We start from the raw sequence: 72089 nt of genomic DNA on the forward strand, positions 1-72089 counted from the left end.
CATAAGAACGTAAAGAAACATGGGGCGAACCGTACACAAACACTACATATTTTGTTGCTTGGCCTGGAACTACAACCTTACAATAGATAACATGTTGTGAAAAAGATATAGGGACCACTGAAACAGGGGAAAAACAAAAAACTACTAAACCCCCACTAAGCCCTACCGCATCCGAACCACAAAAACCATCAAAAGCTAAACAAGCTAACTTATCTACAGCAACATTTACAGATACTAAGGTTTCCATTATAAACATGAGATTGATCCCAAAGGAGCGGACTAAAGAGGACACATACGGAACTTTAGGGGAGTCCGCCGTACCAAGACCCCTACAGTTCCAAGCAGCCACATTCATGGTGGCTCTGGTGGCCCAGTCCGGGGAGCCACCTCACCCTCAGAAGAAGTTGAACCAGAAGAAGATCCAAGATAAACTCCTTTACGCCTCTTCAAAGCTTTAAGGCAGGAGAGATGGCAGAATTTGCATCATCAATGGCCAAAGGAGGAGTGACCGGTTCATGTGAAGCAGAACGTTCGCGAGAACAACCCTCTTTGACCCAATGCCAGACCCTATCACCCTTTTTCGCCAATTTCAGACATAAAGGTTTCTTACCCTTACCCTCATCATTCTTAGATGGAGATATAGCAGGAGGTGAAGAACGAATTGACGACGAAGCGGAGAACGGAGGGGAGCAGTCCATAGGCACCGGGGAATCAGCCGTCAGAGTGTGCTCAGAAGACTGTTGAATTATCTCAAGGTATTGATTAGAACCATGTACCATACCCGAAGATGAATCTGCCAAATACCCGGATTCATTCGGATTTTCAAAATGAGCTGCATCAGAATTCTGAACAGGGGAAGGAGCAATCGCCGGTGTGAGCTTAGCTTGAGGCAAATCCGCTACCCAAGTACTACATCCTGCACCAAACGGGTCTGGGAATACCAGGCCCGAAGGGCCCAAAGGAGGAGGAGAAAACTGGATTCCTATCGGGGTAGTATGCTGCTCGAAAGTACCCTGAGATTGAGTGTACTGAGCATACGGATCTCCCTGGCCGGCGGTCGGAGCGAGCCTGCTTGAAGTATGGTAATTGTATTGTTGAAGAAGAAGCTGTTCGATTTCCTCAGAGTTTGAATCATGTTGTGGGGAAATTCCCTTCATAGCTGCTTGATCCATGTTATTAATAGGCCTAGTTTGGAAGCCCAAGTCACTTATATTCGGATCCAAAAGATGAATTGGGTTGATAATATGAGTTGGGCCCACTTGAGAGGAAATAGGATATTAGGTCATAATAGTCGAGCTATTTAGTTGCACATGATGAGTTGGGTTGGTAAAATTATCAGAAGAGGTAAGTGAATCCAAATTACCTGCCGACGTGTCAAAAGCAGATTCTTGAGGTGTCATTTCCTCATTTACATTAAGGTGATTACCTTGAAAAATATGATGAGGTAGCACCGCTCCATGTGCCAAGAGGTGAGATTGTCCCATGTGACCCATGTGATTGCATTGAACTTGAGTAGAAGAAGGATTGTGTTGCCCAGGTGCCTTGATATCCTTCTGCATGAGAAAAGGTGAACCTATGAGGGGCACGTGGAGGTTGATGACATGCCATAGGAACCACCAGAGCTGGTTGCTCTGCCCTGAGAATGCCTTGTTTTCGCCTCCATACTTCATCCTCCACCCCACGAAAACCACCAGGTTGGGGATTCGGAAAAAGACCCGGTATGGACCGAGCTGGATATGGGGGTAGAGGAGGAGAATCACCAAGGTCCGTCCCACAAAATTTTTTGTCTGATGGGTGTGAATCTCCAGAGTCATCCGAATCATTATCATCTTGATGTCCACCAAACCAAAGCTCCGTAGTCCAAACATACGGACTTGGTCTAATACCACGAACTGAATTCGAATATAAAGGAACATCCGTAGGACAAAAAAAAAACAAGTGCGCCGCTTTCGAGTAGCTTACGAAATCGACGTTCCAAATGCTAATTGATTTCAACTTGAGTTTTGTTACACGTATCACGACCGTGTCCGACAAAACCACACTTTTTATAGAATCTGAATATTCCTTCATATTTAAATCGTACCCACACAACACGATTTCCATAGGTAGGAAAATAACAACCAGGAATAATAGGAACCGATAGATCAACTAACATTTTAATTCGTGGTCGGGGTATAGGAAACTGACCTTGAAGCTCCTCCCTGTCTTTTATGTCACCCACACGAGCAAGAACTGATTCCGCCACCATCGGAGTAGAGTGTTGTATAGGTAGACCTTCAACCGTAATCCACATGTCTACCAAGTGTAAATTGAGATTGTTAGGAACTGAATAACCACAGAGGCGTTGCAACACCATAAGGCTGCCCTTGAAATGGACCCGACCTCTCATATCTAATTGCATCGTATCCTCCTCCATACCACAAAAGAAAATAAAATCTGATCCATATGGTCGAACTGTCACCGGAGCACGAAGGTGCCAGTAACGGGAAACTAAGCGCTGAACCAACGATACAGAAAACACACGGTCATCCGCAAACCGACCAATTATACAAAAACTCCAATCTAAAAAACTAGTTTCATGAAACGGAAGTGGTTCTCCAAATTCACCTACCCTATGAGGATAGACAAACGTGTTTGGAAACTCATAATCACTCATCTTGAAATAAAGTAGAAGCGAAAATCAGAAGATTGACTTAAGAAAAGTTAAGGAAGAAGAAGAAGTGAAAGCAGAGTAAAGAAAAGAAACCCAAAGGCGAAGTAATACAGAGAGTAAATTCTCTCATTAAGACTTTCTCTCTCTAGAGAAGTTTTTGTGATAAAATAGTTAGTTGCAAGGATGAGATGAATGATGATGATGAAGATGATGATAGGTTGGGGTTTAACGCGCGTGAACACTTAATTTAATATATTGATGATCAAAGAATTAAAGATATATATTGGATATTTGAACAAGACTAGTGTGCTAAAAAAAAAAATTGAACACTTCATTTTAGTAGGAACTAGTGTTAGGCCTGACCGATGCTCCGAGTTACATACCGCATTATTTCCATGACAAAAATCTTTATTAATATTTAATTTTTATTGTGACATGTAATATGGTAATAGCTTAATGTCTAACATGTTGGTTATTAAATTTGAGGTTGTGGGTTCAAAACTTGTAAGAACCATATTTTTAAACATGCAGTGAAAATCGGATTAAAAGAATAGAGCGTCACGTGGCGGTGTGGCACCTAAATTTCTCTAGGAACGCCTTTTAATATATAGTATAGATTATATTTGTTTTTTTCCCTACGGGATTAGTGATTTAATTTATAAATCGTGCAACGCACGGGCACTATGCTAGTAAACTATAAATGTCAATTATGATATTTAAATAAAACAAAACATATATATATGTATATATATATATATATATATATATATATATATATGTATATATATATATATATATGTATATATATATATATATATATATATGTATATATATATATAGTTGAGATCATGTAACTAATGTAGGCCCTTAGATCATGTTAATATTTTAACTTTATAAAGTAGTTCTATATATATGTTGCTATATAGAACCAATTTGCACAACATTTGACTAAGCTCATTCAACATGCACCTTCAAACACTTCGATTCCTTTTCACGTCTTTCTTTTTCGGGAGAAAGTCGGTACCCTCCACAAAAATGACGGAAATTTTTTTCTTTTTTGGCATTTTCGAGTCGCACGATCACATTACAATGCACACACGAGTCATGTACACATTGAGTCATGTCATGTCATATCACTTTGATTTGAGTCACACATGTCATTTCACTTTGATTCGAGTCAACCTCGAGTCAGTCGATCACATCGAGTCAAGTTTATACCTTGAGTCGTGTCAAGTCAATGAGTCAAGAAACATTAAACCTTAGGTCAACCCTAAGATAATTAAAAAGATTGGCAAAGTTCTATGGTCAAAATAAATACAGGTGCAGCAGAATAGGGAATACCCTACTCCAATTCTTACGCCAGAGATATTTCAGTAGCGACAGAGCTCGAAGCTTCTCAAAAAGGTGATTTCGACTTCATACAGCAATTTTGGGTTCCTTGTACGCCAGTTAGCCCCTATAAGCGATTTGACATGATTAAGTAGTCGGTTTGATTACAGTCTAAGTGATCGACCTGACGAAAGATCGTCTCACTTAGCTTAAGCGCCTAAAACACTGGCTCATTACAATCGGTTTAAAAGCAACGACAATATTTCCAAATATGGATTGTCGCGCATTCTTCTTAAACGACAATATTTCCAAATATGGATTGTCGCGCATTCTTCATAAATGACAATATTTCCTAAAATGGATTGTTGTGCATCTTCTTCAAACGACAATTTTTCCAAGATTGGATTGTCATCTCTGGCAAGGTTTCCAAGCGTGGATTGTCGTGCTCCTTCTTTGTTGGCAAGTTTTTCCAAGTTCGGATTGTCATACATTCATGGATCTTTGGCAAGTTTTCCGAGATTGGATTGTCATATACCCAGTTCCCTATGGCAAAATTTCCCAAAGAATTGTCGTAGGTCTTTACTCATCATAAATTTCGGCAAAGGTTCCTCAACGTGGATTGTCATTCATTTCAATAAGTGGCAAATTTTCTCGAAGTGGATTGTCGGTCTACTCTTTTTTGCAAATGTTCCAAGACGCGGATTGTCAATTGTGGCAATAATTTCCTAAAAGGATTGTCGCATAGCGTTGGCAAATTTCCAAGGTGGATTGCTTTCAAGAGTTATATTCCAAGATGTGGATTGTCGATCGTAGTAAAGTTCTTATGAAGGATTGTTACGAAGCATTGGCAACTTTTCCCAAAAATTGGATTTTGGCGAATTTTCCGAGATACGGATTGTCGCTTCATCGTGGCAACATTTCCAAGGATGGATTGTTACGAAGCATTGACAACTTTCCCTAAATCGGATTGTCATACATCATACAAGAGTTGTGTTGGAAACTATTCCCAAAGAAAAGAGGATTGTCATCACAGCAAAAGCACCGACATACTGGTTCACAAGCAGCAAAGCGCCGACGTACTGGCATGGCAGCATTAAGGATTAAAAAGCAGTGATCTTTTCTAAGAATATCACAGCGGAAATTGGAGTCATATAAAAAAGAAGCTCTTTGTTCAGAGACGCGTGAATATATCAAAAAGAAGCTCTTTGTTCGGAGACGAGTGAACATCGAAACAGCAAGGTGGCGTTCCCAGGATTATGGAGAGTTGTCACAAACAACTGAGGATTGTTTCAAGAGAAGCAATCTTCGATAGTATTCCCTTGGACGTGGAATATTATTAATACGGATGAGGATTGTTTCAAGAGAAGCAATCTTCGATAGTCTTCTCTTGGACGTGGAATACTATCATAGCGGAGGAGGATCATTTCAGGCGAAGAAATCTTCAAATTTGGAAGCAATTACGGGCGTAGCGGTTTTCAAGCGGGATGACATTCTTTAGCTCGTAGGAGGTCATCAAAACAACAGTAAAGCGGCAGCAAATCGGTTACTTTCAGAGACGTGTGCTCGACGGTGCCAGATACGCGTTTCTTAACTCTTTTATTTGTTTAAACTAACGCTAGTTTTGAAGGTATCGACGTTACAAGACTGATTTAGGATCGCAGAACGTTCTGAATCATTCTCCGTCCCTATTGATACTTTGACTTTCGTTTTTCGAAACTCCCGTTTCTCCAAACTCAGTCAAAGTGGGGGCTTCTGTAGACACCCATTTGTGTCTCCCAAAAACCAAAACAAGTGATGAGTACCTTTCACGTCAAATCATAATCGAATGAAGCGAAAGTGTGGAAAGTCTAGTGTTGCGGATAGTTTTAATTTCTTTTCTTTTCTTTCTGTTTTTGAAAACTTATTTTAAGAAAACAGCCAATCTAGTTTGGTTGGTCCATGATACGGGTCCAATAGTAGTGTAGTTGGATGGGGCTTGACAAGAGCTTTCCAACGATATATTTTAAGCCCAATTCAGATGAATATTGAGGAAATTATGGCCAATTTACTAAATTTGGCCCGGTTAGAGCTTTATATGCGGCCCAATGATCTAGGGGAGGGCCTAATATGATTTATCATTCCTAATGCAATTAAGAATGGTTTTAGTCTTCTAGATTCTTCTAGAAGGTTCTTTTCATTCCTAATTCAATTAGCATTGATAAATTGACTTTCGTTGACTTTTCAGAGTTTTAATTAAAATCAAAAAGCATTTTCGAGGAAAATATACAATTTTATCCTCTAGTACGGAAAACTTATCTGATTTTCGAAAACGCATCAAAAACAGGCCTGGCGCCTGACTCCAGGAATTGGCGCCTGGCGCCAGGCATTGGCGCTTGGTGCTAGCCATTGGCGCCTGGTGCCAATAAGATGGTGCTGGCGCCAGCTCTGTTTTGCATGCGCCAAGCTCGTTTTGCGTGCGCCAAGTGCTCTGTTTTGATATTTTATCTTTTTGGCTGATTTTCTCTATAAATAACGTATTAAAAACTCCGTTTTCATTCACGAATTCTCATCAACAATCAGTTTTAATTAATATTCACCGACAATTAGTTTTTCATTCGCAATCATTAATTCTCTAATTCACTCTTAATGATTCACCAACTCTCATCAAGATTTTCTTGATTATTCTCTCCCTCTCTTTTCTAAACTAGCCTTTTCTCAAATACAAAATTCCGCATTCGCAAGATCTAGAAACACCTAGCCATATTCGAAGTTTCCTTCGCCCTAGACGTGAAAGGTTTAATTTCTGAGGGTTTGGTCCCAAATCTCTATTTTAATTTTTTAATTTAATTGTTTTGTTTATTATTTTCCTTGAAGTTACTAACGTGTGTATTTTGTTATTAGAAAGAGGTACGAGGCATCAAAGTAAGTGATTTAATGGTTTTAATTGATGTTATGATGTAGAAATCATGTTTACATTGTTATTATGATATTCCTAGTATCATGTCTAGGGCAATTTTAATATTTATTATGATTCCTACGATGCTTCCTATGTTCTTCCTAATATTTATTCATGTTAGTATCATGTTAGGGTTAAAGATTTGATTTTTATTGCTTAGTTACATGCTAGGGTTTGTTATTAATCTTGTTAGTATCATGCCTAGGATCTTGCTATTATTATTATGCTTCAATATTAACATGAACATGATTATGATTATAATTGTTATAATTTATGATGATTATGATTATTATTATTATTATTTTGATGATAATTATTTTATTTATGATTATTATTATTATTATTGTGATGATTATTATTTTAATTATTATTTATGATTATCATGATTATTTTTAATTATGATAGTTATAATTATTTTTTATTATGTTGCTTGATTATATTTATTTTTATTGCTTGATCACGCCTTTTATGCATGTTTAAAAGGAATTTAATACTTGTAATCATGGTTAATAATATAATTAAAAATCTTGTTTAGGTTAATTATGATTATAATTTCAAGTGATCACCAATAATAGATTTATTTGTGCATTAAATTCAACCAACATAGATAAACAGGTTTAGGGTTAATCCTAATGATTGCATGTTAATCAGAAAGCGCACATGAATACGATCAGAATAAAGTTGAGGCCTATTATTAGGGCAGGTTCAATCTCTTTTAGGTTGGATTTGTACCTTTATCCCCGAACCCATATTTGGTTCTAGACCTTATGGAGTTGACGATCTCTTGGATCGTTAAGGGGTGTAACCTTCACCCTGTGAACGGTTTACAAGTTCCTAAAACTTGTTGGCGACTCTTTTGCTCTATCTTCTTCCTTTTTGGACGCCACCGTACTTTAGTGTATGATCACAGTGGGGTTCAAGCTAGGGGTTTAACGCTTGAAATTATTCCCTACATTATCATAATCAAGTTAAAGCATAATATTAATAGCAAAATCCTCGGCATGATACTAATAAGATTAATAACAAATCATAGCATGTCACTAAGCAATAAAAATCAAAGCTTTAGCCCTAACATGATACTAACATGATATTAGGAAAGAAATAGGAAGCATTCTTTTAATCATACTTGATATTAGAAATTTTAATTAACTCTAAACATGATACTAGGAAGCAATATAACATCCTAACATGATACTAGAAATCAATAAAACAATCTAAGCATGACTTCTATATCAAAAGATCAATAAATTAATTAAAGTACTTACTTTGATTCCTCGTATCTCTTTCTAATAACAAAATACACACGTTAGTAACTTCAAGGAAAATATAAAACAAACAATTAAATTAAATAATTGAAGTAGAGATTTGGGACCAACCCCTTAGAAATATCGAACCTTTCACGTCTAGGGCGAATGCAACTTCGAACTTGGCTAGATGTATATAGTGCTAATGTATGAGGAATTTTGTTTGTAAAAGGTTAGGCTAGAAAGAGGAAGAGAGAGAATAAGCTTTAGCTTAGACAGAGTAAAGAATTAGAGAATTCTGGTTGTTGAAAAACGGAGGTCCAAGGACCCTATTTATAAGAAAATAGTCGGGAATTGATAGAAACGAATCAGAGTTCGAAAAGAAATAAAAAATCTCCCTGTCGCCAACGACAGAGCTCGTCGGCAGGTGACGAAATCGTCGCCTGGCGCTGCACTGCAGCGCCAGGCGACGAACTTGTCGTTTGACGATGCAAGACAGTTTTTGCGGATTTTGTTTTTTTCATATCTTTTGATTCAGAAGTCCAAATAAGTCATATAATATGTCGTTGGAAAGCTCCTGAAGTTAAATTTCCAAAACAATTAGAATCAGATTAAAATATTTTGTATATAAAAAGATATTTCTGAAATAGTGGAAGGGTATCTGTTTTGGATATAGTTTCATATTCCTATCATATCTTTTTCGTTATAGCTCGGAATTAATATTATAATATATTATTGAAAAGATAATTTCAAGATCTATCCAGCCATATAAGATTTTGATAAATATTATGAGGCACAAAAATAATATCTGAATATATTCCATTTCGTACAAAATAAGGACTCTCAAAAGGAGTAGTTTATTTTATTCAATTTCAAACTCTTTGAAACATAATTATCAATCCTTAATCCATTAGGATTTAAGAGAATCTTGTAGAGTATTATAGAAGACTATAATCAATCATAATAGCTTTAGGAATGATAATTAATAATAGGCCCTCCTCTAGATCATTGAGCCGTACGTAAGAACCAAATCGGGCTCATTTAGTATTTTGGCCATAACTTCCTCATAATTCATAGGAATTAGGCTTATAATATATCGTTGGAAAGATTTTTCGAGACATATCCAACTACACCATTATTGGACCCTTGTCATGAACTAAACTAAACAGGATAGCTATTTTCATAAAATAGAGCAGGTTTTCAAAAACAGAAAGAAAGATTTTTAATAAAAACTAACTGCAACATTAGACTTTTCACACTTTTACTTCATTCGATTATGATTCGACGCGAAAGGTATTCATCACCGGGTTTGGTTTTGGGGAGACACAAATGGGTGTCTGTAGGGAATATTTCAAGCATTAACTCCCTAACTTGAACCCCACTGTGATCATACACTAAAGTTAAGTGGCGTCCAAAGGGAAAGAAGATATAGCAAAAGAGTCGCCAACAAGTTTTAGAAACTTGTAAACCGTTCACAGGGTGAAGGTTACACCCCTTAACGATCCAAGAGATCGTTAAATCCAATAGGTCTTGAACCATGACTGGTAGGTCTTGAACCATGACTGGTACTCCGTTTTCATTCACCAAATATTCACCAACTCTCTAACGCAATGCGTAGAGATGGAATTTCTAGTTCGACAGGTTGTACGACATCCATTCCATAAACCAAGGAAAATGGCGTATTTCCTGTGGATGTGCGAATTGACGTGCGGTAACCCCACAATGCGAAGTGAAGTTTTTCAGGCCAATCCTTATAATTTTCCGTCATTTTCTCGATGATAGTCTTTAAATTTTTATTCGCTGCCTCGACTGCTCCATTTGCTTGAGGTCTGTAAGGGGAAGAATGATGATGTTGAATGCCATATTTTTGTAACAATTCTTCACATTCGGCTTGAAAGTGAGTTCCATTGTCACTTATCATTTCATGTGGGACTCTGTATCGACAAATAATATTTCTCTCGATAAAGAGTGCTACATGTTTTGCAGTGAGTTTAGCGTATGATTGCGCTTCGACCCACTTTGTGAAGTAATCAATTGCTACTAGTATATATTCGTGGCCTCCTATTCCTGGGGCAGTGATTTTGCCGATGATGTCAATTCCCCATGTAGAGAATGGCCATGGCGACGTGTAGGTGTAGAGCAAGGATGGAGGAACATGTTGTAAATTGGCATAGATTTGGCATTTTAGGGCATCTTTTTACATATTGATGGCAATCTCTATTCATTGTAGTCCAATAATATCCTTCTCGCATTATTTTTTGGACTAACATTTTTCCATTTATATGAGTGCCACAGATTCCTTCATGGACTATCCTCATTGCTCTTTATGTATCCTTTTTCTACACATAAGAGAGCTCGACCCTTAGGTACCCTTTTATGTAGCTCGTTGTCTATGAGTACATATTAGGAAGCCAAGAGTCTTAATGCTCGTTTTGCTCTTTTGTCAGGATGGGGAGGGTATTCTCCTTTGGTGACATAATTGAGTATATCTGTATACCACGGTTCTTCTTCTTCTTCTTCTTCTTCTTCTTCTTCTTCTTCTTCTTCTTCTTCTTCTTCTTCTTCTTCTTCTTCTTCTTCTTCTTCTTCTTCTTCTTCTTCTTCGTCTTGGACTACTTCGTCGTCTTCTATAGCTTGGATGTATGCTGGTTTGTGCCTTTTCTCTATAGTTAGAGGCATTTGCTCGATTTCCGTGGGAATCCTAACCATTGAGGCTAGTCTTGCCAAGGCATCAGCAAATTGATTTTCTTCCCTAGGTAGATATGTGTATTCTACCTTCTCTAACTGATCAGTAAGAGTTTCCAGATAGGTTTGGTAAGGAGCTAGCTTAGACTTTCACTCCTTACTTTCCACCATTTAAATATTTGATTGATGATTAATGAAGAGTCTCGAAATATCATATTCAGCAGCATTGTTGGTAACGTCGAAATCAAGCTTTATGGAGATTGGAACATGCTCTTCTTTAGGTGATACTAGTACGTAATACTCCAACGCCACATCCTTATTGGTTTGAGGCTCCGTCGAATTACAAGGTCCAAGTATCATCTTCAGTGACCATTAAGTCTTCATATGGAAATTCATTGTCTTGTATTGGAGTCGAGTCTTCTATTGGAAAGTCTGCTAGAAAGTCTGATACCACAGATCCTTTGATAGCTTTTTGCGGCATAAACCTTACATCAAACTGGGCTAAATTGACTATCCATCTTGATATGCGTCCATTGAGTGTAGATTTCTCGAATAGATACTTGAGTGGATCTAGCTGGGAGACTACGAAGACGGTATGCACTAGTATGTAATGTCTTAACTTGGTTGTGGCCCACACCAAGGCGAGGCACAACTACTCAAGTGGTATGTAGCGTGTTTCGTATTCGAGCATATTTTTTCTTAGATAGTAGATTGCATTTTCTTTGCCTTCTACTTCTTGTGCTAGCATAGCTCCCATTGTCTCTTTGGTAACCGTCAAATATAACCTAAGAGGTATTCCGGGAAGTGCTGGTGCTAATACGGGAGGATTTGCGAGATAGGCTTTGATCTTTTCAAAGGCTTTTTGACACTCGTCATCCCATATTACTGGTACATTCTTCTTAAGCTTTTTGAAGATCGGTTCACTTATTGTCGTCAATTTTGATATGAACCTACTTATGTAATGCAACCGACCGATAAATCCTCGAATCTGTTTCTCGGTTTTGGGCGGTGGCATTGACATGATTGCTTTGATCTTGGTTGGGTCTATCTCTATTCCTCTAGAGCTTATGACATAACCCAAAAGCTTGCCTGAGGTGACTCCAAAAGCACACTTAGATGGGTTCAACCTCATATTATATTTTCTTAGCCTTTCGAAAAAATTTCTTAAGGCTACTTGATGGCCTGGACGGTCTTTTGATTTTACAATCATGTCGTCGACATATACTTCAACTTCTTTATGCATCCTGTCATGGAGTATGGCAGTTGCTGCACGTTGGTAAGTATCACCCGCGTTTTTCAACCCGAATGGCATTACCGTGTAGCAGTAAGTGCCCCATGGTGTTATAAAAGTTATTTTCTCCATGTCTTCTTCTACCATGAGAATCTGGTTGTAACCTGCGTACCCATCCATGAATGAGAGAAGCGTGTGATTTTCCGTGTTATCTACCAGAATATCGATGTCTGGTAAAGGGAAGTCGTCCTTTGGACTTGCCTTATTTAGATCTCGACAGTCGACACACATTCTTACCCTTCCGTCTTTTTTCGGAACTGGGACGACGTTGGCGACCCATTCGGGGTATTTGGATACCTTAATGAAACCTGCAGTTATTTGTTTTTGGACTTCTTCTTTTATTTTAAGAGCTACATCGGGTTTCATTCGACGTAACTTTTGTTTTACGGGTTTCATTCCTGGAATTAGTGGTATAGTGTGTTGAGCTATTTCTCTATTAATGCCTGGCATATCTTCGTATGACCAAGCGAATACATCGATAAATGCTTTAAGTAAGTTAATTAAATCGGTTCTTTCTTGTTTGTTAAGTGTTAATCCGATTTTAACTTCTCTTTTATTGGTTGAATCATTTGAGATATCAACCGTTTCAGTTTCTTCAATTACCGGTGATTTCTTTTCGAGTGTTTCCATTGCTTTAATAATTTCTTTGTCTTTTTCATCGTTAGTTAAGTAATGCTCGTCATCTTGGGTTAGAGAAGAACACAAGAAATAAGGAGAAGAAGAAATATTATTATACTCTGAAATCATTACATCAAAGAGTGATATGTCCTCAGGGACTTGATTACTAACTATTCTAGGAGAAGAAATAGAGGAAGGAGGTGCTACTACTAAAGACCTAGATGACTCTATAGGGAGAGACTCCGACTCAGACTCTAACTCAGACGACTCTTCAAACATTGGTCCTTGCCCTGCCGTGATGGATATTTTTCTTCCACTTGGAGCAGTCACCTTGATAGGCTTACGCCACCCTTGTAGTGATCCTTCAGCTAGAGTGATTAGCTTCGAGGGATCGAAGCTTTTGCTTTGTAAGACTGTCTGAATGAGCGAGGAGTTGTCCTCTCTATAAGTTGGCTCATTCTTTTCTCGCCCAAATAGGAATCCCATGACGTTAAAGTCAAAGCATGGGGATGCTTTCTCCTTATGGACAGGAGTTGGGATTTCATCTGTGAAGTAACAATCCAAGAAAATCTCAAATCCCGGTTGCCTTATGCCGTTTACTACAAATGGTTTGGGAAATTCATGGCATGGATAGTTCTCTCCTTCTTTTATAAATTGACCATTAAGTGTAAGAGGATACTGATCCATTGGGATTGCTTTCTTTTGAGTGCGAGCGTCTCTACGTGCCTTTGATTTTTCCTGGGCTCGCTTGAGATCTTTCCGAGTCGGTTCGAAACCAAGTTCAAAAGTGTCTAACTTAGGGAGGCCAGGTGACTCTAGCGATTTTGCTATTTTTTTCTTCTTTCCTAGGGTCATACCAAGAAAATGTCCTTGTTTCTTCAGCATAGCATTTACAATCATGTTGGAATGGGGGTCATGGCAAAGAGGGGTCCTTTCATCCTCCTGGATTAAGGAGACTTCTTCGTTAAAGCCCCATAAGTCTTCATCATCCTCGTCGTGCTCCACATTAATTATTGGATTTTCTATAGACTTGATCCTCATAGGCAAAACATCGATGGTGATAGGAATTCCTCCAACTATAGCTTTTACTTGTTGGTGGAAAGATGAGGGGACGGCCTTTAGGTCATGAAGCCAAGGGCGCCCCAACAGTAAATTGAACGAAACTTTAATGTCTACTACTTGGAAAGTAGTAGCATGTTCTATTGCTCCCGCCGTTACGTTCATGATAATTTTATCAAGAGCTTGACGACGAGTGTTGTCGTAGGCCCTTATTCCTTGTGTAGACGGAGTTAAATCTTCATCCCTTATGCCTAGCATCCTTGCAGTTCTAAGTGGACAGACGTTGATGGCCGATCCATTGTCTACAAGAGTCATAGGGACATTCATTCTCTTGTAAACTACCGTGAGGTTTAATGCCTTGTAATGTTTTTCACCTTCTGGAGGTAAATCCTTGTCAGAAAAGGTGATCAAATTGATTGGACTAGGAAGATCACTTGTGAGGAAATTGGCCAACCCCTCGAGAGTAGTGTCAGAATCTAAACCAATTTTGTCCAAGGCATTCATTACAGCCAACCTATGTTCTCGAGATGTCGCTAAAAGTTTCCATACGTTCATCTCAACTTTTGTCTTTTTAAACTGCTTAATGATATCATTGTCTTCAATGATAGGTATGGGAACTTTTTGTGTGGTCGGCATAGGTTGTGTTGAAACGGGAGGTTGCATTCTCCCGGATCTTGTGAGGACGTCTATCGATGAGTCTTGTTCAGTCCAAAAGTCATCCATGGCGTACGACACAGAAGGTGGAGATCCTACTATGTCTTTTAAGTAGACGTCTTCTTCATCACTGTCCCAAACTCCATTAATGGTTGCATCGTCCTCTTGTGGAACTTGGACTAGTTTCTTTTCATCAATCATTTTATGAATTAAATCCTTAAATTTAAAACAGTTTTCTATAGTGTGACCCCCTGATTGATGATACTGACAGTAATATCTATTTTTCATTTTCAATGATTCGAATGGTCTCGGTTCGAGAGGTTTGATCTCGCCACTCTCGGAGAGCATTTCAAACATTTGTGCATATGGGATCCCAATTGGAGTGTAAATTCTATTACTCTTCTTGGGTTTTTGAGTTACTTATAAAGGAAAACGCTTTGCCTCATAAGTCGTTCTCATGGGTGTGAATTCTCTCTTGGGTTCATCTTTCGGGAGTGGAACCTCGTCATATTTCTTTTGAAGTTCCTTTATAGCTTTGAGAGTTTCACGTAGCAAATGCGACCCTTCCATCATAGAATGTGTGAGCGATTTTATGTCTTACTTACTTGATGGTTCTGGAAGGCTATCCATGGAGTCGAAGAATATCTTCTCGTCTTCTTCAATGGCATGGATTTCTTTGACAGGTTTAATGAGAGACGAGGGGTCAACCTCGTTTTCCTCATCAGAGATAGCCAAGGCATGAGCGAGAGGAGCATTATCAATGCTTGGCTTCTTACTGGCAGGGGGCAATGGTAGCTTGTTGTTATCGATTAAGTCTTGGATAGCTTCCTTAAGCTTCCAACAGTTTTCGGTGAGATGGCCCCTACCTTGGTGATACTTACAGTGTGCATTGGGGTTCCAATTAGCCGACCTCTTTTCGACTGGTGGGTCCCCAAATGGTCCAATAGGAGTTATAAGACCTTTTGCATTTAATCGATCAAATGCGGTGTCATAACTCATGCCAATAGGTGTAAAGTTTCTCCTAAATGGTTTCTTTTGTCCTTGATTGTTCATAGCAAGGACTTCACCTAAATTAAAAGTGCTAACGTTGTTTGAGTGGGTGGTTTTGGAAGAAGAAGGATTGTCGTTCTTCTTTCCTTTCCAGCCACTATTGGAGTTATTGTTGGCAGCTTTCAACTTAGCCAGGTCGTCTTCAATATTGATCCCAATGTCGTAGACGGCCTTGAAGGTATGGAGATTATTTTGATACTTGAGATGCTTGGAATATTTTTCTTGAAGGTTTTTGATGAATAACCTTACAGACTCTTTTTCACTTGGCACCTCAATCATCTTAGCTGAGGTTTCTCTCCATTTGTTAAAGAAAGAGGTGAAGCCTTCGTTCTCTTTCTGCTTGAGGATTTCAAGTTCTCTATGGTCAGTCTCAACTTGAGTGTTGCACTTGTATCTATCAACGAAAGCGTTTGCTATGGACTCCCAGGTAGAGGTCTTTTCTTTCTCGAGAGATAAGAACCATTGTTGGCAAACGGTCTCGAGAGATAGTGAGAACAAAGAGGGAAAAACCTTCTTATCGATACCCTTAATATTCATTATTTTTTCGAAGGCTCTTAAATGAAAATAAGGGCTATCAGTTGCTTTAAATTTCGGGATGTCGTTGGCATTGAACTTCTGCGGAAGAAGATCCTTGTCCACCGAGACCCCTTGTGAAGTAAGCCCTTGAAACTTGTAGTCGCTAGATAGCTTGCTTAGACTCTCTTGCATGAGGTCCATCTGTTGTTGTTTCACGGGATCATCGATCTTAAGTGTGAGGAGCTTCAGTGCCTTAGTCACGGTAACCAGCTGGTTCCTAAGCTCATTGACTTCTTCTTGTGTTGCCATTAGTGTCCTAGCTTTCCTCTTACGAGCTATGGGTTTGTCGAAAAGTTGAACTTGTACGAAAAGGTTGTCTTTGATTAACCGTCCTTCATTTCTTGACCACGCGCTGTAATTTAAACCATTTTGCGTTTTAATTACTTGACTCGAATCAACTTGACTTTACGGTTTTTTAAAGAGGAAAAAAAAAAGAAAAATAAAAAATAGGTGCATATTTTTGGCAAAAATAAGCAAAAAATAATGTGCATATTTTTAAGAGCTAAGTATAGTATTTTTTTTTTTTTAGAAAAAATGGAGGATTAATATCCGACTTACCCCCCTAAAAAAATGACGGAAAAAACGCACATACAAGACTCTCTTAGACATGGTCAAAGTATGTGTATTGGTGTGTGCGTTGAGTGTAAGTGACATATTTGGACTCTTGTGTAAGACCATGGGACTTAGTGCCTAAACTCAATAAATGACTCGACAAAGTATTATTGACAGCGAAAATTAACCGAATTAATTAGCAAACTGGTTAATTGGACACTAGGTGGTGACTCGACCAATAATCCGAACTGTCGGCAAAACGACGGGACTGGCGTCGCACTGTGTAGTGTAGCGCCAGACGACAGATCTGTCGCCAGGCGCCACACTCCACAGAGTGGCGCTACAGTCCAGACTTTGGCGCCAATGCTGGAGCTTCAATCTGAGACTGTTTTCGGTGTTATTAATCAACAGGGGTATGCCTAAAGTCGTAATAGGTCAATTCTGATTAAAATATTAGACTTTATTTACTCAAATTAATTAATCAATTAATTAATTTATTTATTAAATCTCAACACAATTCAAACAAACGGTTAAGAAAACATATATATGCTCAACAAATAATGCACAATTAGTCAAGTAGGCACAATATGATGCAATGAGTTTGCAACTAACCATGGCTCTAGTTCTCTAAAGTTCGGGATATGGTTTAGTCAATAAAGGGTCCATGGTTAATTGTCCGGATGCACCGCGCGGAATCCTAACGTGAAGGGTTGGCGCGAGTGGATGGGACACCGCGAGTTTTAGAAAAACTCGATTCCATGGTTTGGTGAATTCAACATTCTCGGATGTACCCTTTGTTGCTCAGAGCGTTCAATCAGGTAGATGGAGCATGAATTCCCAGAGGGTTATGTCCATATGTAGAGCACATATGGGTTTCAGAAAAGTAAGAAAAACTCAATCAGGAATTAGGATCGAGCAAACAATGCGAAAAACTGGTCGAAATTAGAACGCATATTTCTGGCTCGGTATTGGAAGAATTTGGCGCCAGCAAACAGAGGTTGGCGCCAGGTTTTAGCTCTAGCGCCTGGCGATATGGCTGTCGTCTAGCGCTACAGTTAAATGTCTGGCGCCAATACTCTGGTCGCTGACGCTAATTCCTACATGTCTCAGCAGCTTTCTGTGCTCAGTAAAATTTTCCAGTTTCGCGCAGTGTTATTTCGGTCCTAGTTGTGAAAGATATTTCTCAAATTTCCTACGTGTAAAATTCTATGTTTTTAACTCATTACAGATGGTCTTTCCAATGAGATCTTTTTTATGCATATGACAATAATGTTAATCAAAATTATGCACATGAAATACTTAGAACGTTTCGAGTCCCATCCACTCATTCTAAATCATTGCCGAAACAAATTCAGGAATTAAAATAGAAATCCTCCCCAGTGGAGTCTCCAAAAATCTGTAGGGAATATTTCAAGCATTAACCCCCTAGCTTGAAGCCCACTGTGATCATACACTAAAGTACAGTGGCGTCCAAAGGGAAAGAAGATAAAGCAAAAGAGTCGCCAACAAGTTTTAGGAACTTGTAAACCGTTCACAGGGTGAAGGTTACACCCCTTAACGATCCAAGAGATCGTTAAATCCAATAGGTCTTGAACCATGACTGGTAGTTCGGGGATGAAGGTACAAATCCAACCTAAAAGAGATTGAACCTGCCCTAATAATAGGCCTCTACTTTATTCTGATCGTATTCATGTGCGCTTTCTGACTAACATGCAATCAATAGGATTAACCCTAAACCTGTTTATCTATGTTGGTTGAATATTAATGCACAAATAAATATATTATTGACGATCACTTGAATTATAATCAAATTAACCCTAAACAAGATTATTAATTATCTTATTAAGCGTGATTATAAGTACCAATTCCCTTTAAACATGCATAAAAGGCGTGATCAAGCAATAAAAATAAATATATCAAGCAACATAATAATAATCATCATAATAATAATTATAATCAATAATCATGTTAAAGCATAATAATAACAGCAAGATCCTAGGCATGATACTAACAAGATTAATAACAAACCCTAGCATGTCACTTAACATTAAAAATCAAATCTTTAACCCTAACATGATACTAACAATCATAAATATTAGGAAGAACATAAAAGGCATCATTAATATCATATTTAGTATTAAAGTTACCCTAAACATGATACTAGGATTCAAAATAACAACCTAAGCATGAACTCTATATCATAACATCAATTAAACCATTAAAATACTTACTTTGATGCCTCGTACCTCTTTCTAATAAAAAAATACACACGTTAGTAACTTCAAAGAAAATAATAAACAATTAAATTAAATAATTGAAAGAGATATTTGAGACCAAACCCTCTGAAATTAAACCTTTCACGTCTAGGGCGAAGGCAACTTCAAATAAGGCTAGGTGTATCTAGATCTAATGAATGCGGAATTTTTATATTTGAGATACGCTAGTTTAGAAAAGAGAGAGAGAAAGAGAGTAATCCAGAGAATCTTGATGAGAGTTGGTGAATATTTGGTGAATGAAAACGGATTTTTACGACGTTATTTATAAAGAAAATCAGCTAAAAAGATAAAATATCAAAATAGAGTTCTGGCGCACATAAAATTGAATTAGCGCCAACGCTGGCTATTGGCGCCAGACGCCAACATTAGCGCCAGGCGCCAATGCTAGCGTCAGGCGCCAAGCGTAGCGCCAGGCGCTACAGCTGGCGTTTGGCGCTGATTCAGAAAATCACGCGTTTTCTTAAAATCAGATAGAAATTGCCGTACAGGAGGATAAAATCGTATCTTCCTCAAAAAATGTTCTTTGATTTTAATTAAAACTCTGAAAAGTCAACAAAAGTCAATTCATTAATGCTAATTGAATTAGGAATGAAAAGAACCTTCTAGAAAAATCTAGAAGACTAAAACCATACCTAATTGGATTAGGAATGATAAATCTATATTAGACCCTCCCCTAGATCATTGGGCCGCATATAAGGCTCAAACCGGGCCCAGTTTAGTAAATTGGCCATAACTTCCTCAATATTCATCGGAATCGGGCTTAGAATATATCGTTGGAAAGCTCTTGTCAAGCCCCATCCAACTACACTACTATTGGACCCACATCATGGACCAAAAAAATTAGATTGGCTGTTTTTCTTAAAATAAGTTTTCAAAAACAGAGAGAAGAGAAAAGAAATTAAAACTATCCATAACACTAAACTTTCCACACTTTCACTTCATTCGATTGTGATTCGACGCGAAAGGTACTCATCACTGGGTTTGGTTTTGGGGAGACACAAATGGGTGTCTACAGTGTCTACACATGGTCATCTTGTTCACTCTCTTTCGGATTCTCATCGGTAATTTATATCTCTTGACCTTCCGTAAGGGGAATGTTGTGAACCTCATCAGGTCTTTTAAGTTTATTTTCTTGGTTAAAGTCTTTTGAACCAAGTGATCATCCACGCTTTCGGCGTGCTAGAGATTTATTTTCAATGATCTTATCACTAGATGGAATTTCAATACATGCAGGGGCATTTTTAGCTTGTATATGTGATTTTGTCACTTTCTTTGTATCTATAAATGCATCAGGAAACTGATTTGAAATGCTTTGTAAATAAACAATTTTCTGAACTTCTTGTTCACACATATTTGTTCGTGGATCAAACATTGACAATTTTATTGCATTCTAAACGATTTCTATTTCTTTATTCCGTGGGTCCACTTTTCTCTACCTAAGGATGGGAATACTGTTTCATTGAAATGACAGTCAGCAAATCTAGTTATAAATAAATCACCGGTCATTGGTTCAAGATATTTAATTATGGAGAGTGATTCAAACCTAAAAAAAATTCCCAGCCTTCTTTGTGGACCCATTTTTGTTCGTTGGGGCGGAGAAATGGGAACATACACCGCACAAAAAAAAGATCTTTAGATGTGAGAAACTTGGTTCTCAACCAAAAACTAATTATAGTGGTGAGAACTTATGATAAGGTGTCGATCTCAATCTAATTAGAGCTGCCGCATGTATTACGTCATGACCCCAAGCATATGAAGGCAATTTTGATCTCATCAATAACTACAACAAAAAATGGAATAGAGAACGGTCAAAATAGGCTTTATATAACGCCTTACAACCGTTCTTCTACTAAGCGATGTATAAAGTTTACGGAATGGGTTAATGAGGTGTCCTATAAGTAAAAGAAAAGAAAATTGTTACATTGGACAATCGTTCTCTTTTTTCTATTCGAAGATAATAAAAAAAAAATAAGAACAGAGAACGGTGATGAATAAAAAGTTATACCGCAAGTGCACGGTGTATGTTTTTAGTAGAGACTTAGCTAATACAGGTCGAATCCCACAAGGAGACATGTTCTATTAGTTTTTTTCCCAATTATATAAACTATTTCAATAAATGAGGAGTGATTTGATGATCAATTAACTAAAATATGACAATAATTAAAATAAGGCTGTTCTCAAATAAATAAACATCTAGGGCATACGTTCGGTCCACCATGCTTATAGAAATTCAAGAAATGCAAACAATCCATTAATAAATAAAATAGATCAAATAATTAAAGCACTTGTTAATCCTACGACTGGAAATTAACACTTACGAATTAACATATGTAGTTCGATCCCTAACATAATCAAGTTCGCCAATTGTAATTAAGCCTCTAAAAATATGATCTTTCAAATCTAATTTTTATAAGCTAAATAATCAACTCATGATATTCGCCAATTACATGAATCAAACAATAAAGCACAAATCAATTAGAATCATTCAAACCCTAATTCATGAATTCATAAATAAATAAGCATAAATAATCAAAGTATAAACATGGTTTCCCTCACTTAGCCCTAGAAAACGACTACTCACTTATAATTGAAATAAACAAAACAAAAGAGATAAATATACTCGAATTCATGATTAATAAAATAAGGAACAAAAAGAATAAATGAAATACCTTGATGATTGAATTAATGGAGAGTAATAAACTAGGGTTTAAAAATGGAGGAAGAAGACTAAAGAAAGGTTCAATCTAGAAAATAAAGCATGAGAGAAGAAAATAAAATCCTCTCAAGTATTTATATTAAAGCCTAATCCTAAATAAAATAAATAAATAAAATAACATAAATAAATAAAAAAAACAAAAGTCGTCATATGATTGGTCGCTAGGAGAATCAAAGTCGGTAGAGGCCGAAAAATCCAAGGTTCCGCACACAGGACCCATCGCCCAATGGGTGGCCGATGGTCGAGTAATCAAGGGCTACGACAACGACCATCGGCCGATGGATTCCCATTGGGCCAAGCAGCTTCAAGAGCTCGTGTATGTGGCTAAGCTATCGCCCGATGGTTGGGCGCTTGACAGGCAGATTTGCAAGACTGACTTCGGAAGGTTGTAACTCACAATCTAGGAATTTTATGAAGGCGTTCGACCTATCATTAGAAAGCTCTTCGAGTCTAGTTTCCAACCTAACTTGAATCATCTCAATTCGATCTGTCGAACCTGAGTTATGACTGAAACATTGTACAAGGGTCCTTTTTGATACTTTGCAACCCTTCATTTTCCTTTGTTTCTAACTCAAATTCATTTTCGAAAAGTGCATATCGATCCTTGTGGATGCTATATCCATTTCTCATGCATAAAATCCTTAGAGACAACATCCACAAGCATAAATCCCTCGATCAATGAGCTCGATCCATCGATTTCCATTCAAATATCATCTGAATCATCTCCAAACACTTCGAAATTAAAGCTTCCAAATGACTATGAAATTAATTGAAACATTAAGAAATACACAAACAAAGCGTAATAGAGCGATAAATGATGACTTATCAAATTATGACCCTAAAATCGACCAGAAAGACTAAGAAAAAGGTATAAAAACTAACATAAACGTGCCGAAGAACCCTATTTAAATATGATTCATCAAATTCCCCCAATTAAGCTAAACTGTTGCTTGTCCCCAAGCAACACTGGACTCAAGACCGAGAATAAAGACAAGCAAGACCTCCAAGGAACCAAAATAAGATTGACTCGAGTCTTGAGCAAACAATCAAACAAAAGTTAGCGAAATTGAAATCTAGCTCGGATACATATAGAACCATGTAGCATTCATAGTTCTGCAATTAAATCACCAATCTAGAGGCCACAAACAACCACTTTCCAAGCTAGTCTCCGCCGATTTCTTATAGATATGCTGAAGTTGAGCACGAGAGGTTCCCTACCAACTTAGGGTTATAACAAACACTCGACCTATACCATGTCGACTCAGAATGCAACAAATACTCTTTAACTTTGACTCAAAACTCGGTTCACTCAATCATAAATTATGCACAAAGATCAAAAGGTCTTTATAAGGGTTGTAATGGGGCTAGGGTGAGAGGTAGGAAAAACAGTTTTGGAAATGTGAGAGTTGAACTAGCTGGGAGAGAGGTAATAATAGTATATAATAACAACACAATCAAATGCATGTCAAAGACAATCTCATTTAGCATCTAGCCTCTCCATACACCATATAAACCAAAACAAAAATCATTATACACCAAAGTAATTTGATTTCCGGGAAATTCTACATGGTAGCCTCCTAGTTCTAATTTTTCTATGTGTGTAGACACCTAATTGTGTATCCCCAAAAACCAAACCCAGTGATGAATATATTTCACTTCATTTGATTATCAAATGAGGTGAAATGTGAAAAGTCTTGTGATGCGGTCCTTTTAATAAAAATACTTCTTTCTGTTTTCGAAAATATTCCTTTTCTTACTCTATTTATAAAAAACGTTCATTATAGTTTAGTTTGTTCCATGATAAGGGTCCAATAATATTTTAGTTGGATGGGGATTGAAAAGACCTTTCCAACGACATATTATAAGCCTAATTCCGATGAATAATGAGGAAGTTATGGCCAAAATACTAAATTGGGCCCAAAATGGATTTTACCTACGACCCAATGATCATGTGGAGTGTCCAAAAGTTTAATCCTATTCCTAAACTAATTAGGTTTTATTAGAATCTTCTATAAGTTTCTAAAAGATCTAAATTATCCTTTTTTAAAAAGATAAGATCAAAGAATTTGAAATTGAATAAACACAAAGTTTTATATGTGGCTGGCTACACCGTGCGGCCAACTACAATTTTTGTAAAAAATTCTTCTTCTCTTTCTCTCTCCTCTTTTCTTCTTCTCTTGTTAGCCTAGGTATCACTATCACCAATCTCAACCCCCAATTATGTATTTCTCTCTCTTCCAATGTCTTCCATGGCTGCCCAATTTGAGCGTCAGGCTGACGAAAGCCATACCTCCTTTTCTCTCCGCCATTAATTCTTCATAGGAGCAACACATAATATGAAGGTGAATACGCAGATTGGAGGTCGATGGAGGTGATTGAATACGCAGCAAGGATGAGGCGAAATTGACGAGGGGAAAACTAGGTCGTTATCTAATCTTCCCTTGGTCAAACTAAATTTATAAACACTTAACAAACCTAAATACGAGTATAGAGGCAAGTCAAGGGTTGAACCCAAAGGAATGGTAATTTTCAAGCACTTTCAATTATGCGCCTAAGCTAGGTCGAAGACGGAAGTAAGAGAGAATACTAACAACTAACGAAACAAGTAAACAAATAAATAAAACACTAGGAACGGGGATCAACAAGTAATCATGTAAATTGCAACAACTCGGGAAGAGCATGCCAATCAAAGGTTGTGAAGACTAATGATAAGAGCTGTCAATTGGAATCAAGAGCTATCTCCTAATTGTTAATCTGGGGTTCACTATGAATAAATAACTAAGAGAATCACAATCAAAACCAATCGATAATTGCAATTTCTAAATCAATTATTCGTGTCGTTAGCAATTACAATGCAATCTAGCATAATTCTCAAGGCCTAATTGAATTACACACATGCAAACCTTCATTAATCATTTTAATCTCAACAATCAATCAACACATTTCCCAAATTAATCACAATTAATCAATCATACAAGTTTCACCCAATTCCTAGCCAAACAACTATTCAAGAATCATCATCTATCAATTAACAACTATGGAAATCAAGAATCAACAATATATCAAGAACAATTACACTAATCAAGCATCAAACATCAAAATTAAACCAAACAAACATGAAATTAAGCAAAGCAATAAGGTGAGATAGAGTTAAGAATGCTCACTGATAATAGAGAAGATCTTGAACACCATTGTCACACTTGTATCTTCAATTTCTCAATCACCATTGAAATCTTTCACTTTCTCTCTCTAAAACTACTCCTAATCTAGAGAGAGAACCTCTTAATCTACCCTAATTCTCCTTAGAGGAGATATAAACTATTCTAAACTAAATTATTTCATGTATGAAGAATAAAGAAGGTCGTACAATATATATATAAAAGGAGAAAATAAATGAAATCGCAAGTAAAACCCAAAAACCCGCGCCCGCGGAGAAATCGGCCGCGCCCGCAGAGGAGAAAACCCCCAAACCCGCGCCCGCGGGGCTAGGCCCGCGCCTTCGGGGTGCCCGCGGCCTGCCCTCTCCAAGTTCCTGGTCGAAAATGGTTGCTAAGAGGCTGCAACATCCCCGCGCCCACAGATTTGCAGGACCAACTTCGGAAGAATGTAACTCACAATATAGGAATTTTATGAAGGTGTGAAACCTATCATTGGAAAGATCTTCAAGTCTAGTTTCCAACCCAACTTGAATAACCTCAATCCAATCTGTAGAACTCGAGATATGGCTGAAACAATGCACAAAGGTCCTTTTGATACTTTACAAGCCTTCATTTTCCTTTGTTTCTAACTCAAATTCAAATCCGAAAAGTGCATATTGATCCTAGTGGATGTTATTTTCAATTCCCATGCATATATCCCGCGGCTGTGCTGCTGCGCTTCTAGGAGCTCGGGATCGCCACCTCGGAACTTGAGTTTACGGAACTTGCTTGGATTAGCTTGACTTGAGTGCTTGGCTTCCCTAACTTGGCTCCGTTAAATTCCTTGAATGCACTTGATCTACCTCCTTGATTATTAAATCCGCGGGAACTCAACGTACCTACAAAACAAGACAAAGAAACAGAGAAGCGAGAGAAATAGCCGGGAAATGAATAAAATGATAAGAAAACCATTAAAAGCACGCATTTCTCTAAACTAACACAAAAACACGCAAATAGAGCATTATTCTCTAAAAACACGACATATACGACTAAAAACGAGCATAGAAATATAAAGAAAACATAGCCTAAAGGTGCCATAAATGGCACGGATCATAAATCGCCATTTTTAATTTGATGTTGATTGAAGCTCATAGAGGTTAGAGTGAGAAATACTTTGGTTGAATGAATTTCACCAAAGGTTCAGTACTTCAGTGGGTACTTGTATCGGGTATGGAGTTTTCTTATAGTGGAAATTATGAATGGAGTTTTGGATTTTGGGGGAATTCTGTTTTCTTTATTTAACAATAATTCATTGTCTCAAGGACTCGTTTAATTATTTTTTTATGATGTGGTGGTTGGAACTAGTGGTTTGGTGGCTACATTTGCGGTGGAATTAGTGGTTAGGTCAGGGGTTACTAGTTTTGGTTAGGGGATACTAGGTTGGTCCGGGGTTACTTGGTCGGGGGTTGCTTAGTCGGTCAGGGGTTACTAGGTTCGGTCAAGGGTTACTTAATTCGGTCAGGGGTTACTTGATCAGGGGTTAATAGATTCGGCAGGGGTTACTAGGTTCGGTCAGGGGTTACTTGATTGGGGAATACTTGATTCGGTCAGGGGTTACTTGATCAAGGGTTACTAGATTCGGTCAGGGGTTACTAGATTTGGTTAGGGGTTGCTTTATCAGGTGTTACTAGGTTCGGTTAGGGGTTACTTGATCAGGGGTTACTTGGTTGGAGGGGTTTCTTGGTCAGGGGTTACTAGTTCGGTGGGGTTACTATATAGGAGGTGTTATTTGTGTGTTAGCTGGCCACACCGTGTGACCAGCCACACACAAAACCTGCTGTTGAATAAAACTCCTCTTTTTTAGAGTCCTTGTTCTATGCAAAATCAAAGATATTTAGATATAATTTTCGTGCCTCATAATTTTTATCCAAATCTTATATTTTTGGATATATCTTGAAATTATATTTCCAATGATATATTATAATGTTAATTCCGAGCTATAACGAAAAAGATATGAAAGAAATACGAAACTCTATCCAAAACTGACACCCTTCCACTATTTCAGCCATATCTTTTATTATAAAAAATATTTTTATCTGATTTTAATTGGGTTCAAAAGTAGACTTCAAGAGCTTTCCAACGACACATTATATAACTTTTTTGGACTTCTGGATCAAAAGATATGATAAAAACAAAATCCGCAAAAAAACTATCGCAACGCCAAACGGCAGCCTTGTCGCACAATGACAGACTCTATCGCATGCGTGATTCCTGTCGTTTTGCGCTGGGTCCTGTCGTTCGCGATAGGAGCCAATTTTATTCCAATTCGAATTCTAACTCTTTTCTATCGTTTTTGGACTATTTTCTCTATAAATAGGGTCGTATTTCCCCGTTTTCAATCACCAATAATCACCAATCATCTCTTTTCTCTCTCTATTCTTTTTCTAAGCCTAGTCTTTTTCAAAATACATCATACCGCATTCACAAGTTCTAGACACACCTAGCCAAGTTCGAAGTTGTCTTCGCCCTAGACATGAAAGGTTGATAATCTCTGAGGGTTTGGTCCCAAATCTCTATTTCAATTATTTAATTAATTGTTTGATTTAATATTTTCCTTGAAGCTACTAACGTGTGTATTTTGTTATTAGAAAGAGATATGAGACATCCAAGTAAGTTGTTTTAATTTCTATTTTGATATAAAAAGCATGTTTAGATTATATTAATTCCTAGTATCATGTTAGGATGGTTTTATTGCTTTCTAGTATCATGTTTTGGTTACTTCCTATCTTCTTACTTTCTATCATGTTAGCATCATGTGTTTAGTGACATGCTAGGATTTGTTATTAATATTGTTAGTATCATGCCTAGGATCTTGTTAATATTATTACTCTTTGATGAGATTGAATATTATTATTTTGATTATGATGATTTGTTGTCAATGTTATTATTGTTGCTTGATTATTTATTGTTATTGCTTGATCACGCTCTCTCTTGCAGGATTAAAGGGAATTTGTAATTGTAATCACGCTTAATAAGATAATCAATAATATTGTTTAAGTTAATATGATTATAATTCAAGTGATCGCCAATAATAGTTTTGTTTGTGCATTAATATTCAACCAACATAGATAAACAGGTTTAGGATTAATATATTGATTGTATGTTAGTAAGAAAGCGCACATGAATATTAGAACGAAGAATAAAGTAGATGCCTATTTTTAGGGCAGGTTCAATCTCTTTTAGGTTGGATTTGTACCTTTATCCCCGAATATTCAGTCATGGTTTCAGACCACTATGGAGTTAGCGATCCCATGGATCGTGAAGAGGTGTAACCTTCACCCTGTGAACTGTTTACAAGTTCCTAAAACTTGTTGGCGACTCTTTTACTCTAGCTTCCTTTCCTTTGGGCGCCACCATACTTAAGTGTATGATCACATTGGGGCTCAAGTGTGGGATGCTTGAAATATTCCCTACAACATGGAAGGCAAACTTTTTTCCAATTCTCTTAAGTGGCACCTAAGTTTTGAAAAATTAAGTGTAGTGCCCATTTTTGGGTTTTATGACCAACAATTTTAGTTTATTAGTTAACCATAATTATTTTAAAAAATCAAACTCTTAAATAAAAACCAAAAAACTTAAAACCACTTAAAAGCCACCTATTCAGCCACCTGTTGAACTCCACTATCGCCCGTCGCCGACGCCAGAACTCCCGGAGCCCCTTCCCATACGTCGGCGCCTTCCCTGATCTTCCAACCTCCCTTCTTTCCCTTTCACCAAAAACCGTAGCTCTAATAAACCGTCCCATACCCAATCGGCCAATCCCATAACCTACCCCCTGCCCTCGAAAATCCAAAAACCCCGCCAGTAAAGTCAGGCCGCCCCTAGCCTTCCCCTACACCTCGAAAAGGCCAGCGCTAGGGTTTTGGATGTGTGGGGAAGAAGGCCAAACTTTTCTGATGATTTTTAGGGGTTTTCGATTGGAATGGGTGGGGGTTACGGTGGTTAGGGAGGTAAAAGGGAAGAAGGTCGAGGTGGCGTCAGGGGAGGAGGAGAAGGTATGTGTGCGCCGGCGCCGGGGGAGAGGGAGGAGATCTGTGCGCGCCGGCGCCAAAGACAGTGGCGTTCAGTAGGTTCCGGCTGCCATGGGTGGTTGGCGTGATAAATTAATTTTTTTAATAAATTTTTTTAATTAATTATGGTTAACCAAAAAACTAAAAAAGTTATCCATAAAACACAAAAAAGGGCACTATACTTAATTTTTAATTTTTTAAAACTTGGGTGCCACTTAACAGAGTTGGAAAAAAGTTTGTCTTCCACATAGAAAAATTGGAACTAGAGGCCACCATGTAGAATTTTCCTTCATTTCCTCTTCTTCCCTTCTTTCTTCAACCCTTTTTTATTTTTTTCTTTATAATTTTCTTTTTTCTTTTTCATTCCTTCATTCTCTCTTTTTCATACCCCATTTAATAAGAACTACTTTAAAACATGGACATGTAATTTAGAACATATTTACAATATTTTAGAACATATAATTTCTTTAGAGTATGATAAAAAAAAATTAACAAAGTCAAATCTAAACACCAAAACCTTCTTAACCAAAAAAAAAAAAAAATCATATATGTCTTGTGCTACACTTACATTGTCCTTCTCTAGTTTCAAATTCCATGGTTTTCCATATTGTCCTTCATATGTTTTCACGTGCTTTGATAAAAACACTCCACAATCATGCTTGTTTGCATTGCTCTTGCATTTCATCTCTAAGTTTCTTGTTTCATAAGAGGACACAATGTCACTCCTGTTATCAAATTCTTGATAGAATTCACCAATGCCTTCAACTAAAAAAATAATATTTTATAAGCATATATTTTAAGCTATACATTTTCAGAAAATATGCATATAACTTAATTATTTGAACATGTAGTGTAGAACGTAAACATATAGCTATTTAGAAAGATTAAACTTTAATGATTTACCATCTCTGTAAAGTCATCTCCATATTTATCTTCAAAAAAAATATTTGGTGGAAGAATTCTATTATCAATCACATCAAGTGTTCTTTCCAAAAAGTTGACACACAATAAGCAATAGTGATCTGGTAAAACAGCCGAATGAAAACCTAACAGATAAAAACAATTAAATAAAAAATAAAAACAAGTGTTTTAGAACCTAATCAGATACTTTTTTATATATATTCATGTAATTTGTTAATTTATGAATGATTTTTATATAATTTTTTTATGGCCTATTTGGATATGGGGATATCATTTCAAATTTTCATTTGGGCCAAATGGCCTGTTTGGATAATACAAGCATTTGGATTTGTATTTGGGTCAAATCCATGCAAATCAAAGCCTTTACAAAATTAAGTCCAGCTCAATTACTAACAAATTCCATCTCACATATTGTCATTTCAAATTCTTACTTGCCCTAATTTTCTCTCTCCTACTCTATTCCCTTTCTCAATGCTCCAATCTCCTCCATTGAAGTAGCTCGATTTTCTCTCTCCTCCATTGAAGCAGCTCGATTTTCTTTCTCCTCCATTGAAGCGGCGCGTGTGAGCATCCATCCTTGTCAGCTTTTATCCTCCATCGAATTAGCTTCTGAGGTAGTTCTTCTTAACTAATCAAAAATCAATTTCATAATCTAGGGTTTATCGATTATACACATTTTCAATTTCATAATTTAGGGTTATGATTAAAATCAATTTCATAATCTAGGGTTTATCGATTATGTGGTAAAATTTGTGTTTTTGTTTCTTTTTATTATAGAAATAGTTGATTTGTTGTTTAATTTGCAATTTGGTTGTTCAATTTCATATTTTAATGCTTGATTTGCTGCAATTTGGTTGTATGTTGCTGCTTGTATGTTGTTGTATGTTGATGCTTGTATGTTGATTTGTATGCTGCTTGAATTTTGTGAATTAATGCTGTTGCTTGATTTATTCATTGCTTGATGAATTTTGTGATCGATATGCGCTTGATTTGTTTATTGTTTTTGCTGATTGATTTTTCTTCTATCTATATAATGTGAAACTGAGATATACATCCTCGGGTTCCCTTGGTGCTGGACTTAATGTGAAACTTAGCATGTTGTATCTGTCTAATAATGATGGTATATGGATACTTTGTTTCGTCTTCTGACCATCTGGTAGTGTCAGTTGACTAACAATTTACCCATTGACAGCAATTTTTATCATTATTAATTGGAAACTTAACATGCGAATTAATTGTTTAGTGATGAATCTGTTCCTCTGGGATTTGCTGAAGTTAAGTAGATTGTTCGCAGATTGCTGAGGCTTTCATATGTAATTCCATTTTTTGAATACTGTTTTTCTGTTTCTTACATTTGCTGATTTCAAGTCTTAACTTGCTACATACTTTGCTGTGATGCTTGCTAGGCATCATTGTTGTCATGTACTAAATCATCTCATCATTATTCATCTCATGAAGTTGTTTGAAATTTGGCTTCACTAGATAAACTCAATTTAGTTTACTGTCTTATATCTGCTCCATTGTTACTTTCTTGTTTGACACTTATAAACTTATAGTCTGGAATGAATGTTTTAGGATGTCTGATTTGAATATACAAGAGTCACATAAGCGCCCAAGGGATGATGATGATGAAATGGACTTAGTTGTGATGGTTTTAGGTTTCATTATGGTAGTAGTAGGAGCATGGTATGGTAAGAAATATAGATTAAAGGAGATAACATGGAATGAATCCGAGCGTTCTAGAACAAGAGCTACATGGATGAACACTTTGAGGAATGATAGGATATGTCGAGAACAATTACGTCTCGATATACGTCATTTTGAGAAGCTATGTCATGTATTACAAACTAAAGGTGGGCTAAAGACCACGAGAAATGTCACGATAAAAGAAATTGTGGCTTTATTTCTTCATACCCTTGCCCATGATTTGAAAAATAGAACAATGCAAGCCCTCTTTGCACGATCCGGAGAGACTATTAGTCGTCAATTTCATGTAGTTCTTGCATCCATGCTCATGTTAGGGAAATATTACATCAAACAAGCTAATCACACTACTAGTTATGTTGATGATAATAAATGGAGGTGGTTCGAAGGTGTTATAGGAGCTCTTGATGGAATCACATATTGATATATATGACTGTGCCAATTGAGGATCGACCTCGCTATCGAGATATGAAGGGAACCTTAGCACTAATGTACTAGCCACTTGTGATCCTAACCTTCGATTCACGTATGTGCTACCTGGTTGGGAAAGATCCGCATCGGATCCTTGTGTCCTTCGGGATGCTCTTCGTAAGCCTAATGGTCTTAAAGTGCCTAAAAGTAAGAACATATATATATTTTTTATTATTTTGTATAAAGATTGGGTTATGTGAGTTTGAATGTATAATTAAAATATTAAAATTCTCTGATTGCTGATAAGTATCTTCTTGTTGATTTAGGATATTCTAATGTCGAAGGTTTCCTAGCACCTTACAAAGGTACTAGATACCATTTAAATTTGTAGAGAAGAAACACTCCTACAAATGAAAATGAGCTTTTTAACTTGCGACACTCATCTGCTCGAAATACCATTGAAAGGGCATGGTCGTTGTTAAAGAAGCATTGGAGCATTTTAAGAGATTCTAGCTTTTTTCCAAAAACAATTCAAGTAAGAATTATCAATGCTTACTTTATCCTACATAATTTTCTGAGGGAAGAAAACATGGAGGAAACGAGTCTTATGCAAGAGGTGGACCATGACTTGATAAATATGGAAGCAATAGACGAGGAAGAGGAAGAAGAAGACGTCATTTTATCCGCTCGAACAACAAATGAGTGGAACAAATTTAAAGATGACCTTGCTAAGAAGATGTTTCAAGAATATATGGCACGAAGGGGTCAAGCTACATAGGTTTTAGTTGTAATGAGACATTTGTGTATTCTTTATGGTTTGTCATAAAACTATTTATTATGTAATGAGATATTTGTGTATATGTATGGTTTGTCTTAAAACTAGTTTGCATTTATTCTTGTCATAAAACTAGTTTGCATTTCTTCTTGTCATAAAACTAGTTGGCCTTTCTTCTTGGCTTGTTCTATTCATTTTGGTTTTAGCATTAGTACAAGTGTTGATTTGATTTTTTATTTTTATTTTCTTGTCTACAGGACCTTTGAACATCATACATTATAAGGAGACTTGGGAAAGAGCCTATGGCACCTTCACTATCACAAAGAAGAGGCTATACAAGTTGGAATACACAAATGGATGGTGTACTCACTAAAACATTGTTTGACAAGATTAATGAGAGAAATAAGGGTGATGGAGAATTCAAATCGCAAGCTTATCAAGCTGTAGTGGATAACGTGAGGAAACAATTAGGTATCTTAGTCACCATGGATCAAGTGAAGAATCGGATCAAGGTTTGGAAGAAACATCATTCGGTCATTAATGATATCAAAACTTACACCAAGTTTAAGTGGGATGATAAAAAGAATATGATAGTGATCCCCGTAGAAGACCTTCAAGCATGGCACATATATTGTTCGGTACACTACTGTCCTTGCTTTTCTAGCTACTGTCCTTGTAATTTTGTGGCAGAACATGAGATCAGTCATACTCTTGAAATGTGTTCAGTTGTTGTTGTTGCTTTGTTTACTTCAATTTGTGGTGCTGGCATGATATCTTGTCTGGTAGAGAGTAGTGACTAAGGCGTATGTTTAATTAATATATACTAGAATTTCAGGTTTACTAATGTTAGTGATGGCATTTGCTGTATCTAGGATTGCTTATGTTCTGTATTTTTTATTGCTATATCTAGGATTGTTGTATCTAGGATTGCAGTTCTTTTTTTATTTGTTGATTCTTGAAATTCTTTGTTCCTTTTTGAAGTGTTTGAGAATAAACAGCAAAATAATGTGTAAGCTTATTATATGTATGGTCCACTTGTTCCTTTCTATAAAGCAAAATGAAGAGAATATATAGCAAGCAATGTTAAAGTTCAGAAGAGTCAGATTTAGTTATATTTAACTTGTTCAAAAGAGACTTATATCATCAATCAATCAAGATAGTCATAATTTGGGTTCCCCTGCTTCACTTGAGTCAGTGTACTCATTTGTGAGTATCTGAGTATATTGACTAATTTCAAATTGGTAATGTCTTAATATTTGTTTATTATATTTGTTCTTTTAAGCTTTATTTATTATTTCGAACACCTACCTTGTTTGAGGGTGCTTTTAGAGTTCAAGTGAAGTTTGACAAAGTTTTGTAAGTTGGATTGATAGGCTGGTTGTGGACTCAGCTGTTCTGATGTTCAGTTTAGGTTATTGATTGCTTTATACACTTATATTAATTTTTTATACCATTATTAGTGTTATTTTTATACGATGTTGCAAGTAATCTTGTCTTTTATACTCTGTTGGTGCTAGATTTTCAGCAAATTACCATTATGCTTTATACCTTCATAAGTAGAAGCTTTAACATTTAACAGAACCATGTTGTATAAGTGACTTGTAGATGCAGTTGAGCTGCTACTTGTTACATGATACATAACCAGAGAAGGGAAGAACCAGAGAGGCGGACATCATAAACCAAAATATCTTAACATCAGAGGCCGAATACAAATTTTCTTTGTTGGCTGCATGCCTGCATTTACTTCGGTAGAGTGAAATGTATAAGCATGTTCTGGTTCTACTGTTATTTTGGGTGTTATGGTTCTGCTGGGTGTTATTTGATATGCAAATAAATATAGAGTATTCTTTTCTCTTCTAATAAAAATGTTGAAAAGAGCGTTAGTTTTTATCATCCTATTACCTCCCAACTTCTTTCACCCAATCTGGTAACTGCCTCTACTTATAAACTAATGGATGACTTTACCTCTTCCAGCTACTGAGAAAGCTGCATTTGTCTAATTTGCTTCAGTAGCTAAGTACTTGAATGCTTTACTTATATTTATCCAATAAGTACTTGGCATGGGGTACTTATATGCGTTACTCTTTATTTACTCTTTAGTTATCCATTAAAATTAAGTGTACTTGTCATTATATTAAGTGAGCTATTCCTGACATGCATTTGTTCCATCAGGCGGCTGTATGACATTTGAGGGTCATGCATTTGAGGGTGGGGGCTTCCTGAATGATCTGGTTTCTTCGTCTGGGGTAGTGCTTAGACAAGTCTGATAAATAATCAATGAGAGTTTATCTTAAAACAGAGGAGTTTTTTTTAGGCATTTTCTAATCCCTATGTTTACTTGCACATGCACATGCACATGGTCTCTGAGTAATTTGATATGGAGTAACTTTCAGTGGTAAAGTCTTTGTTGAGGGCCCTTATTTGGCCTTGTCAAAAGTTGGCATTGTTGCCTTTTTGGTTTCATTAGAAACTGCTTCTGATGACTGATTTAATACTCCTGTAGTTGTGTCCTTCATAGCTTCATTTGGTGAAGTATATGTAATTCTTGTTTTGTGCCTTGCTACTGCCACCAGGTCTATCCTTCACCCAAATTGGTTCCCTTCCATCAACCTACCCCAGACCAAGGAACCAGATCATTCAGCTGTACAACATTTGTTCCATCATGCATTTGAGGGTGGGGGCTTTGAGATAAGTTTTCTTAGACAGCCGTTTCAACTCTTATTAATGAATTGGAATAATCAGGCAGTTGTATGACATGGTGCACAACATGCGGCTACTGTTTGGCAAATTAGTTTCATTATATTACATTTCAACAAACTTTGTATGACTTTCTTTCTAGTTAAATTAGTTTCTTTTGTTAACAGAAAACGCCTGCTGCATCTGCGTATCAAAACAAATGCATCGAGAATTGGGATGACATTTGTACCTTGTTTGCACCTGATAGAGCAGTAGGAGATGGTGCTAAGAAGCTGCTACAACAATGGAGAGTGAAAATGATAATGGAAGTACATCAGAAACAGCTTCCGGTGATTCAAACAAAACGTTAAAAAGGGATCGTCTTGCAGATGATGTGAGTAGCTTTGCCGAATCTTTCAAGGAGTACGTGAGTAAACCAACAAGGCCAACTAGTCAAGAAATCTACAAGGAGGTGTCTAGTGTACTTGGAATATCTCGACACCAAGTTTTGAGGGCGGTTAAGAGATTCTTAAATGGCACCCTTGATGAATTTGACATGCTGAAAAATTTACCCGATGATCAAAAATTAGATTGGATCATTTAGTGTATAGATGAGTAGTAGTGTTATAAGTTTAGCGATAATTAGAGTTAAGTTGGAACTTAGGTATTGAAATTAAGAATTTGGAGTTCCATTGTTTCTCAGACAACAACTAGAATTTGAAAATTGAAATTTTCTTGTTTCCCAAACAAGTATTTGAATTTGAAATCCTAAATTTGAAATCATCATATTTCCCAAACAAATGATTTGAATTTGAAATGTAGAATTTCAATTTCGGAATTTGAATTTTATTATTTGAAACGAAATCCGCATATCCAAACGCAACCTTATGTTATTTGAATCTACTTATAAAAAAAATGTTAGATACGCCATTGCCCAAATAAGCCTTTTCATCTTACGAATTTTGTTGCGGGATTGATCCCATCATATGTGTTCATCGGATCAGAATAACAATTAAGAGCCGCAATCATTTCCTTGGAGTTCGATACTTTCACGATTTTAGCCGCTCTAATATGACAAATCATCCAGAATCTTCTATTACATTAGGGCAGTTAACGTGCGCGATATGGTGTGCGGTGCTTATGATACAAGTTGAGTTCGAGTTTGGGGTAACTCGACTCGAATCGTTAACATACTGAGTCGAGCTTAATCGAGTCAAGTTTTGACCAAGCTTTTATCGAGTCGAGCTTTGACTAAATATGACCGAGTCGAACTTTGACCGAATCGATCTCGAGTAGCTTGCAATTTGATCCGTCTTTTAAAACTCTCTATTTAATGTAACACCTCTTCAATTTTCTTTAATTTTCTCATTTGAGAAATATACATATGACGATACGAGTACATAAATAATGTTTTATTTATTAATCATTAATGTAAAAAAAATTATCAAAATATTTTAATTTTTAGTAAATATAATATTATGGAAAGGAATTCGAGCTTCTCACGAGTTTTCGAGTCGAGTAATGAGCTACTCGACTCGACTCATTAACATTTTAAGTCAATCTCAAGCTTGCTCGAGTCAAGCTCACTCGAGTCAAGTTTTGACCGAGTAGCTCGCGAGTTGTCTCGTCTCATAAGCACCCCTATGTGTGTCATAGCTAGTCATGTCCAAAGACCTCTATCGATTTGTCCTTATGTCACAAGTTAAACTTAGTTGTTGGCCGCATTAGTAAGAGAAATTATATAAATAAATATTTGTAGGGGTATAAATGGCTACACACTACTTTTAATAGTTTAAAAAATAGAGACAATTAACATTAATGAGGGCAAATAATTAAATAACCTTTTAGATGATAATTTTCTAACCACGTTTCATAAGATTAATGACGATAAATGAATACTTTTTTTAGAGGATATAATTATCCAAACACTATTAATAAGAGTCTCAAATTTCTTTTTCAAGGTAGGGATGCATACACATCCACTCCATTAAGACATTGGACCAATATAATTTGTGCCATACTTAATGCAATCATCGTTATGATCTTCATAACCCAAAAATTTTATAAAAGGGCGTCGCAAGAAGATTTAACTAATAATGACGTTACAAAGGATTATAAGTCATATTAGAATCAAGCATTTGCTGTGAACAAACTATTCACAGGCCTCATTTCCCACACACCATAGTCAACATTATCTTAATTAAGAAGATTTAATGATGACATTACTAAGGATTAATAGTGGGATTATGTAATCTTGATCAAAAGCTACATAGATTAATGGAGTAAGCTATTTTACTTGAGTTCATTACAATTTGAAAGCTAGTGAATCTAAATCCTAACTCATATCTAAGTCCTGATAGCAGGCTCAAACGAGTTTCGTGCGTTTATGTTATAGAGCAGGCATTGTTTGAACTTAAGAGAGTAGCACTTTGTTCTTTCGCAATATCCTTAACCTCTTTGCACAATCTACAAACACTCTGTAACCACAATGTATAATGAAATGAGGGTCAGAAAACACTAAATCTGTTGCACTGAATGACTACATTCATGTTAATTTTTGAAAAAAAAAAAAACATGATTATTAGCTAATGAAGGAAACATACTTCCATGGAACATCGCCAGCAGACCTCCACTTCTCCTCTCTATCCTTGTAGAAGAGCATAAACTCCGATCCACGTTGAAACAAGCGTAAGCCATATGCTGTTAACCCACCTGAACTCAAAATTAAGGCCATACTGATAAGAAAACTGTGCATGATTATCTCCTATTCTAGTGAAGTAATGCATTTGTGAGTTTACCAAACATGTTCTCTAGTTGAAGAGCAAGGTCAGCATAGCCAGCATGATTGACGAGGCAGATTTTCCTGCCTACGATAACCCCATCCATATTGACCTTAACATAAGTCCATCGTTCTTTGCTCTGGACTCCCTCCAGGTCTTCAGTAGAATTATCAGGGTTTGATTCTGAGCAATTAGGACTTTTGAGGCGTACCAAGTGACTTGGGTATGACCACTGCATCGGATCATTATTGTAACCCCCTGGGACTATTGTCGAATCCATTTGCAATCTTTGGTTACCTGCATCAGTTTCAGATAAAGCATTAGGCTCGCTTTGATGATTATTTTTTTTTTCACTTTTTTCTCTTCAGGTCAACGCTTGAGAGTAGAGGGGGAAGTAAGGGAAATCCCCCTACTCTCAAGCAAATGTAGTTGGTGGGAAACTCAACTTGTGTCGTATAAATGGGAATAATAAGATATACGGAAGGAGTACTTTTATCCTAAGAAAGGATCTATTCCAAAAAACTTCACAGGCTAATTAGAATTTATTTTTAAATCTTGGAACAATTATCTACTAGACAAATTGGATGACATGCTAGATTTGGACCGACCATATGATATAACAAAAATAAACATAATTGAAAACAAAGTGTGTGAGAACACATACTCTGATCAGCATGATGACAAGCTTGGGTATGAAGAGTATTCAAGCTAAGCCCAAGATCAAGAGTTGATGCATTCAAAAGAAAACCAGCCATGTTCGATTCCATTTAACACTATCTTACCTGCACTCGAGTCTTAGATCAAGCTACTGATGTTTCGATGAATTTTATGAGTAATACTAGACAGATACTGAACACGTTATATACGAAAACATAACATGTAACGAAGAATACGATAAGAGTACTAACTTAATGTGGGAGCCTACCAAGACGACATAAAAATTTTGTTCCCACATTGGAAATGTTACCCATTTTGTGATCATCTATCTTCTGAAGAAAAGCAGAACACCATAAAAATAACTAAGGAAAAAAAACAAGGGATGGGAAGAAATGAATCTTGACAGAAATGGTTAGATTTTGCAGCCTAAAATTGGTACAAGAAATTTATCTTTCTGAAGGTAAATTTCTAAAGATGACAAAACAAACTCTGAGATAACACTGTTGTTGGTTTTCTGCTGTTGCTGCATGACTTGCATTATTTGTAAGGGAAATTACTTGATTTATTGTAATTTACTAAATTTATCTATATGCCCATAATATTCTGATGCTTTCTGAATTTAATTTGTTTAACTGAAGGGAGACATTTTTTGTTGGTGCTAAAGTTGACCACTTGTACTCAGTAGTCTGTAGTTGTACCTATGTTGAATGGATTTTAAAAGGGTTGGATTTTGTTACATGTTTATTGTTGAAAACCATATTATTAGGGATGGAGGCATGGAGCCCAGCATAATACGAAGTAATTTCAATGTCATAAGCAAAGCAAAGTATAACAATTTAGGTAGTTGTCTACTCTAACATCAGAAATTAAATCCCGTCTACATCATTGCCCTTTATTAGGAGCTCTCTCTACACCCAAAAAATATAAATACTCAAGGTATAACAAGTTAGACATGGTGATTAACAGGGTAACCTCTTTCTCGATATGAGGGAAAACCTTAAACCAAACTGACTGATTTGATCGTGTTAGGCTATTAGTGTCTTACAACGTTACAATTACAAATCATCAAGGGGGCGCAATGATAAAACGATATGAGGTATTTAAAAAAAAAAAAACTCTGATTTCTTATAATATGTTTTTTTAAAATACTCTTGATCAATAATAGGTTCAAGTGCAATGCCATTGTAATTTCTCTGCAGCATCAACAAAATAAATACAGATTGTAGCACCAATAGTTCATTTAAGCATATAATTGGAGAAAAATCACAACTGATATATGAAATGAATTCTCTTTATTCATTCATCACCCAATTAACCTTCATATAATCATACTACATGAATTTCCCAAGTGCTACTTGGACCAAAAAACAATTAAAGGTATATTCTGTTCAATGTACTTGTATGTTTATTATATACTTCGTATAAATTTAGATAAGTTAAAACAAATTTCACTACTTTACAATAAAGTTCCCACAAGTTTAATTCGATAAAAACATGCTTTAATCAGATTGCATAAATTTCAGTTAAGTCTTAACAACTTATTTATCATTCAGCTTATTAAGTTATATTTAATTACTGATATATAGAATATAACCTAAAAATCTAGTTTATTTATTTAAAGCTAATTTCTTCAAAAAATCAAAATAATTTATCACCAAGTAATTTATCACCAAGTAATGGAGTTCCCTCCTCCCCCTCAACAAACAAAATCACATACCATCTGTATCCCAAAATAAAGACAGGATAACACACATCTATTTCACAAACAGTAAGTCTCATCTTATGCAAATAAAAAAGGAGACCATATAAACATTAACTCCAAAATATATAGATCTAAGATTTCCTTTTCAGTTTTGGCTCTTTGCTTTCGTTAATTTTTGGTTTGATACTGAAAAAAAGAATGACACCCAAAATCCATCACTTGACTTAATGAAATCGACAGGGACATTTTACAACAAAGTCTATACAACTTGTAAAGAAAATAATACAAACCTGCAGCAAAACACATTTTACCAGCATCTTCGATTCTATATACGAACTATAAACTTAAGAGTCAAGAATCTGAAAACCTTATACACATGTACAATTCTGGCCAAAAAGTATGGGAACCGAAAGCTTGGATAGCAGACCAAACCCAGCCTGATAGCAACTCTTGACATCCTCAGTAAAAAGGAGAGATGCTTGGCTGCTTGCCTTGGGCAACTTTACTCTGCGTTCCATTTTCAAAATAATAAATTAACTGAGCACTGGTGTGAAAATAGCTTGATTTGGTGAAATGAGATGCAACTGCTTTGCTCTTTTTAGCCACAAAAAGAAATAAAATCATTTTGAGAGAGGGTCCTGTCCTTTTAATCCAAATCTCTAGTCATTACAGCTCAGAAACTCAACTATACGAGGATATATTTCTTCTACAGCCTGCAAAAACAAGAATAAGCATTAAGTTTTAAAAACTTATGTGGAAGGGGGAGGAGGTTGGGGACACTCACAGACTCAAAGCAAGCCACAAAGACTGAAGCAGAAGAATATAAAATATGCTCGTAATTGTATCAAGCATGACTTTTGGCGATATTGAGTAAATAATTTACAAAAGAAAGGTCAGAATATACTAACCAGTCTTCCTCCAACCAAATCATAGTGTGCATAATGTGGACCTCCAGGTTGTCCAACAACTTCATAAGTAACCATGTTTTCAGGGATAAACTTCACAGTTTCTGTTCCATAAAAGTGTCAAAATTAGATTTTGGACAATCAATTTAAAATCACTAAGCTAAAACTATTTCCTCTTGAGTTTTTGTTGGGTAAAAAAACATATTCCTTTGTTTGTGCAATCTAGTGGAAGAAACTCAAGGGGGTCGGAGAGCATAGATTTTTAATTTCCTAAAAGGGGTTGCAACAAAGTCCCTGTGTCCCCAAACAACATTTGCCTATTGCACATGTTTTTAGGAAGGTGAATAAAGAGTATAGTGGGGTTTGATTGATTATAGGCAATGTGAATAGTAAAAAAAATTGTGGACTAGTTGATTAAAGGTAAATATCACAAGAAAGATGGTGAAATTTGAATGCTTAAAAAAAAGAACTAGAAACAAGTAGGGTTTGATTGAAAAAAATAAACAAATAAAAAAAGTAAAAAGGATGTTGGGTTTGGTTGATTAAAGGTGAAAAATAAGAGAAAACAATAATGGAGATTTTTCCTTTTTTATTTTTGGGTAAATAAGACTGTTATTTTTGACGGAGGGAGTATTGATTTGTAATCTTGTAAGGAGACTTCTTTTTTTATTTTAATAATAAAACAAAATATAATTCACAATAAAGCCAATTTCAAGGATCCACGTATTCGAGTTTGAGTATCATCAATAATATACAAAGTAACTTATCTAAACAAAATTAGTAAAAGAAAGTTCAGCCCAAAACCGCCCCAAAGTATGCTACTTAATAATAAGTTAAAATAACACAGTAAGCTAGCTTAACTATCACACAGTAACAGTATCTCCAAGACACCATTAACACCAGCCTCCATTCATTACCAGTATGTATGTATGTTTTCTCAAGACCAAATCAATGTTAATGTTACCTCTTAATTGGCACTGACCACCTCGTAATTAACATAGCATTGACATAAATTAGTGAGGGAGTATTCGTGAGAAAGTGCGAAGACAGAACAATACTTTGGAGGTCACTTTTTATAACATTTTCACTTATGGATGTCAGGAGCATCTCTACTGCTCTACATTATGTTATAAACCAAAACTAACAAGATTTTTTATTTGAAAAAAAAAAGTCAAAATCAACATCATGATGTCTCGGAAGCTAAAAGTCAAACATTAAACATGGACTAAGATGCTAAGAAATGAAATATAAAAAAAGTAGGGAATACCATAAACTGCTTCAGGTGGGCAAATGAGATCATGATCTCCCGCGAAAGCCAATACTGGGGTAGTAATTCTGGGCAAATGCTCCTTGTAGAAGAAGGTGCCACTACGGTCACGCAGTCCACCCTCTCGAAGAGCTGTTGTTAGTTGTAGTAAAAGTTTAGCTGATATAGTACCTGGAGGTATTATCATTGAGTTAAAAAGAAGATACTTGAGGAAAAAACTTATGGTGAAGAGTTCATAGTTGACATTCAAGCAAAATTTCACCTTGCAGTTAAAGACATTCTGATGAACACTAGCAAGTATAGCTGCTTGAACATCAATTATAACATAATGACAAATGTACAAGACGCAAAGATAGCAGTTGTTACAAACTTGGAAAACAGCATAAATGGGAACACCAACAAAAACAACAGTATAATAGAAGCAACCCAACTAGTTCAGATTGCACACACAGAAGTTGATTATTAACACTTGATACAAACACAGAAACAGTAATATATATAGCATTAAATGGTTGTCAATCCACATCTCCAATAAGAAAGCAGTTTTTAACTTCGAAAAGGATAGGGAAAAACAGATGGAAAATTCAACAAGAAACAACTATAAAAGTTGAGCTAATAAAGTAGTAATATATGTGCACCTAATCAACAGAATAGCAATCCATATAGTTCAGAGTCTATACAAAAAAGTTGATTCACACTTAATACAAGCAAAAGAGGAAAAAAAGTGCTTGTTATATGTTGTGTTGTGAGTGCCACATGTACTATACTTCCTCATCACAGACTGCAGAAGAAAATACAAACCAACATTCAAAAGAATAAAAGGTATTTGTGCGTACAGAAATTGTTCAAAACAAGCTTCTTTAGCAACTCTGGATCCATCATGTCCTCCGCTGATATTAAATTATTTAGCCAAGACAAGACATATGGAGGACTTGATGTAAAAGGGTAAGCAGCTGATAGCATGGCTCCTAGTGGAACAACAGGGACATTAAGGACTTGTGCAGGATTTGCCTGAAAAAACAATAGATGCAAATAAATAAATTATTTTATATCACTTGTGAAAGAAGGAAAGGACCATAAAAAAGCAGAATTGACTAGTATTCCACTTACAAGGGGTAGGAGCATCTTAAGTGTTGATTTGGAAGTTGTGTAGTCAAGTGAAGACGCCAATGTTACAACAGCTGCTAATCTAGGATCTCTACCTTCATATCCTGATTTGAACAACAGCCAAATAGTGACTAACCAAAAGTAATAATAGTGATAATTAGTAACCAACATGCAGCTCTTAATAGTAAGTCAGGCTAGCTCAAAAGGAGAACAGTAACGACGGGGATTGTTACAGAAATTTGTAGTCATAGCATACCTCTCATGTGAAAAGGGAAATTTTAAAGATAAGTATTAGGCTGGTGTTAGTTTAAGGGTTAGAATGATGAGCTTTTAGGGAGATCATATTAAGAAAATTGGTCAAGCAGAGATGTGTATGTTTGAGAAGAAATTGCAGGAACACTTTGAAGTATAGAATAAAATACAATATACACAATAAGGTTAAACACATTAATAAGCTAAAGGATGTGTTTGTAGCTTATTAAACACATATGTATGTGCACTGGTCCTTAAAGGATGTGTTTGTAGCTTATTAATGAACACCTTAAAGGATGTGCCCAGCTACAAACTGATCTCATAGATGTATGTGCACTTGGCATTAAAGGATTGTGCCCAGCTACAAACTGATCTAATAGACCCTTTACACCAGTACATTTTTAATTAGACACGTGCAGGGAATTTGACGACCAACCCCAACTTTGGATTTGGAAGTCTCAAAAACAAGACTATAATCTCATGGTGAATTCATGGGGTGTCAAGAGCAACTTCAAGAGTTAAATTTAACTTTATCTTGCACTTTGATCTCTTAGGACTTGTCTTCGGTCAAGAATTACCAATAAATGCTAAAGATTAGGAGCACGAATGTTGTGAGAGAACCGGAAGTAAAAGTAGCAAAGGAAAACTGTACTTTTGAGGCCAGATGAGTGCATAGACCACCAAGGCTTATTAATCACTGTTGTACATTCCTGCAGCCCCACAATTATTGCAATACAGCAAATTAAGTGCTGCACCCAGTACAGCCATGTGTTGCACAAAACATCCATCCCTCACTGTAGTGGCTGCTTTTGCACAGGAATTTTTCCAAGTAATCATACAGCTATATCCTTTCTTTAAAGCTTAAAGGCCTAGATGTAATCAAGGGTTGCTTAAGCTTAAGGAATCATTGGAAAACCACTCTATAAAAGTATAAAGATACAAGAGACTCATTAGCTTTGGTTGATGTTGAGGATTGATAAGAGGAGACTGCTCTTGCTTTTATGACTTTGTTTAAAATTTCACAAGACTCCTCATTTATGCAACTTAATGTTTACTCATGACACAGTTTAGAAAATGGAGGTAAAATCTTATGAATTTAAGCATGCTTTAATGGAGGTTAATTCTTAATTTTAGGTATTTCAAGGGCCTTCTGTCTACTTGCTTTTTGGCCAATAAATCGTGTTGGTGCTCTGTGCTTATCATTATCTCATTATGGGAGACCATTTCTTCTCTCTTAGTATTTCCACTGAAACCAAAAACAAATCCCTGAAACACCATCTTTATGAACGAAGAATTTGAGTCAAATTTACAGGAAAAGCTCTTGGGATCCATTACACAACAAAATTTTGGTGTCAAAACCAACTTCATGGATTTAGTTTTAGAGATTTCCAAAAACAAAATTGAAGTTTGGGTGAGCTAAAGCCACAAAGTTTTGATTTTCCGTTTTATTGTAGTACTGAGTAATAAATACTTGATCAATGTTTTACAGATTTCACAATTCTGTAAGTGTTGTCTCAGGTTAAATTCAGAAATGCAATCTGGCAAAATCATGATAAAAACATGAAAAGTAATCCCATATCTCAATCTCGTTCTTACTGTTATGATTTCTAATAAATTTACTTTCTTTTCTTTGTCTTGCCAATAGATCTCTCCCTTCGTTCCCCCTTGATTCCTGTCTTTAGATTTTGGTAAGGTACTTAGTAGCTCAAGCTTTGACACTTTCATGCAATAAAAAAGACTTCAAGATGTGAAACCAAGTAATCAATAGTCACAAAACATGTACACCAAAACGTCATAACTTACCATATTTGGACAGCATCCCATACAACAGTATACCACCCATTGAGTGTCCAATGGCAAACAATTTATCATCCTTGGGTTTGCTTTGAGATATTATATAATCCATCTGCATCACAAAGACAAAAAGTGTGAGAGTATATATTAGAAGGGGCAAGAAGCTAATTACAGAGCATAAAAAATTGGCAGAATGAGAGATCATACATATATCATGTTAGCTCACATTTAAAAAGATTTTTATAATTGTCATAGCATGAAGGGTGAGGGAGAGTTGAAGATCAACAGAAATCAGATAAAAGTAGGATTATCAAAAGTTAAAACTATCAAAAATATAGAATCTGTTTTTAACCAACAATTAAGAAGAAAGGTCACCTCACCACAGCAGGAATATCCTCCTCCAAATAATGATCAAAATCCCAATCATACTTCACCATCACATCAAGCTGTTTCTGAAATTCCTCTATGGTTGTGAAGAAACGGGTCTGCAAATCAAAGAGTGGAGGCGAGACCGAGCGTTGACTTTCTTCAAAGATATTCACTAGCCTTCGGCTTAGATCTGATACTTGATTAGCTACAGAAGAGTTGTCACTAGTTTCTAACAAGCTCGAAAGCTTTTCCTTTATGTCATTGAAGCGGTCAAGTAAATAAGAATCTTCCAAGAGTTTCTGAAGTTGATCAAATAGTCTTGCAGACATAACTTTTGATTGACCTTCACTAAGAAAGCCAGAGAGCCTCTGAGACAAACGCATGAATGTTTCTGTTAATTTTGTAACAAGTTCTGATTCATCCCACATTGTCGCAACTGTCAATGGAGCTCCATTATTAACAGGGACGTCTGCATCAGCTAGTGCCCCATCCTCAACAGCTGCAGACTGCCTTGTTTGAGTCGCAGATTCTTTTGCCTTTTCAGCTGCTGACTCCATCTTACTAGAAATTTCATGGGCTGATTGTTCAACATTTTTGGAGTGTGTAGCAGGCATGCTCAATCCAGCCCCTCTAACTTCCAGAATCCATGTATCAAATCCTTGTCCAGACATGTAGCGAGCAAATGAAGACTGCCACAAAAATAATAATAATTAAAAAAAAAAAAAAAGAAACAAAGCCACCTAAAAAATTTTAAGACTGCCAGAGACCATATTTCATCTTATTTACTTGCCAATCAACAAGCCTTTATTTGACAACATGATCCCAAGAAAAAGTAGACTCTATAAATCAAAGCAGAATTACTGAATATGAATGAACAATAATAACTAATGAATCTTGTCCTCCTTAACACCCTTAAGAGAGGGTAAAAAAAAAAACAATAAAAGTACCCCTAACTGCCCTACGGCCACCTTTCCATTCCATTCTATCCCAGCCATATTTGCAGCAATGTTTTACTTCTCTTTATGACACTCCCAGTTCACATTAAGGCATTTCTTGACTACGGATACATTAACCTAAATGTCTATGCCCTAATTCTTGACTTGGGATCATGTTGACCCGGACCCTATCAAAATCGGAGTGCCATAATGCTTATAAAGGCCGACCATATTTGATATTCACAGCAAATGTTATCAAGACTCGACAGAAAATGGCTGTGGTGTTACTGTGGGAGAAAAACAACAATTTTGGGATATATATTTTAAAAAATTGCTTTAAGGTTTAATAATGACAGTAGGATACTAGGATACCCCACTTCTACCAAAAGTTATAAGTGTAGAGCTTATGTAGACTTAAGAAGTCCTTATATAAAGCATAACAACCAAGTAAACACAGAATTACAATGAAATTAAGTCTATTTTAATGCATCTTAGCTTTTCTAATATGGCCAGCTTAGATACTTCACGCCATGCATATATGAAGGGGATAAATTAATACCTTCATAGTACATTCTTCTTAGAATTCACTTCCAATTGATGCATATGGTGTTAATCTAGAGACTACAAGGCAAGGAATATGGAGACCAGCCAGAAAGCTAAACTTTCATAAATGATTTAAATCAGAAAGTAGTAGGTTACAAGCTAGAGACAGAATCACTGACTCTCTTTTAACTTAAGGTTGTAATAAACTAGAAGAAAAGCAAAATAAAAATAAAGTACACTATCTTTGGTTTTCAATGAGAATGCACCGCTGAAGATTAATGAGATAACAGGGACAGAAGCTTAAGAACAAATGATATATGTTCAAGGAAAACTGAAACGAGACTATAGACATTTAGTCAAAATGAGGAATATAAAATTATTTGGTATTTCATATAATATCTAGCCCCATCGATGAATGTAAAATAACTTCACCAAGTTTAAGATAACAAGCTTAGTTCAAACTAAGTCCCAAATACTTCCTCGTTTAAATTTGAGGCTAGGTAAATATCCTAGACAATCCTTTTTGACCAGGGATATGACCCAAGCAAGAAGAATAAATCTAGCTCATCACATTGGGAAAAAGAAAGCAAAATTCTGAAATTATAACAAAAATTTTAAATGCAATATTACTACTTTCTTCTTCAATCAGTTTCTGATTCAAAATAGTGCTAAGATCTACAGAGCATGTGTGTAGTGTATTGGTAGTTTGTTAAAGTAAGAAGGCATATTATCATTAGTTGAGTTAATGTAGTAGCTTAGTGGATCAATGTTTACCCACTAAATCAGTTTACATTACCTTAATTCTAATTAGTAGTAATGCTACAATGTTTAATTGAATTGAATACATGAATTTTCTTATTTCTCCTATCTCATCTCCAGTGGTGGACCTTTGTTACGCCGGGTCGGGGCCCGGCCTCCCTTAATTTTTCTAAATTGTTGGTTATAAGTAATATAATGTCTAATAATTACATTTAAAAAGTTATGGCATAGTGGTCAAGTATTGTTATTTTTGAGCAAAAGGTTGAGGATCAAACCTGAGCCCCCTAAATTTTTTGGCCCAAGATCCGCCACTGCTCATCTCTATATATAATTTCTAACACATCCATGCTCATCACTCATAGAATCTCTTACTTTGTCGTTATTTACTTGGACACATTTTCCATATGAGTCAATCCCTATGTATTTGACACACATCACTCTTTCCATAAATGGCATTGACCAACTCAAAATTACAATTTCTATCACTTCACTTGGAGCTGCTAAACACTAACTTAAAAAAGCTAATTGAAAAAACAACTCATTACCCACTAAATAATACGAAGTATGAAAGTAAAACCCCGCGACTCACTAACAATAATATCACCACCGACAACTCATACACGGAGTACCCAACAATTTCCAGATAACTTACCAATAATCAGGATTCAGGACAACTCAACAACTCAATCATGGTTATGTTTCGTAATCCTATCAACAACTAATAACAATAATAAGTTGCATCTATTACTCCGTTAAACTAAAACATTGATCAATTAAACACTAAAATTCCAACGGCATTGACAAACCAAATCATAAAATAACACCCAAAAAAAAAATAGAAAAATAAATAAATAAATAAATAAATAAAAAGTGAAAATCCAAGTACCTCGGGAGATAGATCATAGCCAATAGCATTGGTCCCAACACCAGACAATAACAAAAGAGGATGATTCCTAGCAGTAGCCTGCACATTCATCAAAATCAAACACCCAAAAATCACAATTCAAACCCTAATTTAAAAAAAAAAAAAAAAAAAAAAAAAAAAAAAAAAAGTAAAATTAATCAAAAAAAAATTAAAAACCTGAGGATTAGGATGATAACGCCAAAGAGCAAGACGCCAATCAGAATTAGCAACATGAACATAATGAAGCTCATCAGCAGTACAAATCGAGGGTTTATCAACAACCTTCTCAACGGCGTCGTTTGAGAAAGCTTTAACACTCAACCGCAGCGAAACACGGTGATGATTACCGGCAGTAGCCGGTGATAACCGGCGGCGATAATCGGTGGTAAACGGCGGAGAAAGGCGGTGGAAGAATGAGGAGAATTGGAGAGAGAAACGCATATCTGATTGAAACTGAAATGTAATCGTCATGTTTAATGGTGTATTTATCTACACTGATGATAATTTGCTGCTTTGTAGGAAGCGGTGCTACCGCTTAATTTGCGTTTGGCGCTAATTTCACAAGTTTTGATTAGGAATTTGAGTTTGGTTTTTGTTGTTTTGGGATGTAGTTTGATTTGTTTGTTTACTCGTAATTTGAAGAATACATTTGGTGAGAAATACTTAAAACAAGTATCCTCCGTATTGAGTTTGTGGCCAGTTGTTGTAATCATTGTCTTCGTTTTTGACTTTATGAAGGGTCCTTGCTGGAAGTGACACATAGAGCTAATTCATGTTCATCAGCCTGATTTGCGAAAAAAAACATATCAGGGGGTATTCTCGACCTTTCATGCGTAAAGTTAGGGGTAAAGTCGTCAGTGCTCATGGATGTTGCTCTCACGGCAAAATGACATGGACAATGTTGACTAATTTAGTCGTTAGTCAATGCGTTGGCCTGTCGTTACCCTTCTATTAACAGGAGATGCAAGTTTCATCCCTTACTTTACCATTTTCACGGATAAACCCTAGGTTCAGGTTCGATCTTCATCTTCTCCGACCAGCAAGGTTCCTTGCAAAAATATTGAGCTGATAACACGAAATTCGAGACCGAATAAAGTCGAGCGCATATTTGTATTTCGATAAATTGCTCAAAATTCATCAACTACTTTCCCATTTTCGCGAATAAACCCTAGGTTCGATCTTCATCTTTTCCGACCAACAAGGTTTCCCAGCGAAAAAATTGGGCTTATAACACGAAATTCGGGACCGCGAATCAAGTCGGGCATACTTGTATTTCGATAAATCAACTTAATCCTAGCTAACACAGTTGTAAGGGATCGTGAGAACTCAGTACTATTAAGGGTGTTCTGGTTAGTCATTTTTCAATTTATATAAGGTTATCCATTCGTTCAATTTATATGAATTTATTTATCATATTACATTATAATGTTGCTTGAATAGTATAGTTAGGGCAATGTTGTTAGTTGTTAATAACTGAAATTAATGTTTATTATGAACTATTAATGTCATTTACTCGTTGGTGTACATTTGGCTATTCAGAATTGTGGTGTATTGAATTGTGGTGTATTAATGTTTAATTCTATGTTCTTTGTAGTGTATTGAACTTGAAGAATTAGTGTTGATGATGCAAGAAATCAAGTCTGAATTGAAGTCTGATTTTTTAGCATTGTTCAAGGTAAACTGTTGTTGACAATTGTATTCTTGATAACGTTTCAATGGTTTGCCCAACTTAATCTTGTTGTATTTTGATAATTAAATAATTGGTAGGATGACAAATTAAGTATTGGTGGGCAAGTTAAAGCCAAAGGTGAAGTTTTGAAGGAATTTTTTAAGGCTCATTCTAAAGTAATAACCAAAATGTTAGTTATTTGTATGGTAAATCTTGCCTTCATTCTCTGAGGTCTTTGTTTATCAACTTGCACAGCCTCCAAATTTAAATTGTCGGGTTGAGAGCTTCGGTAGGTTATGCCAAACATTTGACTTCCGTCGTAGACGTTGGGTATCTGAAATGGGATTTAGGGGGTTGTTATATTTGTCAGGTGACATGCACCTCCCAAGGCAGCTGGGCTATTGGCTAATGACCCGAATTGATCCGTTTAATAAGATGGTTATTACTCGGGAGGGTAGTTATTTAAGGTTATCCAAAAATCAAGTGCATTGGGTTCTTGGCATTCCGAATGGATCTAAGGTAGTCCCAACTTATAAAACACTTAACAACGTACAACGGCAAAAGGTTAAAAAATTAATATCAAAGTTTGGTCATACAAGGAAGAGCCATCCTATGAAAGGAGATTTAAGGGTATATGAATCAGTAGGAATCCCTGTTTATCCTGAGTTAATGGAGAGGTTGGAGTGCCATTGGGAGGATCACGAGGAGGAAGAATTCAAGACACTGTTTTTACTGCTTGCATTGGAAATGTTTTTTTGTCCAACATTGTCCCCTAGATTAGCATCTGATCTGGTGCCTGCATTGTCATGTGCTATGGATGCTACGGAGCACGATTGGTGTACGTTGGTGCTTTCAAAGCTTCTTGGAAGTGTGCGTTCCTTTGGTAGAAGGTTTTATTCAAATGGCCATGCCGGTGGTTGTGGAGGCTGCACTTTATTTGCTCTGGTAAATTCTTATCTTCATGTTGAGTATGATGATCTTGAATTATGTGACCAAACATTTTTTCATTTGAACAGATTTTTTACCTAGACCGACTTGATAGGGAGGTTGTAGATTGGGGTGTATTCCCTAGGCTGAAAGTGTGGAACATGAAACGGATTGCTGAAGCAAGTAAGGAAGATAGAGCATTAATTGGAGGAGATTATGGAAAATTAGGGGTAAATAAATATCGATTTCTAATTCATTTGAGGCATTTATTTCTATTGAAAATATTTGTGGTTAAATGATATGTTATACTGTTGTTTATCTAGACTTTGGATGTTGCGTACGGGGAGAGCCACCCAAGACAGGCAAGAGATATGGACGGACCTATAAAGGTACCCACTGAATGACGTCTTTAATTTTGGTTTTTGGTAGTTGTTAATCATATGTAATAATTGATGCCTTCTACATGTGAAGGTAGACCTTGACGACCACATGGATTGTTTGCCACCAAGGCGTAGGCGAGGTACGTCATCATCGTCAAATTTTAGAAGGCTGAAAAATGACAACAACTCCTCTGGTGCTGTACATAATGATGTCACAGTAGATGTGGTGCAACACATGAAACATGTTGTTAGCCGAGCAAAAACACCATATGGAAAAGATGATTTACACTGTCGTATTAAGCTAGATGTTTTGACTAGGTAAAGGTAATTACCTCAGTCTAATATCAAATGCTTCGTTTATGTTTACACATGTTATGTATATATTATCTTTGTTTCCAGGTGGATTTCAAACTCTGCATTCTTCCTTTTTGGAAGAACTTCATTGGTACAGTCCATATTATTTTGTTTATTGCTCAAATTAGTTGTTTTCATTTAACAGTGTACTTTTAACTACATTTATAAAATTGGAAAATAACTGAGTTTGAATATTACAACGTTTCCAAATAATGAGTAGTGGTACATGTCCATTGATGCCATCCTTTGATTCGGTAAGTGTATTCTGCTTTCCATACAGTTGATGTGTCACCCCGTATCTTGTTGGTAACCATTTTGCGCGCGCAGGGTGAGGTTTTAATGTTTAGGGGAGGTTGCAAGTTCCGCCAAATGCTACTGCTTTACATGGAAAATTTTGTTAACAATCCCCGCTGTCGATTTATAGTAGTTGTGTCTGAGGTATGTGTTCTTGTTTGGTTGGTGCTGTAATGAACTATGTTTGTACACTAAACGCATGTATGTGCCATATTTTTAGGTTTTTGTTCCAGAATGTGATGGATTAGTTAGTAGTTGTAACCCAACATTGATCTGAGTCTGCATTGTGTTGAAAACTACTCTCCAATCACAAGTGTCACTCGTTCATGCTGATTCTGTATCATCTTTTGTGACCTTTGATAACAGATGTGTAAGTTATTGCAAAGTGTTGGGTACAACCAATTATACATTACAATAACGGTTTTTTTTTCCTATGATCAATATTTTCAGGATTAATGTTTATTTTTTGCAGTTGCTGAACCCGCTACAACTATATGATGACATTTTTCAACGGTGCATGATGTGCCTATCTGATCACAAGTTGTCGAGGAACATTTTGATTTTGCATAAGAGTCGTGAATAATCAGGTTCTATAGAAACAATAAGGGATGCTTGGAGCCCAATTTTATGAGTATTATTGGTTGCATTGTCTTCTCTCACAAAGGCCCAAACTGCAAAGGCCCAATTCATGAAGACAACACAGAGACCAATTTTTATGAGGATTAGCCATATTTTAATGAGTCTATTTGTTTGCAATGTCTTGACGTCTTGTTTTTTTTTTTTTTAAATTTCTTATATCATTTTTAAATTATGGGATTATTTATCATTTACATAAAGCCCATACATGTGTAACATATTATATGAGCTCATGGTTCATTACATATTTGGATCCAGTGACCAACAATATTTATGTTTAACAAATGTTTTATGTCATAGTGAAATTGGATCTTTAAACACTTCACTACATATTTGAACCAAGCAGCCCAATTTTTATTACAGACCCAACAGGCCCAATCCATAAATTACAACTAAACAAGTTTCATTAAATCCATGTGTCCTGTTTAGATACTAACCCAAAAAGCCTAATTAGGTACTCACCCAAAAGGCCTAATTACATACTAACCCAAATGGCCTAATTTAAAGAAAAAAGAGTTATGAATCACAAGGAAAAATAAAAAACATTACAAAATGATGAGCATAAACAAATCACTCAATGGTCCTAGCCATTTTCAATAGTCGCCACCTCTTTGTCGTGCTGAAGCTATCAAGTAACCCGTAACTGTCATGCTTGTTGAAAATAATTACAGTGCTACCACCATCTAGGGCTGTGTGTGAAGATCTGTACACAGCATACGGATGAATGTTGTGACATATCAAACGCGCCATGTGTATAGACACCCGTGTCTCAGTTAAAATGACCACATTTGGCATGTTTAATTCCACAATATTTCTTAACTCTTAACGTATTTCTCCCCATGCTTTTACAATTCCACAGCAAGTATTTCTTATTTCCACCACCCCTACACATTTGAGGTAAACCACTACCGCTTTGTACTTTGAATGTAACAGTAATTGCTTTACCATCTATTATGTTGCTAGTATGAAGAGTGCAATCTAGGGCTATTTCACTAATTACTAAAGGGCTATTGGTAACAAATAAGTGAAGATAATCATGGTAACTATTTAAGGATACCTTGTGCTCTTCACTCGAAAGAGTAGTGATTTGGAGAGTTGGAGTAACTGGCCCACAAAGTATGGAGACTAAGGACTCTGGGATTATATACTCAGATCCAACTCCTCCGGCACCACCATGATTAGTCAAAATCCATTTTACCACCAACTTCAAAGGTTTTAGCCAAAGAGCAAGATCGGACAAATCTGGGAGAAACCCAGGTGTTACCTTATTGTTCTTCTGAATGACCACAACATCACCCCCAATATTTTTTCCCCTTGCTATTGATTTAGCCTCTGCTTTTGCATGTACAACGGTGACTGGTACTTCACCTTTGTTGTTCAAAACATAACTTTTAACAACAACAAGCACACCCTTTTTGTTTTGTGATTGACAAGGTCTGGGGAAATCATCATGGCAGGAATGAAAAACTCTCTACCTTTATCATCCTTTTTGTGTGTTGTTGTTTACTTATTTTTGAAACAATATTTAATTGTTGGACTCATCACGTGTGGCTAAGTTCTAATAAAAGAAGTCAGTGTTTCATACAAACATATTAAGGTTCAAGGTGCTATACATATTTATATATAGAGAGAGACACATACAATCACAACTGAAGCGCGCGAATATGAAACGTATAGCGGGAAATTCCTGCGCGAAACTTTTAGAGGCAACCCAAAACATATATTTGGTCCACTGGTCAATAGATTGCTTTTAGGGTTTCTTATGTTCTAGGGTTTTGTAAAATTATCCAAAGTAACCCTTGAAAATGTAGTACACATTCTGGAAACGAAATTTAATTAAAATAATATTGGCCGTTTAAATAATATTTTTTTTTCCTTTGTACTCACATAAATCACTTAAATCCATGTCACACTAGAGGAGGAAGGTATTGAAATAAGAGGTCAATCACAAAATTTATTAATTCAAGGAACTATTATAGATAGATAATGTAATTCCTAGATATAAAATTATCCAGTTTCAGAATTAGGTAATGTACCGAGGTTTTTAGGACAATGCTTGTATTTATATATCAGTTGAAGTAGTTATTTGATTTCATAATCTCTTTATTATCGTTAGGTTAAACAAAAACGATATAGTTAACCTATATAAATTAAGAAAGACGAAAGCCCTATTTTTTATGATTTATAGCAAACATGTAGTGTTAAACTATTCAATATAAATTCACTTATGATGATAATGTTGATTTAGTACGAAGGAAGATCAAAACTAAGCTACTACTTTTGAATAAAATTTTATAATAAATTTTTTCGATAAATATGTTTTGTAGATTAATAGGAATCACATTAATCCACAAATATTTGTTTTACAAAAAAAATCACCTAAATCCAACATGTATCTACAAATATTTTGTTTAATTAAAAATAAACATTATGTGGTTCTAAGTACAGTTTTTCGTACTTCATGATCATAAAAAACAAACATCTTGTATTCTATTTGCTATATTTGTTAAATTTTTTTTAACAACTCCATTCTATCTTATATTTTTCATATTAAGATGTACTTTGTGTTTGTAATTTTTTTTTTAAATTTTAAATACTTGTATTGTGTTGATAATTAATACCTTTTCCTCAAAAAAAAAATAGTAATACTTTTTTTTTTCAAAGATAATGATAATACTTTTACTATATTATTTTTATCATTTTTTTTTCATTTTTTCCGGTTTTTAAAAAACCAAAAATTGTAGATAAATACGAAGAACATAACATAACTATATTATTAAACAAAGGATTACATCATACTGGTCCCTACATGTAAGTTGTCTAACTTAAACTTCATACATATGCGAAAACAATAGAAATACATACTTGAACACATGGATTACAAGCCTAGTGGGTCAAATTAGTACATACCAAAAGATTTGACCCTATAAACATAAGAGCAAATACTATGCCGATTAACTTAACAAATACTATGCTAATAACATTCATTTGCCACGAGTTAAAGGAAAATCACCAACATCCACCACTTGCGCGAAGCTAATCCGATGCTAGTCCCTTCATCTTGTTGTTGGACAATATCATCTTGTTACTACTATTCTCTTTTCTACCCTACAAATATAAGAGCAAATAACGTTAATCTATGTAATTTACTTTTAAAATTTGGTTAAGTTAAAAGAAATGACTAAAAATTGAATTTATATTTAACAAACCTGAATAACAACATCTTGTAATGCGTAATTTGAAAAAAGGGGATTATCCACAGCCTTGATGAGCACATCCTTGTATAAAATTGTCGTTCCGCCTGAACATGAGTGGATGAAAGAGGTGAGCAGGGGCGGATCTATTAAGGTGCACAGTGAGTCACGTGACTCACCAGCACAAAAAAAAAAAAAAAAAAAAAAAAAATCTAAGAGACCGCCTATTACAGATAGGCGGTCTCTTTGTTGCTTCTATTTGAGATGACCACTGTTAGTGTTTTGAATATCAAAGAGACCCCCTATTAAAATATCAGATAGGTGGTCTCTTTGTTGCTGCTTTTGCCACCATGTCATTAGAGACCTGTTATCTAGATAACATGTCTCTTTTTGTATTTCATTAAATAGACCTATTATATTTGATAACTGGTCTCTGTAATTTCACTTTTTTTAATTAATTCTTGTTTCTAAGTAAAAAAATCATAAAGTTAGTTTAATGTAATAGTTTTATAGTATGTATTTTTATGTCCTGTTTTTGGATTGAAATCATTTTCGTGAAATATAAATTTTTTATATAATTTTTAGATTGAAACAAATGGTCAATTATTGATTGTGACTCATAAGTTTGAAAATCCTTGACCCGCCACTGGAGGTGAGCACCCTTAACCTTGGCAATTTAGAGACCACCGCATTCACATTGTCATCAAGGTGCCTTGTTTCTAAAAGGATAACTACCGATGGGTTGACAGCCTCATACATCATTGTAAAATTCTGCAAGAAAGACTCCCTAGCAATTCCTCGCACATTCCAGCACACCATACGGGTGTCCAAAGGAAGATTGTTCAAGAGTGGAGTCCAGTTTGGGCATGAGACAAGATCGAATGCAACAATGTGGAAAGGACCCCTCTTCTTAGAGTCCTTTGCTTTGTAGATTTGGATAATGACCAAGCACTCATAAAGTGGGAGATCAACCACCTAAAAAGCGTCGGTGTACGTACCCGTGCAAAGATACACGGTATCAAAGCACAACCGAACTGGTGGTATGGATAAATCCAACACTGGCCTTGGATCTATAAGGTGTTGCAAGTTGCGAGGGATGGTGTTTAGGTTTTCTAAACACCATTTGATCACGGCCTTTCCCTCACCTGGAATTGCATAGCAGTCTTCGAAGTTGGGAATGTGACCAGGTCTGGTCTCTTCATGCAAGTCCATTGGCCTCATTTTCAGAGTGGATATTTCAAGTGTGGGAATTCTGGGATGGAGGATCATCTGTGCAATCGTTTGTCTGGTAACAAATGTAGGGGCATTATGTTCATCGAGGCTTAGGTAGAACATGGAATTGATATCATGTTCAACTTCTAGGCTTTGTGGTGGGTGGAAATAAAGAAAAACACAGTTGCATGTTTTTGTGTAGGCTACCCTTGGCAATGACATGATGATCAAAGGAAGGGGAAATGGTTGTGGATTATGGTTAAAGCAGAAGGAATGAGGAGGGTGTTTGAGGTGGTATGGAGTACAAAATGAATGTTTAAATAGTGGAGTACATTCAACAATTATAAACCCTAATATCCAACGTGTAATCCCCCTATACGTGGATAGAGATACTTCAAGTGATTTTTTTTTAATTATTTTTTTTATAAATTATATTTTTATAAATTTTTTATTTATATTAAGAAAGTGCATTTGATAGTTTGTCTAGAATAACATAATATGTTATGGGGCCAAATATTAGGCACATGATTCTTCTAATTAAAGTGACCAATTCTACTTATTTAAATTAAAGGGGACGCTTGATAGAAATTAATTAAAATAAAACGAAGAAATTAAGAGTCTTTGTCATACGAATTTAATTTTATTAATTAAATTAAAGGGAACGGTTGATAGAGTCTTTGTCAGTAATTTTGAATAATATAATGAATTTAATTTTATTAAGTACAAAATTTGTGATACGAATTTCTGATACAACTCGTATTTTAATTAAGCTCTTATATATTTACTCTATGAAAACTAATACATTAGTTCTTGAATTTTAATTTTCAAGACGAACAAATATACAAATTTATTCATACATACATATGTACTCTCTACAAATTTGTTTATACAAGACGTGACTATGTACTTGTTATTAGGATATAACTAATATTTATAGATATTAATATGAAATACTTGTCGTATATCAGTTGTAAAACTGGTAATATAGCAAACATTTACATGAAATTGGTTATCTTGTTACAATGTGACTAAGACCATATATTTAAAAAATCATTTCAACTAAGGCTGTAGCTACGACAATCTTCCATTTTCAATGACACCCCTAGGTGTAATGGTTATCTTTTTTACTGTATGATAGCTTACAGGTTTGGGATTTGTTGGAAGATTTTGGAAGATTTTAGATTTGATCCAAGCTTTAGAGTTTGACATGACAACTATGCAAGTACCACAAAAAACCGAACCACCTTTCCTTAAAGCTAAGGCATGGTGATTGTGATATCAAAACCACTCAAGTATCACAAAAGCTATTATCCTTAGCTATTTTATTAGACTTTGTTTCGAGTTATTTGAATTACGCAAATTACATTTTAGAGTTCTGCTTTCATTTACTTAACAAAAAAAATATGGAGATCTTAGTTATATATAAGTATCGGCGTAATTAAAGGACATTGAAGAATATAAGTTCATTAATAATAAGAATTTAGTAGGGATTACTTTTATTTGTTACACGCAAAGGGGCCTAAATTATTAATTAACATATCAGATTTTCAATGATAAGGGTGATTAACTAATAACTTAACACGCAGTCAAACCTATTCTCAATCAATCCGACAATATAAAATTACATAATTAAATTAATCGATAGATAGTTCAACCCCAATTCGGTAAAATTACAATTTTATATTAATCCTCCTAAAACATATTTTCATAATGGGTACCTAAATAGGAATTGTACTCAATTACATGTAAATTACATGATGGAGATAGTTTCCTAAAACAAAATCAATTAATATAATTATTCTCGTTTAATATGATTCTATGCAATGGAGTGTATATTAATTATCAAATTTACTAAATCGCAATGTTAAGAGTTTGTTTCGATAAAATAATTGTTTTCTTAACATGCAATAAAACCTAAATATTATTAATTACAATACAATTATTACCCTTTATTATGAATCTATGCAATGGAACCTGAATAAGTAATACGATTGACGGATTCTCAATGCTTAGTGTTTCGGTCGATGTACTAATCAATAGCTTTCTTAACACCCAATAATAAAACCTACTAGCCTTAACCCTTCCGAAAAGAAATAATAATCAATTACAGTGACAAATTCAATCAAACTCATGATCAATCACAAAATTCATATTCGATAATTACCCGAACCCTTCTTCGGGTAGAATTTACAATACAATTATTACCCTTTATTATGAATCTATGCAATGGAACCTGAATAAGTAATATGATTGACGGATTCTCAATGCTTAGTGTTTCGGTCGATCCACTAATCAATAGCTTTCTTAACACCCAATAATAAAACCTACTAGCCTTAAACCCTTCCGAAAAGAAATAATCAATTACCGTGACAAATTCAATCAAACTCATGATCAATCACAAAATTCATATTCGATAATTACCTGAACCCTTCTTTGGGTAGAATTTACAATACAATTATTACCCTTTATTATGAATCTATGCAATGGAACCTGAATAAGTAATACGATTGACGGATTCTCAATGCTTAGTTTTCGGTCGATCTACTAATCAATATCTTTCTTAACACCCAATAATAAAACCTACTATCCTTAAACCCTTCCGAAAAGAAATAATCAATTACCGTGACAAATTCAATCAAACTCATAATCAATCACAAAATTCATATTCGATAATTACCCGAACCCTTCTTCGGTTAGAATTTACAATACAATTATTACCCTTTATTATGAATCTATGCAATGCAACCTGAATAAGTATTACGATTGACGGATTCTCAATGCTTAGTGTTTCGGTCGATCTACTAATCAATAGCTTTCTTAACACCCAATAATAAAACCTACTTATTGAATCTATGCAATTCAACAAACCATTATCACTTAATTAACTAAATCTATATTCAACATGTTTCATTACAACGGTGTACTATCTTTTAAAGATTTCCAAAAGGACTTCAACATTTACTCAAACTTTATCCAAATGACACAAGAACCCATGGCTTACAATTACACAATGAATATTAACATGAATTCAAACCTATTAACCTACTTTTATATATTTCATGATTACATAAGCCCCTAATATGTCAGATAAAGTAACTAGTAGTAGAAGGTCTTTGTAGGATAAGATGTGGTTTTACTTCACCACTGAACTGTATCTTTGGTAGAAGATATTATATGTGCTTTCCTATACGACCATGTCGTTTGGTTACTTAACACGCTTCTAATGTTTTCAATTTTTTTTTTTAAATGTAACAGTTGTACGTATTATTCAAGGTGGGTACGTATTTTTTATGCTATTCGTGCACCACTTTTATAATTTAAACTAAGACCATTTAATATTTATTTGGAGAAGAAACTATAACTTTTTTGTGTAAATAACGATAATAAAGATAATATAATAAATTAATTAACTACTCCTGTTTATTAAATTAACTTATTCGAAATAGTGATATCGTCTCATTCGTTGTTCATGGGAATAGTCTTTTTCTCTTAAAAAGGTTTGAATTGTACTATGAGATTATTCTAATTTGCCTAAAAAAGGAATTAGAAGGTACGTTAATATTAATTTCGTATAAGACATTATCTTAAAAAAAAGTATGTGTTTTAATAAAATAAATTAATTGTTCATTCTAAAATGAAAAGAAAATCAACTAATCCACCCATTAAAATGATACAAAGGGAAGATCATGTCATGTAATTTATTACACGTGTAAAGGAAGGCTTTTATAAAACAGATTAATATTTTTTTCCATTTTTTTTTAACATTGTCACTTTAAACCCTAATTCCACCGACCTTTGCCCCAATTTTAGCCAAACACAACCACCAAACCCCCTATCCCGGCGATGAGAAACGCCGATCCTAGTACTTTCACCTACGATAAGGTACGTATATGTAGGGAATAATTTCAAGAGTTAATCCCCTAACTTGAACCCCATTGTGATCATACACTAAAGTACGGTGGCGTCCAAAAGGGAAGAAGATAGAGCAAAAGAGTCGCCAACAAGTTTTAGGAACTTGTAAACCGTTCACAGGGTGAAGGTTACACCCCTTAACGATCCAAGAGATCGTCAACTCCATAAGGTCTAGAACCAAAATAGGGTTCGGGGATGAAGGTACAAATCCAACCTAAAAGAGATTGAACCTGCCCTAATAATAGGCCTCTACTTTATTCTAATCGTATTCATGTGCGCTTTCTGATTAACATGCAATCAATAGGTTTACCCTAAACCTGTTTATCTATGTTGGTTGAATTTAATGCACAAATAAATCTATCATTGGCGATCACTTGAATTATAATCATATTATCCCTAACAAGATTATTAATTATCTTATTAAGCGTGATTACAAGTACAAATTCCCTTTAAACATGCATAAAAGGTGTGATCAAGCAATAAAAATAAATATCAAGCAACATAATAATAATCATCATAGAAATAATAATCATAAAATTATAACAATTATAAAAATAATCATGAATCATGTTAAAGCATAATAATAGCAAGATCCTAGGTATGATACTAACAAGATTAATAACAAACCCTAGCATGTCACTAAACAATAAAAATCATAGATCATATATTTATCCCTAACATGATACTAACAATCATAAATATTAGGAAGAACATAGGAAGCATCATACTTTAATCATACTTGATATTAAATTTACCCTAGACATGATACTAGGAATCAAAATAACAATCTAAGCATGATTTCTATAACATCAATAAAAACCATTAAAGTACTTACTTTGATGCCTTGTACCTCTTTCTAATAACAAAATACACACGTTAGTAACTTCAAGGAAAATAATAATTAAAACAATTAAATAATTGAAAGAGAGATTTGGGACCAAACCCTCATAAATTAAACCTTTCACGTCTAGGGCGAAGGCAACTTCGAATATGGCTAGGTGTTTCTAGATCTAATGAATGGGGAATTTTTATATTTGAGAGAAGCTAGTTTAGAAAAAGAGAGAGAGAAATCAAGAGAATCTTGATGAGAGTTGGTGAATGATTATAGATGAAAACTTGTTCTAGATTAAAACTGGTTATCCAAAACGGAGTTTTTACGACGTTATTTATAAGAAAAATCAGCCAAAAAGATAAAATATCAAAACAGAGTTTGGCACACGTAAAACCTGATAAGCGCCAACGCTGGCTATTGGCGCCAGGCGCCAACATCAGCGCCAGGCGCCAAAGCTGGCGCCAGGCGCCAAGCGTAGCGCCAGGCGCTACAGCTGGTGTTTGGCGCTGATTCAGAAAATCACGTGTTTTCTTAAAATCAGATAAAAATTTCCGTACAGGTGGATAAAATCGTATTTCCCTCAAAAATGCTCTTTCATTTTAATTAAAACTCTGAAAAGTCAACAAAAGTCAATTTATCAATGCTAATTGAATTAGGAATGAAAAGAAACTTCTAGAAGAATCTAGAAGACTAAAACCATTCCTAATTGCATTAGGAATGATAAATAATATTAGGCCCTCCCCTAGATCATTGGGCTACATATAAGGCTCAAACCGGGCCCAGTTTAGTAAATTGGCCATAACTTCCTCGATATTCATCGGAATTGGGCTTATAATATATCGTTGTAAAGCTCTTGTCACGCCCCATCCAACTACACTACTATTGGACCCATATCATGGACCAACCAAACTGGATTGGCTGTTTTCTTAAATTAAGTTTTCAAAAACAAAGAGAAGAGAAAAGAAATTAAAACTATCTGCAACACTAAACTTTCCCCACTTTCACTTCATTCGATTATGATTCGACGCGAAAGGTACTCATCACCGGGTTTGGTTTTGGGGAGACACAAATGGGTGTCTATAGTATACCATCCTCTTGTATGATTTTATTTCCATTGCTTTAGTATTCTTGTATTGTAAATCAATTTTATGTTGCAATTTGAATATTAATTCAGTTGTTTGGTTTAATTTATAAAGGCATTCGATTTCATATTTGTGCACGTTATCCTTTGGTTTATGAGTGTCGATTGCTTGTTGATTTCTGGTAATTTATCTCAGTGATTTATTGTATAACGAGTGTCCTGTGTTTGGGACATTTCTTTGCAAAGAATCATTCCTTAGTCCTGCTCTGATTTATCATAACCCTTCTCTGCTTTGAAATTGTTTGTGAATGTTAAGTTGTCAACTTCTGTTGGTGTTAAATTTTTGATGTATGAAGTGTATTGCATTTGGTTTTCTTAGTTAGGAATGAATGTGCATGCTTCTAGTTTGGAGTTTTTTGCTTTGAATATGCCAAAGATGCAAAGAAATGTTGTCCATATTGTAGCCTTGTAGGTTATTGTTCTGAAAATGAAAAACAAATGTAAAGGATAAAACTAGAACATATGTCAGTAAAGTATTAGTTGAGAAATTTTGTTGTTGTCACAAAAATAGCAACAAGTTGGTGGGGAATGTTGACCTATATCTAGATTGATTTTGGAAATTGTACTTCATACTACATGTAATTTTTGTATAATTTTATGGCTATGTCCTACCATTTTTATTAACTCATTATACATTATCAGTAATTGCGCTTGTTTATGTGTTGTTAATAATTTGATTCACATTGGTAGTGCTAAAGTAAACGATGTCAATTTGGCGATTTGAATTCGAACTTGATACTCCTCAAAGGTTAACTAAAGTGGTGAGTGTTAATTGTCAATTTTTTTTAACTTAACATAGAAGCTTTCTTATTAAGCCTTGCACATTGTAAATCTTGATGTAATATTTACTCTTACCAGCTTATTCCAAGTCGTATGAATAAGGAGGTGCAAGAATTATGGGTTAAAAGGGGTGTTACAGATCGTGTGCTACGTCTTCGCCGCGGTACTGACACCAAAGTGTACCCCGTCCGGTTTAGACAAGTGTTTACGGGTCCTTTGAAGTTCGAAACTTATTTGGATAGAGGATGGGGGGAGTTTGTCACCTCAAACGGTTTACAAATAGGAGACCGCATCCTATTAGTGCTAGAGGACGATGATGGAATGCTTTATCAGGCTAGGATTTGGCGTGCCGATAAAGAAATTACAGTTGTGGACCCTCGGGTAATTATCGAGAATGATGGTGCAATGAGTGATGTTGACTCAACGGAGTTTGTGCCCATGGAAATTTTTTTAAAACTACCCACTTTTGAATTCACATTCTCTAAGGGTTACATTGATAAACCTGGAATCGTAGGTTTTTCTTCTCGCTTAATATTAATTCTTTTTCTTAGGTTTTATGGTTAATTGATATTTTTCTTCTCACTTAATATTATTGCTTTTACTTTATACTCTCCTATCTAATTTTGTTAATAAATACAATTCGGAACAATCCGCTACACATTGCTCGGGCACATTTCCATAGTTTTAAAGACAAGATTCCTGTAGAGTTGTATGTCAGTCAGTGGTGGAAAGCTGAAATGCGTATCAAGTTTGACAAAAAGAAAAGGATTACAACTTGCACCCTGAAAAAAGGAGTTTCGAAAATGATGGTAGGTGAAGGTGTACAGCTAGGTGAAAAGGCTCTGATCGAGTTGGAACAACCAGAACCCCCAATATTTAGCATCACATTTACTTGATCATTCTAAAGCAACAAGAAGGTTTGTTTCTCTCACATTGCTATTACTAATCTAATTGAAAGTTTATGTCTCACTGGATCATTGCTTTTGTTTGTGCGTATTAGGACATCTGGTCCTCCGCACTTGTTATTATTATTAATCGGTAACTAAATGTAACATATTTTAATGCTTTGTGTTGGATGCTTTTGTTGGTTCACTTTAAGACATGATGTTTGCTTGTACTAAATTATAAGAGATGATCTTTATGTATTTTCTTTTTTATGGCATTTTATGGTGTAATGATTTATAATGCTAAATTTTCTAATTAATGCTGGTTTAAGGGGTTATTATGCTAACATGAGTGGGCTTTTTGGGTTTCTTCTTAAAGGAATTCTATTATGAGTCCAGGTATTACTTTTGTAAATTCTTATGCTAGGCAACATCTGGATTAGCATCATAAATACATAATCCTATTAGTACTTAGGTCATATAACTATCTGTTTCATATTATATTAAAGTATTAAACTGAAATTAGTTGCTAATATAGCATAGGATATTAGGTTAGATACTCACCATGCAAATTATTTGATTAAGTCTCAATCCGGAGAATGAAAAAAGGAATATTTTAGTATCTTGTGCTCATTTCACCATGTCTAAAATTCCTAATTTTGTAATAGAAATTTTTTTGTGCGGTGAAATTATTTGTGTTGTATTCAATTAAAACTAAGCCATGCATAAGAGAAGAATTCTTCTTTTTATTAGTTTAAATGATTAAAACTTATCAACCATAATGAGTAACATATGAATTAGTACTTAGTATTCTTGGGAACAACCATATGCTATTGTCCTACTACAGTCTACAGCCATCCAATTTACCAATGTAACCATACTCTACAGTTCAAGTCATGAAACAATACATGAAAATGTATTCCTTTCCATAACACCAAACTTATTACAAAAGACACAATTACACAATGTACATTTTCATGAATTCAATCCTATTAACCTACTTCTCTATATTTCATGATTACCAAAGGCTCTAATATTTCAATTAAAGTACTCGTTAAGTATTGAAAGGACTTTGGTAGAAGATATTGTATGTACTTTCCTAAGCCCCTAATAGTTCACCACTGAATCGTATATTTGGTTCAAGATATGGTATGTACTTTCATGTAACACCATGTCAGCTTTGGGTATTGTCCAATGTTTTTTTTTTTTTTTTTTTAATATTTTTTATGTAAATTAGTCAAGCAAGTTTCTCCATTCAAAAGTTTTAGGTATTATAGCAAACAAGTAGTTTTAAACTGTTCAATATTTGTGACTGACAATTTAAATAAAAAACTAGTCATTATTTAATCTTATGTACTATATATTCCCAAAAAACAACAAAAATTAGGAATTGCATTTTATTTATATAGTTGTCTTTCTTTATATAGAGTAACTATATCGATAATAAGAATAATAACGATAATAAAGAGATTAAGAACTCAATTAACTACTGATATATAAACAAAATTATTGTCCTAAAGCACTGTATATTACCTAATTCCAAAACTAGATAAGTTTATGTCTATGAAATATATTATCTATCTCTAATAGTTCCTTTGAATTTATAATTTTTTTTATTGAACTCTTATTTCAATATCTTCCTCCTCAAATGTGATATGGATTTTTCTTGTTGTTTTTATAATGGGATTTTTATTTAAGGCGGGGTTTTTTTTTTTTTTTAAAGTAAGAAAAAATAATAAAATAATATACTATTAATTACCCTATTCTACTTTCACCTCCAGCTTTTTGTTGAGTAGTGTTGAGTGGCTTGACTAGTGGAATCTTTTCCCAGATTCCTATTAATCTATCAAACATATTTATCGAAGCATTTTATTAAAAGGTTTATTCCGAAGTAGTAGCTTAGTTTTGATCTTCCTTCGTACTAAATCACCATAATCATCATAAGTGAACTTCAAATCAAGGAATTAACACATCAGAACATAATAACCATTAAACATAAAACATAAATATGTTTCTTACATAACTAAATTAGAGTGTCACACCATGGTACATGTGCCACACATGTCACCTTAATTAATACAACACATGATTAAAAAGGTAGCTACATAAAGTTCTATTAAACGATTACAAACCCATTTCACATATAACTTTAATTGAAAAACTAATTAAAAGTTGGCAACTTGAGATGCACACCACTGCTGCTCCCCGACTCAAGAAATTAACCCATCCGCGGCTTCCTTCAGTTGGCCTCGCCGCCATTGCTTGGTTCGATAGCAACCGCCTAATAAACGAAATTTAAATAATTACACACTGATAAATTAAACAAGAAATTATTGTACAATATCGATTGACTATTGAAGGAAGAAAAAGACTACCTTCATACAACCAACAACCCTTAGAGGGCATGCCTTGTCGACTGTCACAAGGAAGACGTCAGATGTAATTTTTTTCTTCTCCCAAATAATTGCAACACCTCCCATTAACCCAACACTTTCATCAAGGATCCAAGTCACCCCATAGCTAGTCAAATGCTTTCAGAACTTCCCTGAAATTCTTCCTACCCACCCTAACCTCAATAATTATAAATATCATAGGCTTGTGCACGGACACAATTTTAAGGGCATTACTCTTAAAAGAGGGGCGGGTTACACCACGGGAGTTCCACAAAACCACAGAAGACCCTAAATCAAATGTTTTCTGACCTACAACATATTTGGCATCCAAAGTGACATCCATGTGACGAAGGAAATGATCAACATGATACCTTCCATTCACGACTTGCACACCAATTTCAGAAAAATCATCTTAAGAAAGTAAACGTTGATGTTAAAGTTAGTACCAAACATTTGAGGTTTTTAACCTACTACTCTCAGTTCTTGCCGGGGTTTAAAAAATGAAAAGAGTTGAAACGTTATGACATGTTAAGTATGGCTTCATTTGAAATGTGATACATAATTATAAATAAAATATTGAAATCCAAACACTTTGTCAAAAAGAAATTAGACAAAATGTCTGTCTAATTGTCTCCTTAACACTACTTTTTTTTGTCTAGCAAATTCCCCAACATATTTTCAATGTTTAACCATAAGGTTATCGAAGTAATTTTAATTGTTACCAAATTAAAATTCAAGTTGACAAGTTAGTGAACCAAATAAGTGAGTAGGGGTACCAAGTTAGTGAACCAACTAAGTGAGTAGGGGTACCAAGTTAGTGAACCAAATAAGTGAATAGGGGCACCACTTTTGAAGTACTTGTGTTTATGCATAGACCACATGTTTTATTTTATTTCATATGTCATGCATTTCTGTTGAAATGGCAAATGTAATATGTATTGACTATTGTGTATGTATTTCTTCAATTGATAAATGTAATCAATATTTATTTTATGTAAATGGGTTGAGTGGCTATTCATAAATTGTCGAGAACTAGCCATTGAACTTTCAGTAAGGGTCTAAATTATTTTTGGAAAACAAACAATAAAAAATTATTTATTTTATTTTATTTAAAATAGTTAAGGTTGGTTTTTAAGCCCATTTAATCATCGGTTCTAATTTATATAATTACAATAAAGGGTATTTATTTACCTGTTTTAACAAAGTTAAATGTTAGAGTTTTTTTTTTTTTTTTTTTTTTTTTTTTTTTTTTTTTTTTTTTTATACAAAGTTTCTGTATCTTATAGTAAATTCTATATATAAATAAATAGTATGGAAACTATTGAAAAAACCCTAGATATAGGGAACTATAGTTTGCACTAAAAAACAAAAGAGGAGCATACAAGCATGTAGGTGTAACATATGATAGACTACTTGTTGGGAAAGGATATCCTACTAAATTAGGGTTTCCCCAAGCCTATGGTAGGAGGCTACAGTAAGGTATGGTCATTTCCTTCTATGAGAAAGTTGATATTTAGGATATCCATCCAAAACTAAGGGGGATGTTATAGTAATTGGACTGGATATCCCTATGTGGGTGGATAACCAAGGCACGATTTGTGGGATATGAAGTATGAGTTGTCAATTCCATGTCTCAATTTCAATCTAACGTCAAACACAACAACGTTAATAATGATTTTGTTTAAAGTATGGTGGGTATAGAGACTTGGGTTAAATACAATTGGGTACTGAATAATAGTGAACTAATTTGGAACGATATATTCAAATGATAGATCCGTTAAATCTTAAGATAGTCTCTTGAATTGAAAAATTTCTAAAAAGATGATGTGATGAATTAATTAAATAAAGTTGTATTAGAACTTACCGAAACATTTCCTTTATTTTAATTAATCAATTTAATGTTTCGCTAATAATGTGACTAGTTTTCGAGTATTAATTTATGGCTACATAATTTGGGTAAGTAATAATTGTATAAAGTTGAAGTTCACAAGCTACAACTTTTTACTAATTTCGAATGATATATTCAAGTTATTAATTCACAAGCTAATTCGCCAAATACAATGGCCTAATTAGCCTTAATTTAATACAATTAAAAAAAATTAAAAATATATAGCTACACCTATCCCTATTACTAGGGTTTGTGGAAGGTGGCAAAATCTCTTTATTTCATTTTAAATGTGATGATTTATATACTTCTATGTGAAGTTGATAGAATCGATTTGGAAATTAGGTTTCATAGGTTAACTGCTGGGCAACTCTATTACCAATATTTTTTATATAGTTTTGTTTTGTTTGTTTGTTTTTTTTTTTAAACATACTACTTCGTATTGTTTTTAAATTAGGATATCTTTTTCTTTGTTTTTAGTGGAGTAATCAAACCCTATCAATTTTTTTTAGTAAAAGTTTTTAAAATTACCAAAAAAATAAAATAAAGTAATTGAGAAAGTAGTACATATTTCTCACAAAAATTAAAATAAAAATATGGTACAAGTTTCGTTATCATTTTGATAAAAATGTAAGAGCTTGAATAAAAATGCATTTTGTTTCACGAATATCGCTTGTTCAAACATGAATTTAGCACAATAAAAAATTAATGAATTAAGCACAATTTGAACGTAGCATTTTATATTTAGAAAACGAATACAACAAGTTTGACTTGTGTGTGCTACTTAAATTCATTAAGGACTTGATGACATTTTCTGATGTAATTTGGCGGCAAGCACATCATGTAGTTAATGGTACACATGGCGGGAGCTGGGCGTTTTCCCACAGCTATATAAGGGGGTACTTCCTTAGAAGTCTTACACCAAAAAAAAAAACCCTAAGCCATAAACACAAAATCCTAAGCCATTATGAGAAACTGCAAAAAGGGTTCCTCATCCTCCAACAATTCCTCCAAACCGACCAATGATAGAGCTAGGAAGGTTCTTAGCAAGTTTCAGCGAAACAGATCTTTGCTCATAAAGAGTCTGTGCAAGACTGCGGAGGCCTCAATTCAATTCCCTAACCATACGAATGAGGTGACGTGTGTCAAGCCACTAGTCGAACTCTTTTCTACATCCCGTTGCTCTTCTCGTGATGCCACACCTTCCCCCCCACCTGCTGCACAACCTGCTTCACCAGCTACTCCACCAGCTGCTCCACAACTCCAACCTGCTCCACCAGCTGCTCGACAACCTGCTCCACCAACTGCTCGACAACATGCTGCCCCAAAAACTCCACCTGCGAACATTCTGGTTGCTAGAGATTTCCTAGTTTCGGGTGCTCCCACCTTTTCTGCCCCTCCTCGTGGTAAACAGAATCCATTTTTAAGCCCCTTTATGCGTGAAGAAAAACCATCCACTGGACAACCCTTTGTTGAGGAGAATTTCTCCCTTGTCCCAGCTGACTTCGACCTAGAAGTAGCTGATCCACCTGTAACTACGGAGGGCAACACCAATTTCTCGGTGGTGGTGAGGAGCCTCTATCCCGGTGATGTTGGTGTCGTATACAACATCCACAGCAACGAGATTTTTGATAACATTTATCGTGACTACGCTAACAAAATTGATGTTTTACCAAGTCACATCAAGCTTATGATGTGGTCCAGTGACCGTTCTATTGAACGACCCGACAAGCCGGAAGATGTTGGCCTTAAGAATAGCGATGTCATTTATGTTTTGGGCAAGGTAATCAAAATTTCAATGAACCACATTCTACATTGTGTTACTAATATGTTGTGTGGCATAACTAATGTACTATTAATTTGTTTTTTCATAGTTAATATACTAATAATAATGTGTTTTATGCAGCCTCATGTGCTCAACCTTTCAACAAGGACCAAGGTTTTCTACATTACCGAAGTGGCAAGAGATCCAATCAAAGTTAAGGTTTCGGGTTCTTTAGATAACTGTTTGGTGATGATGTTTCACAAGTGGGCGGAGGCAGCTAATGCGGATCCAAGAAAATTTCTTTTCATGCATGAGAGGAAGTATTTGGCAATCGTGGAAACGGTTGGAGGTGCAAAAATCGAAAATGGTGATGAGATTGTGGCGTTTGTCAACACCACCTAGGATAGTTGTGCTGATTTCCCCCCTTAAGCATGTTAAAGTTGAAGTGGTTTATCTACTTCTTTGTGTTGCTCTTGTACTACCTTTCCTTGTATTAAATTAAGGCTAATTAGGCCATAATAGTTA

At 35.3% G+C, this 72089-nt stretch overlaps 2 protein-coding genes and 1 pseudogene across 2 annotated transcripts; 1 reads left to right on the plus strand and 2 right to left on the minus strand.

Moving 5' to 3' along the window:
* Window positions 1–31342: 31342 nt before the first annotated feature.
* On the plus strand, window positions 31343–32938 carry LOC145635090 (uncharacterized; annotated as a pseudogene).
* Window positions 32939–37411: 4473 nt separating this feature from the next.
* Window positions 37412–38972, minus strand: LOC145600560 (auxin-responsive protein IAA32-like). Its single transcript, XM_081656461.1, has 4 exons — window positions 38777–38972; window positions 38131–38409; window positions 37936–38044; window positions 37412–37809 (listed from the first exon to the last, which is right to left on the minus strand). The coding sequence occupies exons 1-4, from the start codon at window positions 38877–38879 to the stop codon at window positions 37746–37748; spliced, it is 555 nt and encodes a 184-aa protein (XP_081512587.1). The 5' UTR covers window positions 38880–38972; the 3' UTR covers window positions 37412–37745.
* Window positions 38973–40575: 1603 nt separating this feature from the next.
* LOC145557575 (uncharacterized) lies at window positions 40576–49992 on the minus strand. The gene is made up of 9 exons (XM_081618750.1): window positions 49484–49992; window positions 49289–49366; window positions 46177–46854; window positions 45806–45908; window positions 43754–43854; window positions 43480–43654; window positions 42644–42814; window positions 41380–41480; window positions 40576–41184 (listed from the first exon to the last, which is right to left on the minus strand). The coding sequence occupies exons 1-9, from the start codon at window positions 49775–49777 to the stop codon at window positions 41131–41133; spliced, it is 1755 nt and encodes a 584-aa protein (XP_081474876.1). The 5' UTR covers window positions 49778–49992; the 3' UTR covers window positions 40576–41130.
* Window positions 49993–72089: the final 22097 nt, after the last annotated feature.

Source organism: Chenopodium album, chromosome 1, assembly GCF_948465745.1.
Source record: "Chenopodium album chromosome 1, dcCheAlbu1.1, whole genome shotgun sequence".
NCBI classification, from domain to species: Eukaryota; Viridiplantae; Streptophyta; class Magnoliopsida; order Caryophyllales; family Amaranthaceae; genus Chenopodium; species Chenopodium album.

What these genes read in the sequence shown, in the direction of transcription:
- LOC145600560 (XM_081656461.1), bottom strand. Translation starts at nt 38,879, where the DNA reads ATGGAATCGAACATGGCTGGTTTTCTTTTGAATGCATCAACTCTTGAT. An exon ending in TTGTCATCATGCTGATCAGA is followed by an intron (nt 38,410 to 38,776) that starts GTATGTGTTCTC and finishes AAACTGATGCAG; the next exon opens with GTAACCAAAGATTGCAAATG. An exon ending in GCTGGCGATGTTCCATGGAA is followed by an intron (nt 37,810 to 37,935) that starts GTATGTTTCCTT and finishes TTGTGGTTACAG; the next exon opens with AGTGTTTGTAGATTGTGCAA.
- LOC145557575 (XM_081618750.1), bottom strand. Translation starts at nt 49,777, where the DNA reads ATGACGATTACATTTCAGTTTCAATCAGATATGCGTTTCTCTCTCCAA. An exon ending in GTTATCATCCTAATCCTCAG is followed by an intron (nt 49,367 to 49,483) that starts GTTTTTAATTTT and finishes ATGAATGTGCAG; the next exon opens with GCTACTGCTAGGAATCATCC. An exon ending in AGGAGGATATTCCTGCTGTG is followed by an intron (nt 45,909 to 46,176) that starts GTGAGGTGACCT and finishes TTTGTGATGCAG; the next exon opens with ATGGATTATATAATATCTCA.